This window comes from Scyliorhinus torazame, chromosome 18 (assembly GCF_047496885.1).
Source record: "Scyliorhinus torazame isolate Kashiwa2021f chromosome 18, sScyTor2.1, whole genome shotgun sequence".
In the NCBI taxonomy this organism is placed as follows: Eukaryota; Metazoa; Chordata; class Chondrichthyes; order Carcharhiniformes; family Scyliorhinidae; genus Scyliorhinus; species Scyliorhinus torazame.
Window position 1 is genome coordinate 57766729 of NC_092724.1, and position 72089 is coordinate 57838817.

A 72089-nucleotide genomic window follows, 5' to 3' on the forward strand; every position below is an offset into this window, starting at 1 on the left:
TAAAGCAGCTGAAATCTCTGTCACCTAATACAGGACAGTAGGAAGAGGGAACGCACAAACTAGGTCAGTCAGAGGGCATAAACGTAAGGGAGGAGAATACATAGATGAAGGCCTTGGACACAGGAATGAAATTCTGCCAGAGGAAGATTTAAAGACAAGGTCAAAGATTTTAAATAACGTTTGGGCACAAGGGCTCAACGTAGTAATTATAAGAAATCCTCTTACAAGCTGATCAGAAGTTAGAATTAAGCAGTTCGAGAACGTCATTTATCTTCTTTACACAGTTCAATTCTTATGTTTTCAAATGTCACATTCTCGTGACAGTCTTACACCACCAAGTTAAAGTCCAACAGGTGTATTTTGGATCATTAGATTTCGGAGCGCAGCTCCTTCCTCAGATGAATTCACCCGAGGAAGATATTTTAGACTGGGATATAAATACAAAATGGCCAATGTTTTCTCCCCACACTTTTCAATGGGTATTTTCTGTAACAATTAAAAATTAGTCTAGGCTAGTGTTGTGTGACTGTTTCAAGCATCAGTTACATATCTACTTCAGAATTATTTGGTTAAAGCTTAATGTAGTTTCCCCAAGGGTGCAACTGTGTGCAGCACTTTAAAGACTCCAATATGATCCTGGTAATAAAACAACACAGCCAGGTTGCGAACTGATGCCACAGCGCATTAAAGGAAAGCAGGTTACCAAGAAACCATCCTATCCTACTTAGGCTATGTCCCAACTGGAGTAAAATTCCAGTGTTCCATGAAATCGATTTTCAAGTGCTTAGGCCAAGTTAGACCCAGGTGCATAATAAAGACACTCAAAATGGAAAACACTGGCTAAGTGAAGCTAATTAAAACAAGAGCCTGCAAATTATTTCAAAGAGTATTTATTCCAGTCTACATACTTCAGGCCTGCTGTTTTTTTTCCACTGGACTGTACAGCAATTTTGTGCATTTTGTGAAAACTGGACATAAAAACAGTAACTTCTTATAAAAATCTGTACAGCAAGGTTCCTAAATACCCTAATACAAATTACTCCTATACAGATGAGATACAATATGGAGCAATGATTTTATTTTAAATAAAATAATTTTTCTATTATGCATTTCATATTTTATTGAAATATAAAAACACAAGACGTGTTATTCCTCTTTTGGGCACATTTTTGTTGCAGGGCATCCAGACAGATGTGATTTGTCCACCATGTCTGGTCTGACTTCTTGATATTATACTGTTACTGGAAAATATAAATACCAAGAAGTTGAACAAATGTTGAATGTGGCTTAAAACAAAAGCTAATGTTTCTTTTAGTTTAATTTTTTTATTCATTGAGTCAGATTCAATCATTCCTGTTGTAGATAAGAATAAACAAGCCAAATTTCAGACAGATCAGAGCCTGTAGTCAGCTCTTTGGCAAAGGCTCACATGCAACCTAGCAGCATAGATGAAAAGGTCAAAACAAACAAGACTGTATTTTCCGATTTCAACTTACTGGGGAATGCACTTCTTCAAATTGTGACCCATGGAATGCAACATCAAATATCACACTGTATCCACCCCGTTTCCTTTGATAACATGTACACTTGGCTTCCTGGCCATACAAGATATGAATTTACTGGGCCACAATCGTAGTTTCATTTAAATTTGCCATTTACCCATTAGAGGCAACGGCTGTGATAATTACCCCTCATGGTCTTTCAGGGCCTCAACATCAAATTGATCTAATCACAAAGTATGCACCAAAAATGTCAACTGTCTGGTCTCTCCACACATCTGGGCTGACTGGGTCTATACTTCCAGTGTTTCTGGTTTTTAGTTTCAAATAAAATCCAGTTCCCCAAGTTGCATGGGCCAGTTTCCAGATGTGGCCCACAAGCCACAATTAACACCCTGAATTGGATCCAAATTAAATTAGAAAATTTAGATTTTGGTTAGGTTATTTGGTTTTATTTAAGTGCTTTTATCTTATGTTTTCCAATCCAACAATTCAGGAGTACCGACTTGGGAAAAAGTTCAAATAATCTATTGGTCAAATGTAACCCCAAGTCCCTTCAAATAGAGCCAACTCAGCCTTAACTTCAGTTCATTGGCTGGCATCCAATATGTGGTCCTGGAGAAGAGCTTTTTAAGCCACAATATTGGATAAATATATAGGTTAATGGAAAGATGGATTTAAACTTTATATTTGACCTAAAGATTGGTTGCAACTCAGTGAAGTTAAAATGATGAATACCTCAGATTATATTTACTTATGGCCCCCCAAAAAAGCTTGTTACAGCCTGACTTCTATCATGTCAGCCTGATTTATTGATTAGGAACAAATTTTGAAATCTTCTTTTAGTTGCCTATTTGTGATGGGAGGGGGGGGGGGCAGTGGAGCTGGGAGTGGTCATTAAAACATTTGTTCCCACAAATTCAACTAATTTGGTCGCCTAAACACTGCCAAGATAATGACTGATACTCGCTGATTTTTGACCACAACATACATTTAGATTAGCCACTGGTCAGCTTTCTGCTTGCTTTGAAACCGGTTTTGAGAAGTCTAGGTTTCAATGTTCCATTTATGATCCAAATGGTTGACAAGTGACTCCAAGTGTCTAAACCAATATAACTTGCTGTTATTATTCCAGCTTCACTCATGGAGATGCTATTTTCCTACAGACTGAAATGAAGACACTTGCCTCTGGGTCAGAAGTTAGTTAGCTAAGTAAGCACTTGACTGTAGGGCAAGATTTCAGCGCTTTAGTGATGAAGTGTTGCTTCATTAGAGATGTAATTCTTTGGCTAGTATCCACCAATGTTTCTCCCTGTCTGCCTAGTTATGGATGTAAAAGATCCCCAGGCAGTACTTGGAAGAGGAGAGGGCTCTCCATTGTCCTGGCCATCATCACCAAAAATAGGCAATTTTAGAATTTATTAATTTGTGCGTCCTTGCTTTGCACAAATTGACTATGATCGTCATCTATAACATGAACGTACTTCAGAAAGATCCACTGCTTATATAGTGTTGATATTGCACTAGATAAATGAAAGTTTACCTGTTTTGAGGCAGATTGTCACCAGCAAAGAATTCTGTACCAATTGGACACTCCCGCAAATTAAATAGTAGCAGACGTCACAGCACTAGTTCCTGGTACCTATTCACCAATGTAATTTCAATTTGCATTTTTGTAAAGAAATAAATCACTGAAAAAGAATTGCCACTCTGATTGTGACCTTGTGACGCAGTGGTAGCACCCCTACCACTGGACCAGAAGCTCTGGATTCAGGTCCAATGCCAGGACTTGTTGGCCATGGAAGAAGTGTTCAATACAGTTCAACAGGCTGATAATCAGCTCGGAAATCCTTCCACCACCTTCCCCACTATTGCCCAAAGGGTAAAAAAGGTATATGGGTGCGAAGATAGGCTAACAACGCCAACCACTCTAATTCAGTTAAATATTGTGTTGCAATACATAATTAAATTGGTACTAAGAATGAAACACAGCAGTATATCTCTCTCTCAACTACTGTAGTTTTCCAACGTAGCTGAACAGAAAATTAATACACAAGTCTAACATAATATAAATCTGCCTGAATAATGGTAATTGTCACCTTTTAAGTACTATCCCCTTCTGATTTCTACCTTCTCAAAATCCACAATAGGCCAAACTGTAATCAGTATACACAGCAGGCCTTGTCTCTGCACCTTGAAATAACTACCTAATTAATTAGATAAGCAATCAAAATAGATGGAAGGGGGCAAAAATAGGCATCCAGGGAAACAGGACTGATTTCCTAAAATTGATGAGCAAAGATACAACCAATTATACAGCTTGAATAAGATACAATTGTGATCTTTGGTTGGTTAATGATCAGTACCACAAGGCCCTCTAGTGGTGGAAGTAATGCACAATGTTAGGAGACACAAGATATTGGTCAATTTGCAAGATTAAATTACTGATTTAACCAAATAACCCATGCAGATGGTAAATACAAATTGTAGTGCTTTGTAAAATCAGCACATTGTTCTTGGAGAAACTCATATGGTGTAAGGAAATTCTCCTCCAATTCAATAAGGACTCTATAGTCATCATTTGGCTCAGAGTCAGATGTCTATTTCGGGAATACTCTTGCCAGAAGCTGTAAAATGATCAGGGGCTAACTACTTATGCTGCATTAATGACCCTAAAATGAAATGAACTATACCTGGTGTCTTGGAGCCACATTAATCTGGTACCTTCTCTTCGGAGTCTCCCCTCACCCTCAATTACTAAAACCTTTAGCACACTGATATAATTAATAAAGATTCCACACTTAGTGCACAGGGGGACAGAAGTAAAACTACAATTCTCAATGACTTATCCTACGCAACAGGAAAAAGAACTAAAGGCCAATACTTAGTCTGCAGAGTAAGGTTAATTACTTCTAATGTAGTCATAAATCTGAGGTGACTGAAGTCAGGTATTTTCCATTGCTCTTCAAATCCTGGCATGGGTGTTCTGATCAGTACAAAGTGGTTACAGCATTGATCATTGCCATTGAGGCTTCATACCACATTCAAGGCAGAACTAGATAAATTTCCTACAAATACTAATGGAGCTAAAACAAAATACAAATCCATACATTTAAATCACAAAGAAGAACGGAATTTTAAAAATTAAGTTCCACAGGAAATGATGGACGAGTTATTGTGATGCATTAGTCTGTGGGAAAGAGAGCATTGCACGGTTGGTCTAAGTGGTACCAAGCTCTCTAGCACAAACCTGCAAATGCGTAAGTACGTATTCCGCAGTGAAGTGAATCCATATATAGTAGACTCATCTGGTCTTGGTAAGTTAGGAAAGTTAGAAATGCTGACTGCATTTCTCCGAAATGGAAGGACATTCTTGATGGGAGTCAGTGAGGGTGACTGTAAAATCATTATAAACCATAAATCTGGTCACTCTAGTGACATGAAATATCATTGAAACCATGACTAAACGGACTGCATTGTTTAAAGCAACTGCTACTCCATTTGGACCTGTGCTTGGTTATTTCAATTAAAAGTTTAATTATAAATCTGTTATAATTTGTATTATGCATAATTGAAATGCAAGCTCTCAATGGATCTGAAAGCAAATTTAAAAGCCCATATTTTGAGATGTAAATAATTTGCACATGGAGGAAGCAGTGAAACCAACTGAAGTTTAACAGTTCCACTGGTAACTGGGGATCAGTCATTAATTCCGAGTTAAGCTTCAATCATTCTATTTTCAGATTTCATTGTACTTAAATTGGACATACCAACAAGAATATTTAGACACAAATGTGTGTTATGGCTGATAACAAGCACAGGCCCACAACTGAACCAATTAAATCTGATTTGAACTACTGGCAACATCATGATATTAGTGCAAATATGGTCAATTGATGAGGCCATTCTCCACCATTTCACTCCACCAATCTGGTATTGGAGTGAAGCTCACATCCCAAGAGAAAAAAAAATCAAGAACATTTAGAAATGCTTTCTATTTCAAACCCTTGAGTTTAATGCTTTTAGACAACTCAAGGCTGTCATGTGATACATAATTTAGTTCCATCTTTAAAACCTGAAAGAAAAAACATGAATACTATTTTCCTTCAGACTGGGTGGAAAAGCAAATCAAGAGTTCAGTCAGACTCATCTTTTAAAACAGAATCAAACATAATTTAATATTAGTGAGAAAATAAATTAAGTACAAAAATGTTTAATAACTTAAAACAGCCTTCTGGCTTTGTAGCAAACTAAAATAAAGCAACAGTATTTAAACATTTACATCCACCAACTCACAGTACACATTAAGCCCAGGCACCTCTACCTTGCCAGGAGCTATATTTTGTACTGCATTAATGAAAATAACTCATACTAGCTGCCATGCAATACTTAACTCTTTAAAAAAAATGTAACATACAACTTTAAAATACATTACACTCGCCCTTCTTTTTGGCTAGATCTCAAAACTAGTGACTGATTTCCCTGGGTACTCCAGACAAACATCCAATTGGTTTTGTACAACTTTTCCAATTCCTGGAATATACCCAGTGCTTCTTGCAGTCTCACTTGAATTACTCAATTTTTCAGTACTTGTGATGCTGAATATTCAAGTTAGTAGCATTATTAAATACAAGGTACTTTAGTTTGTAGTAGCTGTCATATGGTCTCATGTCATGTATATTAGGGTATTAAATTATGGAAGGTCCTAACATGCTTGCACTGTCTAGCTCCAGAGCTTTTGTTAAAACTGTACGAAGGAACAGGAAATTCAGCTCGGATATGTGTTCCACCTTAAAGTAATCCATTCTGATTTTAGCCTCATTTATATTACAACCCTTTTCAGCTTGTAACTTGGCTCAAGTACAAAATAATACGCATCTGAAGTGTAGAAGTATCCTCATATCCATCGTGAATAAAACACATGGAGCCAATTTTAAAACTCTCTCGTATATCTGCGTCTGAATCAGGCTATAAACAGCAAGATTCAAATCCCCATTTGCTTCCTTGCCCTATTGCACATGCCAGTGCATTTATCAGAACTTGTGGTATGATACCACACAACATGTACTGTTTAAGGCAAAATATAAAATTAGTGTGATTAATTTAAACTAGACCAATACATTCAGAATTCAAGGCGAAACTATACAATGTACTAGATTTTTCTTTTGTAACTTCAATGTGACTAGTTATCTGCATCACGACTCATAAAAGAAGAGATGTGCTGCTTCCACAAAAAAATTAAATAGCTGTCTGGAAGCATAGCTATAATCTAGAAATTAGTGCAACTCAAATACAATGTGGACCATCATATGCATTTTTACAGAAGTTCGGCAGTTGACTAAAATTCAAATTTTGATAAAAGTTTCACCTTCTGAATTTAGGTGTTTCAACTGAAAAATTCACCTACCCCTCAGATTCTAATATACCCTCTCATCCAATTAGTTACACTACACTGCGCATGTCCATCATTCTTCAATGTCAATAATTTCATAAAACATAGTAGCAAAGTAAAAAAAAAACAGCTCCTAAATGCACACTTTCTCCAGATGAGATAGTTGCTATAAGTGTCTAGGATTTAAAGTGACTGGGATAATGCAAAATGGCTTTACCTAACTGTAACTTCACATGGTTGGCTATTTGTGTATAACTGTGCACAATACAAGGGGAACATAGGTATTCAAAGTTGTTACAGGGCTACTCTTTTAAAGTGCTGTCATTTCCTCTATATAAAAAGTATGTATGTTTGATATTTAAGTGGTCCTTCATGCTAAAGGTTGTTCAAAATTAAACCACAAACTAAATGGGGTGCCTACTACAGTGAATATAAAGCATTTCATACTTGTTGGGAGATACAAGGATTGCAGAAACATCAATTTTTCTAGCATTTATCACACTGTACCTTCAGCAGGTCATGGGGTTAAAACTGTCACTTAGTCTGAACTTGGGAGTTCAATAAGTTGTGTACAAACCAATTACACACACACAGGAATAAAAAGGTCTTGCAAAAAAGGTTGCGTCATTTCTGTTGACTCTAGCTGTTGGATTCTAGTTAGGTGCATGAAGCCTACTGCATTTTTCCAATATATGAATCGGAGGCTCCCGTTAACAGCTATACAAGCACAATCCAGGGAACAGAACCTAGTTAAGACAACATAAAATCCAAATGTATTCTGCTGATGACACTACAACTAAACATATTTCACACTTTTAGTTACAGAAATATTTAAGATATAAAATTAAAAAAAATGAGGCAACCAAAATAAATGAAAGGCCCAGCGCTGCTGTTAATTTAACAAGCTGGTTAAGAAACTCCATAAATCACCAAACATCACGCCTCAGATTTAGCATGTTGTTTCTTGAGATGCTGCTCATAATTATCACTTGGTCCAATTTTCATTCTTAATGTCACTTAGGTTGGCATGTGAGGCTTTCACTGCTCTCTCTAGGGGAGGGGATGGGAGCTGGCTACAAAGATCTACTAGTACTGCTCCCACTTCAGCTATTGAAGGCTTTTAATATCCACTGGTCCTGTCTTTATTCCACTTACTTAGTTCGAGATGGATGGATCTAACATTCACTCGTAATGCTCTTTTCAAAGAAGTAGCTGTTAAAATTTACAGGTCTGACTTGATATCTCCTCCTGTATTCTCTTCCCATGGTAAACATCTATCACATTAAGGTACATGAAAAAGCAAATAACGTAGACAGGCTAACACCTAGTTACTTCACCTTGGGATCAGGAAAATCTTCCCATTTTACATAAGTCAGATGCTCTCTTCCCAAGTCTTCAAATGAGTACTCTTTCAATTACCATTACCTTTCTTTTGCAATATTAGGTATTCCTTTGATAGCAACTCACAGGATAAGTAAAGTCCATTCAATGTCGAGTGGCACAAAGCAGTGATTATAGAGCTGGTCTCTATATTAAAAAGACCGTCCTATTATGTTTTAATGGACACCTAGATATCAAAGTGAAAACCCAACACTACCTATTCCTCAAATAATGGAAACAAACCTCTATTGCTTTCCTTGTTTGTTTCCACTCAAAGTATGTGAAACTTCACAGAATAAGCATATTTACTAGTTAAAATAGAGCGAGAATGATCAAAATGATATTTATTGTAAACTAAATTTGCGTTTAATGTAAACTATATTTACTTAAATGCTAAAGAATACAAGTTTCCAAATGGGTGGCTAAATTCTTCAGGATAAAGATAATTCATAATATATAGCAACAGCCATATGTAACTGCTCCAATAAAATTACTGGGTCAGACGCAACTCCTTTTTTGCCAGTTTTTTGCTCCTTTGTTTTTGAAGGAAATGAAGGCTCGCTAGTGTGGTGCCATATGTCCTCCAATAACTTGCCTGTGCAACCATTATTTATGTGAACCCTGTCAGTGGGGGTAAAGGAGGGAAAGGGAAATGCAAAAAAGGGATAATCTTAACCAAATGTAATCCTATTGTCAGCCAACATCATTTCCAGCAGGGGGTTTTTGTATTGCAATCAGGAGTGGGAACAGTGACTAATTTTCCCTAACCCAAGAGCACCAAGGCCAAATGCTACACACTCACTACTATTTTGGCTGAAACCAGCCAACACGACCAGAATTCAAGTCAGTGGCTTTCCTCATTTCTAGGCTTAGTTACTCATTACATAAATTCACTGAGCTGCTGATGACTTCCTGATTGTAAAGAACTTCATAACTATTTCCCCAAGTTGCTGAAAGTAACACACATAACCTAACCTAGTTTGGGTCTCAAATTTGACGAGGAAAGTAGAAAACTATCCCACAATGGACATACTGCAGATGCAATTAAACCTGAAAGTCTGTTTACTGGAATTCAGACAATATATAAACTTATGCCATCCAAGACCAAATTTGTTACCTAACCTGCACCTTTCCCAGTTAAAATATTGACAACTGTAAACAGACTTGCTTCCCTGCCTGCAGTGAACTAAAACAATTGCATGTTACTTCAATGACCAAGTCGAGTTTTAATTGAGATTTGCATAGTTTGCAATTTGTCCTTTTCTAAAAGATATTTCACAACACTACACAAATTGGATTTCTGAAAGACATGAATGAATAATACTGGCATCATAGCATCATTGAATTTACAGTGGAGGAGGCCATTCGGCCCATCGAGTCTGCACCGGCCCTTGGAAATAACACCCTACCTCAGCCCACACCTCCACCCTATCCCCGTAATCCAGTAACCCCACCTAACCTTTTTTGGACACTTAAGGGCAATTTAGCATGGCCAATCCACCTAACCTGCACATCTTTGAACTGTGGGAGGAAACCGGAGCACCCGGAGGAAACCCTCGCAGACACGGGGAGAACGTGCAGAATCTGCACGACAGTGACCCAAGTCGGGAATCAAACCTGGGACCCTGGAGATGTGAAGCAACTGTGCTAACCACTGTGCTACCATGCCGCCCCTGATCTACACACACACATTTTAAGAGTGGCAGAAGTCAGATTCTGCTAAGAAAATCGAGAGAAAGTGACCAGTCTAATCATTAAAACGACAATCTGGAAAGACTACTCCAGAATGATGCATGCGATTAGCATTATATATCCAGTCTGTAGCATGCTTTTACCAAAATTCCTCAGCTTGTGCAGTTCTTTTACACCAGATTACAAATTAGCAATGACTACACGAAATACAGCTATATTTTCAGAGCTTCTTAAAAGGGAGCCTGGTCAGCACTATCCAAATTTGTTAACCTGCAAGTTGTAACATTCAGTCGTCTCTTGTCAACTTTACTGGTACAGTCTAATTGACTTAACATTTCAAATACCCAGCCCAGGTATGGAACATAAATTACTCATGCTAATTATGGCCTTTGGGGACAAAACTTTCTTTATAGCGGGGCTTAGCAGCCATTTGCAGTGTACGGACGCAAAGTAGAGGAATAATTGTGATGAATTTAAGAAATTGTCACAGTTTATATTTCAATAATGTTATTAAAACTTGGGTTAAGAAGCATCCAGACAGTATGACTGCTAGGGCTGTGATTAAGATATTGTAAAAGTAATCATTGATTTGCAGATGAAGTGTTCTTCTTCAGAGATATATCTGAAGAACCATTTACTTGTTCACTCGTAGCTAGCTAATGGAATATTGCTTAGCTTTGAAGGACCCCTGGGTTGTAGATAATTTATGAGGTGTATTGTATTTGGTGCTGGCTACATAAGTCAAGGGACATCTTGCAAGAGGAGACAAAATAACGCCTTATGCTATGGGTACAGATGATGTAGTTAATAGGAGGAGCAAGTCTGCCTGAAGAGTCAGTAGGTTCTAGAACTCTAATCGGAACAGAGGTGATTCAGTTGGTTTGTTTTAACATAAAATATACCTATTGGTCAGTGTTATCACTCCTGTTGTGCTGTAACATTTATTCATTTTTACAGATTTAAATAGTTGAGTTATCGTTCGGGATCCTAACAAAATTGGGGCAGCACGGTGACACAGTGTTTGGCACTGCTGTCTCACAGCGCCGAGGTCCCAGGTTCGATCCCAGCTCTGGGTCACTGTCAGTGTGGAGTTTGCACATTTTCCCATGTTTGGGTGGGTTTCACCCCCACAACCCAAAGCTGTGCAGAGTAGGTGATTGGCCACACAAAATTGCCCCTTAATTGGAAAAAATGAATTGGACACTAAATTTGTTTAAAAATTGGATTCCCGTCTGGGATCCTGACATATAGACTAATAATTGGGCCTCTTCAAAATGTATTTTACAGCTCTATCTTGGGGATGAATAATAGCACAAAATAGTTTGGTGAGAACCAAAGAGAAAGAGAAATTACTTAAATTTTTTATTTTTTTTTAAACTGTCTTAAGTTATTTCAGACATCAACAATGTCCTTCTGATAATGTCACTTAGAGCAAGAAAACATCAACCCATATGCTGCAGGTTTTACAGTTGAAAAGTAAATTATGCTTGCACTGGAAGTATGCTTATTTCTTTAGTTGCAGGCAGGAACAGGGATTGGAAGATGGTAAGAAAAGACAAAGAAATACATGGCAGGGAATTCTTTCGACAGCATTAATCGTGAGAAAAGCACATCCTGAAACTTTAGTTTGGGTAAAAGATGTACAACTGGGAGATGGGGTAGGGGGAAGATTATGTTTATAATTACAGCCACCTTCACCTGAATGGTTGTGCAGTCATCTTTGGAATGTTAGGAACTCATGCACTGATAGGCGATGTGTTTTTAAATTAAAAAGATTGTAAGCTGGTGAGAAACCTTTTATAGCTACTTACACCGATTACAGGATAACAAAGTACTATTATAGCCAACTATTGTGGAGGGAGCATGTTGAAATAACAAATTAGAACGGTAATAAATTAGAGTGCTGACACACGGATATCCCTTGCAACCAGGAATCAATGCAAACAAAATCATCATGACGCATACCTTTTTATACAAGACAACTGATCTGCTGATTCTTCACTTCTTTGAAAAATAATTTAGTGTCCTATTGAGATAAGGCATCGATGGTTTCTTAATGCCCCACCCAAAAAACCAGGCCAGAGGATGACTAGTTGCAGATCAGTCTGATATCTGTAGTGAGAGCTCCATCTCAGTTTGTGTTTTTGTAAAGGGCAGCAGAATTGCCTTTATACACATTACACTGCATAAACAAATGCAGTATTGACAGAATTAAATTCAAATTAACTAGATGCTGTGTGGTAAATAAGCAGAGAGCAAGTATGAATTATGGATGAAGATAGGTGGAAGTTAAATCCACTTGGTTTAACCGTCAAGCTGTATCGTGTTCTAAAGTGTGCCGAATGGGAGAATAAAGAGCAATGGTTATGACGCGTGTCCAACCAGTAATTGCACATTACCCTTTAGTTGGAAAAATACAGCACCAGTCCTCTGGTCACAAAATAAATTAATAGTTGACCATTCACTTTTTAGCGAGTAGAATTATTGGCTTGTCATTACATACAAACTGGCCTAGAAATCAACTAAAACAATTCGGATATCAAAAGCTTTATCATTTCAATCTCAAAGTACCAAAAGCAACTTTTGTCACATCATATTTGTGGCAAAGTATACTGTTGAGTATTACAAAGTCCTAGCAAAAACCATTCTTCAAACATACTAAACCTGATTTCACCAGAAAATGTAAACTCTCACAACAAATGCACAAGCTGTCAGCCAGATTCCTTTACAACATGTTCTGAATATGGTTGAGGAACTGAATGCATTTAATTAGCTGAATAATAAATGTTTAGAATAGTGAATAATTAGCTGTGAACCACATTTTCTCACAGACGCAGATAACCCAACAGCTTTGTTTTCCTCCTCTGCAGACTATTCTTAATTATTTCAGATCCAAATTACATCCCAAATATTATTCTTTGCGTGGAAAACTTCTATTTTCCATCAGAATGCAATTGATATTTAAACAACAGCATTAAATTAAAATTTGAAACGTCACTATAATCGATTTGTTCTTGGAGTAAGACTAAACTGCATTTAACACTGGAAACTACAACGTGCAGGCAACATTAGGAGAAAAGGGGCCTTCAAATGAGGAATGAGAACCTTAGATCAGGCCTTACTGCCTTCAGCTCCCAGAAACTGCAAAAGTTTCATTACAATTTTGCAAGTTCAAAATGTTTTTGTTTCTGAAAACTCAAGTGCTTTTCCTCCAGCTTCTTCCTTCAGGAGTTTTGAAGTACTAGGGAGCTGGGGAATGAGAAAAGGAGGTCAACTGAAAGTCCACTTTTCTTAACTATTCATATTTTGAGATACTCCAATAACAATCACAAATCATATTCTGGTGTTTTACATATGTCCAAAGTAATGGAATATTTGGTATCAGCTCCCTTACCCATACATTTGAGGCTAAATTGGAGTGTGCATTTACCACGGGTCTAAATAGTTTAGTTTTTCCAACCACGATTCATAATCATGCACTGAACATCAGTAATACAACTTCACCTCCCTCTTTGCAACCTTTCCTAATTCAAACAGGACCAGTGGATTTGTGTCTAAAAAGATTTAAAAGCCGGCTACAGCTAACGGTCTACTGAAGGTTGTAGTCTGGTTAATTTATTTAAAAGCTCACCAGTTGGCATACAAAACTTTCCACTCAAAATTCCCTGCTAGCACTCCTGTAAAAAGTTTATTTATAAAAATAGATGCTCTGTGAAGCCCACTTCAGCATAAGGTGTAAAACTCTTTGGCAGGGTACCTAAAGATCAGGTGCCTGTCTGCACACTGGCCCCTCAATCCCTACCCTTAATTCTAAAACAAAATTCTGAAGCGCTAAACAGCAAATGAACTTTAAAACAGAAAAATAACAAAAACAAAACAAAATTGGAGCAAAACAAAACAAATTTAATGATCATAAATGCAAAAGTAAAATCAATAGTCAAACAAAACAAAGGAAACAAAATGAAAAGAAATTATATAACAGAACATTAACTAAGTTCAAAGGCAGTTTGTAAAAACTTTAGATTAGTCTTCTTTAAATCTATTTTAACAAAGCTTCGTGTTGACAGCTAACCTGCATGAAAAAACATTAAGTACTTTCTATTCTGACGCATTATCCCAACTTAGCATGTCAATTATGCAAAAAACAAAAACTTTTTAAAAAAGAAATGGAGTTCACTAGATGGGGTGCAACAAACCTACAAATGTTCAAAGGTTTGAATTTCTAGGATAATATTCCAAGGAGAATTAATCCTGTATTACATGAAACTTCCCAACCAAAATGTTCCTTTCACCCAGAAATTTGGCAAATTTGCTAGTCATCTGCTCCATTTTAGTACTGTACATTAAATCTCATTAAGATTATTGGCTCACATACTTATGTCAGGAATTAAAACTGAATTGTTTTGCACCTAGCTCCATATTGCATGAGACAAGGAGGACACAGAAGGTGCGCCATTTACACCTACCTACAGAAAACTGTAAATTACAGCCATAGCTCAGAAGTCTGGATGAACTTAATACTAAACATATTAATGATACAGGCACAAATCAACATTTTAATTCAAAAAGGTTTACTAATGCGTAACGCCTATGCTAACAAAATTGCAGGAATCAACCAAGAACTGCTAGTTACACAACTGATTATATTAGAATGGAATGAATATTGCAATTTAAAGCGATATTATTTCAAATTCATGGAACTACTATACAGTTCAGTATTTTACCCTCCTTTTTTGGGTGGGTAGGAAGAAGGTGAACATGGAAGGAAATGTATCAAACTTTTGAACATTTCATGTTAGTTGCATCCCAGAGTACTAATATAAAAAAATCCTTTTCACTTATTCATCTAGAATGGTAGACAAAACACTTCTGTCACAACAGTAAGAGTTGCTTTACACTAGTGGACTTATTCACCGTTCAGCAGTGTATTTCTAATCGAATGCTTACAAATGAGCACAAGCTTTAAATTACACCTTGTGTGACTTGCTGGTTTTGAAGGAGACCTGGAGGATTTTGTCTCCGAGGCGATAGCCATTCAGGCTAGCAATGGCCATGGCAGCCTCTTCATAGTTTGTCATGGTTACAAAGCCAAACCCTTTGCATTTGTTGGTGTTGAAATCACGTATAACTTTGACATTGGTCACAGCTCCGAATGGGCCAAACATCTGCCACAGGATCCCCTCATCTGCGTCTTGGCCCAGGTTGTAGATGAAGATGCACCAGCCAGATGGATTGTGACCACCAACGTTCACACCTGACAAACTACTCATATTGTCAACACTCATCGGCGAAAACCTAACAAACAAACAAAGAAAATTAACTTTAAGTTGGTGGCAAAAGCTTCAAAGTGTCGAAAACAAATGAAAATTAGTAAAAATTCTCATACCCTTGCCCTATGAAGAAAATAAATAAAAGGACAATAAAAAGTGCATTACTGGGGATTGGGAAGACTATCGGTGTTAAGCCATTGAGTCAGTCTTAATGGGACTGATCAATTTGGACAAATCCAGGAATTAACACTTCATCCAGAGCAAAAACCTTTCACTAAAAACTGATATAAAGCAAACCCCTACACTGTAGTCCAACACAACTCTATTGTGCATTTTTACACAAGTGCAGTCAAAGGGTTATCAAGTTTCCTTGTCAGATTCATTCTACACACAAACAAGTATAGTTTCCTTGCCACTGCAGCTTTTAGATACGCTGTTACAAAGGCGCAGCTTTATCGAGACAAATACAAAGGCCAAAGGTTTTCGACTGTTCTCGCTGGCGGGATCTTCTGATCCCACTGACTGCGGGGTGCACAGGGCGGGAAACCCCGTTGACAGCAGTGGGATCAGAACATCCTGCCCTCGGCCAATGCCGGGCCATCTCCGCGAAACACACCATGAGTGCGCGTGGAAAATCCTACCCAAAGTTGGTTCATTAGCTTTACTATCCTGCAACCTGAACTACAGAATTACCAAACATAAAAGCATCCAAACTATTACCATATTCTAGTCAAAAGACGAAGCTGCATAATATTGATAAAGTGCCTAATGCCAAATCCTGCAATTTTCTTGCAAACTTCATTGTAAAGGTAGTATCTGGAGAAACCTAAAGTTACTAGCTAGATTTGGAGCACACAGTAATAGCTGATGCTAGACATTTTTGACAAGATAAAGAAAGCATTTTCAAATGTCAGATGCAAATCTAAAATTACATTAATTTTGGAATATATAGTCATCTACATCATATGGTGGCGCAGTCCACTCCTTGAACTTTTGTTTCTACATCAATGGAGACCTGAACTATCAGACAGTGGTGCCAGTATTCACATTAGGCAGATGCACATATCTCCAACAGTTAATTTCTCCCATCCAATTTTATTTAGCAAATGAAAATCCCCGAAGCCAAGTAACATCCTCATTCCGAAGATTATGCCGATTAGTCCGCTACTGACTCTGTAGAAGGGACACTCCTTAGTAACGTACAGCACTGTTAGTGTCTCTTCACGAGTATGCTGTGATGCCAGTAGTGGAGGTGGCCACAAAGTGGCTCTGAACATGTTTACTAAGGATCGCTCTCGCCAAACTTGCCATTCAACAGATGGGGCTTGTCACAAGGAATTTATTTCTCCCACCCAGTCAGACATATAGTATTGTAAATTTTTGAGGCACGTCCTCGCTTAAAGGGTAAAGCAACATGGCTGGGGTGATAAGCATATTAGCCTTTGCATCCCCATTGAATCTGCTTGATTTTTAAAAATTCTTCATTGGAAGATAACTTTTGAGTCGGTTGCTTCTCCCCACCAGTCCCAAGCAAGTCCTTTGCACTCACTTGCTCTTAATCATATGTGGCTAGAGGTGAGAGAAGGGTTGCTGTTGAGGCTTGGCCAACCTACTTAGCACTAGCCAAAATAGCTGTTAGAAAGCCATTGAGCCTAAGGATTGTCACCTAATAATTTCACATCATCAGAATAAAACTTCTTTCAATCTGTCATTTCCACAAACAAACAGCGCGGTTTCCAGCATTCTTCTCAAGTCTCAGGCTTAATAGCAATGATGTTGTCACCTCACCTCTTCCCCATTGTGGCAGAGACCAGCAAAATAAACAGGGAAAAATTAGAAAAATAATGGTGAAAAAAATGGAGAGGAAGCTACAGACATGGTGTGGGTTGAAAACACCAAAAGCACAATATATACTTGGGGCTGCCATGGTGTTGAATGATGAGTCAACCTAAATCAAAATGGACAGAATGGATTTAATAATTTGTACATCATTTGATGGTACGGAAAAATGGATCTTGTTCACTGCTACAAGAAATATTTGAATATCCATTCCCTCATAAAATTTGAATTTGTTTGTTTATTGTCACGTGTACGGAGGTACAGTGAAAAGTATTTTTCTGCGTGCAGCTCAAACAGATCATTTAGCAGTGTTTAGTGACCCCTCGATGAATAAGCCATTCTGGACATGCCCATCATCTTTTCAGCATTCACTGTCATAAGGGACAATGAGAAATGACAAATCTATTTATACTATAAACAGAAATTTGACAAATTATCTAAGTTAATCAGAGTCCAAATTGGTGTTCATTAATGAATGGTCAAGCACATCAGCTACCCTAGTTGCAAAGTTCAGTACTATATCTGAAAGAGTCCACAATAAAGTCTAACAGGAAAATAGTGGCAAAACAATGCTGCATCAAGAGTCCACGAGGATTGAAGTAATTTTTTAGTACTGAATGAATCACTGTACGAAGTAATCTTGAAGTAAAAGGTGGATGAAATCCATAAAAGGTGAAGTAGTCTTTCATGTTACTTCTTGCTTCCTCCTCATTGATAAAAAAAAAGCAATTCAGAATTAGCACCAGTGAGACTGACAGAACACACCTGAATCTCTGTGCCTGATGGTGCAATGGTCCTGGAAAGCGCCTTGCTGGTGAATGGTACAGTTGTGCCAGCAGTGATGCATTTGTTTTCTGGTTAGGATTGGCTGCAAGTTTTACCGTAATAGGCTCAACAGCACCAGGTGGTTTGTGCCCATTCAGATTATTAATAGCTTCATCTGCTTCAGATTTCCTGTCAAACCGAATAAAAGCCACTCCCCTGGACATACCTGAAAACAGATAAGGATTTACTAAAACAGTTTGCTACCAAAAGAAGAACAGATGATGTAGATGAGTGTAATAGCAATCAATTTACAATTGGTTTATAAAATGTAACCTGTTGATTTGCTCTGGTATATTAAGTTAAATTATTTGAATGTTTAAAAAAGCATATTAAAAATGTGATATTAAGACCGGCTGCAATTCTAATTACAGGAAAAAGCTCCATTAAGTAGTAGTTCATAAAGGTCGTCAATATTTGCTCTGAGGTTAAAGTTCATGGATAGAATATTTTCACTTCAACAGTTTAAATGTAACACATAGAAAAACTCCCAATTGTGATGTTGTACAGGAGTGTCATAGACAATTTAACCAGATTAGTGCATTTCGGCTGAATTAACTGGGAAACCATGGCTGAAGAAGCAGTCAAAGCTATCTTTTGAAATGTTGTCAAAATAATTTGGAAAATGTAATCCAGAGCATTTGCAGGTGACTGGACTACTGACATTACTTAATAATTTTTGAATGCTTAACAATTAAAATGTTATTAAGCAAAAAAAATGCCTGACCTGCACTCAGGAGAACCCCTGGTGTCAGCTGACCCATATCTAGACAACAGGAATAATGGGAAATAAATATGGGGGGGAAAAAGCCAAGTTCCCAGAGATGTTTTGACACTCATGATTCAACAAGTTAATAAACGTGCACCAGAGTGGGCTAGCTAGGTCCACTTTAATGCAGTCTGACGCAAGCTCAAAGACAATATTCCAAGGTTACAAAGATCGACTTCATGCATATTTACATATATTCCTTTTATCATTGATAAAAAAGTAAAGGTTACCCACCTGTGACTTGGTCAACGAGGACACGAGATGTGATGATCCGGCCATAACGCCCAAATAGCTGCTCTAAATCCTTTTGAGTCATTGTCTTTGGCAGCCCACTCACATATAGGTTTGCATCCTTAATGCTGTCAGAGCTTGGCCGGGCGTATGAAACCTTTCAAATAACAGTCATTTGTGAAGAACAGATTTCACCCTGATCTTAGACTTTATCTGAACAGCACATTTTGAGATTTTAAACATTAAGTTATAGGTTGGTATAATAGTGGAAGTATTTTGGAGATTAAGAAGGAACATTGATGTACATTAGCGTCAAATTTTAATATACATCTGTGGTGCAATATTTTACTTGATCCTATTAACAAATAGACTACAAGAGACTTTGCAGATAGATTTAATTGTTGATGTCAAAACATTGATTGGAGCAAACATTGACTGGAGCATTTCTTTTTGAAGGTGTCTATGGATAACAGCTGTGGTATCTAATCCGGTCTTAAATATATTCAGCTATTTACCCAGTTGTCTGTGGCGGAGAATTCTACAGGTTCACCATCCTCCGAGTAAAGAGGTTTCTCCTCATCTCATTTCTAAATGGCCTACCCCATATCCTGGGACTGTGACCCCTTGTTCTAGATCGCCCCAGCCAGAGGAAACAACATCCCTGGAATCCAGTCTGTCGAACCCTGTCAGAATTTTATACATTTCAGTTAGATTCCCTCGTATTTTTCCAAATTCCAATGCATATAGGTCCAGTCAATCCAATCTCTCTTGGTACGACAGTCCTGCCACCCCAGGAGTTGGTCGGGCGAATCATCGATGTACACCTTCTATGGCAAGTATATCCTTTCTTGGTGACCAAAGTTGCACACAATATTCTAGGTGTGGCCTCGCCAAGGCACTGTACAGCTGCAGTATGCCATCCTTGCTCCTGTACTTGCCATTATCTTCCAGTTTTCCCTGGATACAAGGGTGGTGCCAGAGAAATGGCACACCCTTGTTCAATAAACGGTGCAAGGAGAATCCCAGCAATTACAGATCAGTCAGTTTAGCCTCCGTGGTGGGAAAGTTCATAGAAATAATAAATCAGGACAAACTTAACAGTCACTTGGACAAATGTAGATTAATTAAGGAAAGCCAGCATGGATTTGAACATAAATCATGTTTAACTTTTTTTCAGTTTTTTAAACGAGATAATAGAGAAGGTTAATGTGGAGGGTAATGTTGATGTGGTGTACATAGACTTTCAAAAAATGTGGAAGCTTGTCAGCAAAGTTAGAACACATGACATACAGGTCAATAGGAGCATGGAAGAGAAACAGGCTGAACGACAAAACCGAGAGGGGGTGGTGAATCGTTGTTTTTTGGACTGGAGGAAGGTGTTTAGTGGGGTTTCCCAGAAGTTGTTGTTAGGACTCCAGTTCTTCTTGGTGTGTATAATAAGCTGGAATTAGATGCACATGCACAACTTCAAAATTTGGAAATATTGTGAACTGTGATTGCGAAAGTGATAACCTTTAAAAGGTATGGATAGGCTGGTAGAATGGGTGTTCAAATGGCAGATGAAATTTAATGCAGAGAAGTGTGAAGTGAATCATTTTGGTATAAAGAAGAACGTGAGGAAATATAAAGGGTATATTTTTAAAGTTGCTGTTTGGTTCAGAAGTAGGTGAATTTTCAATCAGCTTTAAACAAAGGTTCTACTTGTAGCTACTTGCAGCTGGTGTTAATCAGTTAATTGGATTAGGCCAGTTTTCAGAGGCTAGAGTCACAGAATAAAGGTGAGCCAGGCAGCGCAGAATTTGTTTGCACGGAGTGCTGAATTTGGGTGCATTTGAGTGCTATAGTGAGAGTTAGGTGAGGAGAGAGTAAGGTGCTCCTTTCATTTCCTCAAAGAGCGAGAAGGGAGCCGGGAGTTTACAGAGAGTGCAGCTGACTGGGAGCAGAGCCGGAGGGCGGAGTTCCAGTTGGTCCACAGGGCAGCTATATTCTGTAAGGTAAGAGGAAATGGAGGCTAGAGCAGTTGCAAGCTCCTCCTGTAGGATGTGGGCGGTGAGGGATACCATTGGTATCCCCGCTGACTATACCTGTGGGAAGTGCACCCACCTCCAGTTCCTCAGAGACCGTGTTAGGGAACTGGAGCTGGAGCTGGATGAACTTCGGATCGTCCGGGAGGCAGAGGGGTTAATAGAGAAGAGTTACAGGGAGGTAGCCACACCCAAGGTACAGGACAAGAGTAGCTGGGTTACAGTCAGGGGAAAGAAAACGAATGTGAATACAGTGTAGGGATCCCTCTTGGCCGTTCCCCTTCAAAACAAGTATACCGTTTTTGGTGCTGTTGGGGGGGATGACCTACCGGGGGAAGGCCCTAGCGGCCAGGTCTCTAGCACTGAGTCTGGCTCTGTGGTTCAGAAGGGATGGGGGGAGAATAGAAAAGCAATAGTGATAGGAGACTCGATGGTTAGGGGAATAGATAGGAGATTCTGTGGTCGTGAGCGAGACTCCCGGAAGGTATGTTGCCTCCCGGGTGCCAGGGCCAGGGATGTCTCGGATCGAGTCTACAGTATTCTTAAGGGGGAGGGGGAGCAACCAGAAGTCGTGGTGCACATAGGCACCAACGACATAGCTAAGAAAAGGGATGAGGATCTAAAAAGTGATTTTAGGGAGTTAGGCTGGAAGCTAAAGAGCAGGGCAAGCAGTGTAGTAATCTCAGGATTACTACCGGTGCCACGTGCAAGTGAGGCAAGGAACAAAGAGCGAGTGCAGCTGAACACGTGGCTACAGGGCTGGTGCAGGAGGGAAGGCTTCAGATATGTGGATCATTGGGATATCTTCTGGGGAAGGTGGGACCTGTACATGAAGGACGGATTGCACCTAAACTGGAGGGGCACCAATATCCTGGGTGGGAGGTTTGCTGGAGCTCTTCGGGAGGGTTTAAACTAGTTTGGCAGGGGGGTGGGAACCAGAGCTATGGATCAAAGGATAGGGTAGCCGTTGAACAGGCAGAAATAGTATGCAGCAAGTCTGTGAGGAAGGATAGACAGTTGGTAGGGCAAAGTTGCACTCAGTGGAATGGGTTAAAGTGTGTCTGTTCCAATGCAAGAAGTGTCAGGAATAAGGGAGATGAACTTAGAGCATGGGTCAGTACTTGGAACTACGATGTTGTGCCCATTACGGAGACATGGATTTCACAGGGGCAGGAATGGTTGTTAGATGTTCCGGGGTTTAGATGTTTTCAGAAGAATAGGGAGGGAGGTAAAAGAGGAGGGGGAGTGGCACTGTTAATTAGGGAGTGCACCACAGCTGGGTAGGAGGTAAAGGAGGTAGTTGAGGAGGGTTTGTCTACTGAGTCAGTATGGGTGGAAGTCAGAAATATGAAAGGAGCAGTTATTTTATTGGGAGTTTTCTATAGACCCCCCCCCCCCCCCCCGAATAGCAGCAGAGATAGAGGTACAGATTGGGCGGCAGATCTTGGAAAAGTGCAGAATTAACAGAGTTGTTGTCATGGGTGACTTCAACTTCCCTAATATTGACTGGAACCTCCGTAGTGCAAATGGTGTGGATAGAGCAGATTTTGTCGGGTGTGTACAGGAAGGATTCCTGACTCACTATGTAGATAGGCCGACTGGGGGGGGGGGGGGGGGGGGGGGGGGGGCATATTGGACTTGTTGCTCGGCAACGAACCAGGCCAGGTGTCAGATGTCTCGGTGGAGAGCATTTTGGTGACAGTGACCACAATTCCTTGACCTTTACCACAGTCATGGAGAGGGATAGGAACACATAGTATGGGAAGGTATTTAATTGGGGGAGGGGAAATTTGCCATTAGACAGGAGCTGAGGAGCATAAAGTGGGAACAATTGTTTTTGGGGAAATGCACAACAGTAATGTGGGGATTGTTTAAGGAGCACTTGTTGAGTGCTGAATTGTTTTGTCCCAGAGACGAGGAAGGAATGGTAAGGTGAAGGAGCCTTGGATGACAAGAGAAGTGGAGCTTCTAGTCAAGAGGAAGAAGGAAACTTACGTAAGGTTGAGGAAGCAAGGATCTGACTCGGCTCTTGAGGTTACAAGGTAGCCAGGAAGAAACTCAAAAATGAGATGGGGAGACCCTAAATGAATACTTTGCTTCAGTATTTACTAGAGAGGGACCTTGTTGCTCATGAGAACAGTGCGAATCAGGTTAATAGACTCGAACAGGTTGATATTAAGAAGGAGGATGGGCTGGAAATTTTGAAAAGCATCAGGATAGACAAGTCCCCTGGGCCTGACGGGATTTACCCAAGGTTACTACAGGAAGTTGGCAATGATCTTTGCGTCCTCACTCTCCACTGGAGTAGTGCCGGATGATTGGAGGGAGGTGAATGTTGTTCCCCTATTCAAGAAAGGGAATAGGGAAATACCTGGGAATTACAGACCCATCTTACGTCTGTGGTGAGCAAAATATTGGAAAGGATTCTGAGAGATAAGATTTATGATTGTTTAGAAAAACATAGTTTGATTAAAGATAGTCAGCATGGCTTTGTGAGGGGCAGGTCATGCCTCACAAGCCTCATTGATGAAGGTCAGGCACTGGATGTGGTGTATATGGATTTCTGTAAGGCATTTGATAAGGTTCCCCATGGTAGGCTCATTCAGAAAGTTAGGGGGCATGGGATACAGGGAAATTTGGCTGTCTGGATACAGAATTGGCTGGCCAAAATAAGACAGCCAGTGGTAGTGGATGGAAAGGATTCCGCCTGGAGGTCGGTGACCAGTGGTATCCCACAAGGATCTGTTCTGGGACCTGTGCTCTTTGTGGTTTTTATAAATGACTTGGATGAGTAAGTGGAAGGGTTAGTAAGTTTGCCGATGACACACAGGTTGGTGGAGTTGTAGATAGTGTTGAGGGTTGTTACAGGTTACAACAGGACGTTGACAGGATGAAGAGCTGGGCTGAGAAGTGGCAGATGGAGTTCAGCCTTGATAAACGTGAAGTGATTCATTTTGGAAGGTCGAATTTGAATGCTGAATACAGGGTTAAAGGCAGGATTCTTGGAAGTGTGGAGGAACAGAGGGATCTTGAGGTCCACGTACATAGATCCCTCAAAGTTGCCACCCAGGTTGATAGGGTTGTTAAGAAGGCATATGGTGATGGGGCTTCCGGTGAAGGCGGGCGGGAGGCAGCCGCACATTGGAAGGCTCCCGCTCGGGAACGGCATTTTCGGGGTCTAACGCCCGGTCCCAGGGGTAACAGAGGCGTCAAAAGCAGGGAGAAGGCACAGTGAAGATGGATGTTGAGATTAAGTAAAAAAACAGCCGTGAAAAAAACAGCTGAAAGTCCGTCGGGGAGTAGGAAGGTCACCGCGGGGACGCCAAGAAAAATGGAGGCTGGGGCACCGGGGAGGCCGCATTGCCCACGGCTGAAGAAATGACTACAGTGATGGCCGCGGAACTCGAAAGGCAGTTCACAAAACACATGGAGGAAGGAGATGGGGGCGGTATTGAAAGTGCTGGTGGAGGAGGCGATTGCCCCGGTGAGGGCGACGGTATTGAACGCAGTGGCGAAGGTACGGGAGCAAGGCGTGGCACTGAAGGAAGTGGAAGAGACATTGTTACAGCACAGCGATCAACTTACCTCGATGGGGAAGGAGATGCGGAAGGTGATAGAGATCAACGAGGGTCGGCGAGCCAAAATGGACGACTTGGAAAACAGATTCAGGCGACAGAATCTGAGGATTGTGGGTCTTCCCTAAGGAGTGGAAGGCCTGAGGCCGACTGAGTATTTTGCCACGATGTTGATGAAGCTATTGGGGGAGGGTGATGATCCCTCCCGATATGAACTGGATCGGGCTCATCGGTCGTGGAGGCCTGTACCAAAGGAGAGTGAGCCGCCAAGAGTAGTGACTCTGTGTTTTCGTAGGTACAGTGTGAAGGAGAAGGTCCTGTGCTGGGCAAAACAGAAGCAGGTGGTGCAGTGCACTGGAGCTGGTATACGCATATATCAGGACTTTACGGTGGAGCTGGCGAGGAGGCGGGCTGCCCTCAGCCAGGTGAAGAAGGCGCTGTACATCAGTAAGGTGCGGTGCGGCATAGTATACCCAGCTAAGTTGAGGGTGACCCACAATTCCAAGGACTTTTATTTCGGGACAGCGGAGGAGTTTGCGAAGGCAGAAGGACTGTGGCTGAATTGAAAAGTGGTCATGTACTGATGTAGCCTCATGTAATGATTTTTTCACTGCGGCGGGTGTATGCGCTAAATTAGCCAACGTTGTCTATACTTGGACAAGGGAAGAGAGGGGACTTTCACTTGCAATGAGGGTTCTTTGGAGCTTGGGTGTGTATGTGGGGTTTGTGTGCTAAAGGGGATTTCTTCGTTTTCCTGGGGCCGTGCAAGAGGGAAAGAGACCCGGGCGGAGGCCTCCACGCTGGCCAGTTTAAGCTAGCCAGTGAACGGGAGTGAGGTGGGGGGGGGAGGGGCTGCAGCCATCGGAGCCTGGCAGAATAGGTCCCGATGAGTCGAGCCAGGGTGGAAAGATGGGGGGAAGGAACCGAGGTTGGGGGGAGGGTTTTTGTAAGAGGAAGTGGAGGCGAGGAGCCGGGGAGGGGCTTGCAATGCATGGGTGTCATCTACGGTACTCTTTTGGGGATTGGATGGCATTGAATGTTAGGGGGGGGGGGTGTTGGGAGGGACTCTATAGGTTAGTGGTGTCCATAGGCGATTCCTAATTCCTTTCTCTTTTATTCCTCCTTTGTTTGTCCTACCGTGGGAGGGTTTGTTCGATTTGATGTTTATATTGTCAGGTGGGTCGTTGCTTGGGGTGGTGGGAGGATGGGATTGTTGCTGTTGATAAGGAAATTGACTTTGTATTTGTTACCATTTACTGCTTGTGGGTGGGGTGTAAATTCTGGAAAAAATGTGAAAATGGAGAATAAAAATATTTTACAAAAAAAAAAGGCATATGGTGTGTTGGCTTTCACGAACAGGGGGATTGAGTTTTAGAGAGGTTTTGCTGCAGCTTTATAACTCTAGTTAGACCACGTTTGGAATATTGTGTCCAGTTCTGGTCGCCTCATTATAGGAAGGATGTGGATGCTTTGGAGAGGGTACAGAGGAGATTTACCAGGATGCTGCCTGGACTGGACTTATGAAGAAAGGTTGAGGAAGCTAGGGCTTTTCTCACTGGAGTGAAGAAGGCAGAGAGGTGACTTGATAGAGGTGTACAAGGTGATGAGAGGCATGGATAGAGTGGATAGCCAGAGACTTTTCCCCAGGGTGGAAATGGCTGTCACGAGGAGACAGAATTTTAAGGTGATTGCAGGAAGGTATAGGGGAGATGTCAGAGGTAGGTTCTTTACACAGAGAGTGGTGGGTGTGTGGAATGCACTGCCAGCAGAGGTGTTGGAGTCAGTCATTAGGGACATTTAAGCGGTAAATTGAAGGGGTGTAGGTTAGGTTGATCTTAGATTAGGATAAATGGTCGGCACAACATCGTGGGCTGAAGGGCCTGTACTGTCCGGTATTCTATGATACACAGTGCTCAGCCACTTTTCTCCTAGAGTGTGTATACACTTGATCTCAGGGTTCAGCCTACAGGCACAGATAGTATGTTCTAACGAGTTGCACAAAATTTAAACTGAAGATGGCAATTAAGGGAGGACCTTATCTCCAATCAAAACCGAACTCCAGGGAAACCTGTTGCTGGAACTCAAAGCCCACTGAATATTTTTTAAAAATATAAATTACTATAACCATGAGATTTGAACCTCATCAGTGGTGAAATTTTGTACAACACAATTCATAACCCAATATTTAAGCACCATGATAGATCAGTTGATAAACTTTCCCAGCATGGAATTAAGCCAATCAAGGTGCCATGTTTCTTCAAGTTATTAATGTTAGTGAGAGCAAAAGTAGCTCGCCATAACTGGCTTCACCTTTAGGCTAAGGAAGAGGACAAAACATCCAGGAGCAACACACGTCATGGAATTTGAGACGGGTAATGGGGAAAGATTAAATGGTGGCACAAGTGGTTAGCACTGCAGCTTCACAGCGCCATGGACCCGGGTTCAATTCCTGTCATGCGTGACTATCCATGTGGTGTTTGGATGTTCTTCCTTTATCTGCGTGGGTTTCCTCCAGGTGCTCCGGTTTCCTCCCACAGTCCAAAGATGTTGGTGCAAACTCGATGGGCTGAATGACCGCCTTCTGCATTGGAAGGATTCTATGGTCTGCATACTGTGAAACATTCACAAAGTTATGGGACTTACCTTTATAGTTTTTGACTGCAGCCTCAGACCATTAAGCGTGTTAATAGCTCGCTCTGCATCTTTGGCGGCCACATAATTTACAAATCCATATCCGAGGCTGTGTCCTATTTAAAAATAATTGTTTGGTCAGCAAAATCCCAGCTGAACTCCCAGGAAGGAAAAGCTGTAATTTTATCATCCGCTATCTTGATTTAAACTGTAATCTGCATAGGCACCCAAAGTTTTGTTGACTACATTGAGTAAAAGCAACTCCTTATACAAACAAGTCAGAAATTGAAGTACAGCTAGTTGCAGGTTTTCTAAAACCCTTTAATCACACTTTGTGTTATATTGTCAAAGTGTACTCTGCACACATGATCCCAGCTAAACATTCATCCACGGTTTAACTTAACCCAAGAGCTAAGTCACGTACCAAAGTCATATTAGCAGAAAGAAGGTCTTTCAAGTCATGCCAGAACTTTTATAAAAAACCAGCATGGCCATAGATCAGTAGAAAGACAATGCACCACCTGCTCCCTCAAGATCCTCTATGCAAATTTTTATCTTACCAACATTTACAGCATATAAATTGCACTGTGATCAAAACCAGCAATATATGCTTAACACTGCAGCACTACAAGTGCCACCAAATTAATTATTATGGTTGAATAAGCCAAGTCTGATTTGTAGTCACTCAACTTCACACTAAAAAATACTGCAGAATGAACCCAGCTGAGGACAAAAGCAGTGAAAGCCAGTTTACCCATTGCACATTTATTAGAAAGGAGGTGGCAGTGGGATAAAATATTTTCCTGAAATTTACATTAATTTAACATTCCCACATGTTTTTTACAACATGACTGCAAAAGTGAAACCTTTACAGGAAGCAGCTTCAATGATGCTTTCATTTCAGGTAAAAGATGTTCTACGTTCTATGCATATACGTGCACAGGGATGACTTGTTGAGTATTTCAGCACTTTTGGTTTTTATTTCAGATTTTCAGCATCTGAAGTATTTTGTGTTTTTTCATAGATGTGCAATGAATTAGCATTATGATGAACTTCTTTTCCATTTGCTTCCAAGCACCATTTTCACTTGGCTATTAAAGATCCCATTTTACACTTCCTTATGTCCAGCTCATGGCAACATTGGAGGAATGCTGCACTAGCCCCACTCCTGGCCAAAACGTAACACATGATGCGAAAAGGAAAAGGATGGAGGCTCATTATTTCTGGAAGGCAGTCAGAGACACAACAAAGGAACAGTGACTACTGAAAAGAGAAGAGGTACAACAACACAAAAGGTAACAGAAAGGACTATCTGTTAGCTTGTTTTGGAAGCAAATGCAAACAGAAGACAACTGTCTGTGAAATACAAATAATTAGCAATCACACACTTTACACATTCTTGGAATTAAGCATTCAGCACTTTCCAACCCTCCATTGCAATGTAGAAATTTACTCTGCAACAGCAATACCTTCGATCACAGAACACAGAAATTGAGGAAGCCATAAAAGAATAAGTGCAACCAGGTGAGGTGCCCATCAAAAAACACTCAAATTTGTTATATCTATTTCTCCCTCCACCACATTACAGGAAGAAGTCTTACAACATCAGGTTAAAGTACAACAGGTTTGTTTCAAATCACTAGCTTTCGGAGCACTGCTCCTTCCTCAGGTGAGTAAGCCAGGTGGGAATGGTCTTTGATTATGCTGCCCGCTTTGCCATGGCAGCGGGAGGTGTAGATGGAGTCAATGGATGGGAGGCTTAATTACCTGCAAATGCTCACATACAAAGTATCGTCTTGCATCTTTGACTTTGTCTATAGAAATGTTTCTGGAACCTACCTCTTCATTCATCTAAGGAAAGAGCAGTGCTCCGAAAGCTAGTGATTTGAAACAAACCTGTTGGACTTTAACCTGGTGTTGTAAGACTTCTTACTGCGCTCACCCCAGTCCAACGTTGGCATCTCCACATCATGTCCACCACATTAGGAACCAAAGCAACATGTAATCTGTCATCTCCAAGCATTACAATTTTTTATATAAGACTCTGTGTCACAAGTAGCTTACATTAACAATGCAATGAAGTTACTATGAAAATATCCTATTCGCCACACTCCGGCACATGTTCGGGTTTACAAGTGTTCAGTATAATTATAATTTAAGGTGGATTCTGTCAAAGGACTGTTAATCTACTTTGGTATCCTGAAAAGCTTAATGGATTAATGCACTGTTTTGCTCTGGTGCTGAGCACAACGCCACTCTTCACCCCTGCCCTCTCGCCTCCAAACCCAACTCCAAACCAGCTTTGGGGAGGTCCATCTGGCAGCAGAAACCAAAGCTTACACTCATTATTTTCCTGTGAACATCTCCCCTTCCCTGGCAAATCACCAATATAAACATCAGGGAACACATTTGACCAGATCCCTGTTCTTTCCTTGGCCATAGTTAAATAGCCCACCAACTCTCCGCTTAAGTTCAATAGTGAAGAATGATCAACTTATTAAAAAATGTGCTCGTGGGACGTAGACGTTGCAGGTTAGGCCAGCATTCATTGCCCATCCCTAATTGAGGGGGCAGTTAAGAGCCAACACACATTGCCGTGGATCTGGAGTCACATGTAGGCCAGACCAGGTAAGGATGAGATTTCATTCCCTGAAGGACATTAAGTGAACCAGATGGATTTTTACGACAATCGACAATGACTTCATGTTCATCATTAGACTTTTCATTCCAGATATTTTATGGAATTCAAATTTCATCATCTGCAGTGGCGGGATTTGAACCTGGGTCTCCAGAGCATTACCCATGGTCTCTGATTTGTCCAGTGATATACAACTATGCCACCATCTCCTGATTAGATTATGTTGTACTTTTTAAAAAACATTTTTTTAAACCATTATTGCCCAAATGCTTCATGCCTACAAATTAGTTTTGAACTGCTAAAAATTCATATCTTTCAGTTACGATTTCTTCAAACTTGACGCAAATCCACAGCTCCATTTGGATGACATCATAAACAGCAAATATTTATGCAGATATCTGCGACAAAACTAAAAATATAGGTTTAAAAAGGATAAGCCACACTGCAACTACAGTAGTCACTGTTCATTTTAAATATGCTTACAAAGATTTAAACAATATAATAATATAGAATATATATGAGAGAGAGAGAGAGAGAGAGAGAGAGAGAGAGAGAGAAAGATAGAGATAGATATATATATATATATATATGGGTTAAAGGCCTAAAGAAATTCAACGGCTGTTTTTGTTTTGGATAGAGGACATAGCAAAGTTGGGAGTGGAAACATTTACTTTGATACAATTTGAATTTCTTGCAATTGAAAAAGTATAGACAACACTAGACAGTTACCATCACTGACTTAGTCGATAAATGAGCAGCATTGAATGTCACAGTACATCAAATAGTCTTAGATCCATATTTGGAGAGATATGTAGGGATGGGGAGTGGGTGAAGGGGAGAGAGGTAAAGAAATATTCCAATGGTCTCTGAAATGTCAGAACAAGGAAAGAAAGTTAGCTAGGCATTCCATCTTATTTCCAATCCACTGAATCGTATTCATGCAATCCAAGGTCACCAGAGTGTCCAATTTCCTCCTCCCCATCCACTGACTGCACTTACTGAATACACCAGAAGAATTTCATCTCAATAAGCATTTTAGTTAAACCGTTTAAAGATGTGCAAGTACAGAGTGGTTTGGAGAGTAACGTGTCAAAGGTGAGATCAATTTACTTTCGATGGTAAATGCCTGCATATTTTGGTATCCATTTTTCTGCCTCATGAATCATGCTGGGAAAAAGTTGCTACATCCACTGAAAAGGAAGATGAGATCAATGCCACACTCCTCTAAGGAACCACTGGTAGAGGCCTTTGGTTCCTTCTTACCAGTAACGGTGAAGGACCAAATGGATCTTGGAGTGCGAGAAAAATCTTTCACTGGAGTTACCCTTCTAAATAAAAATGCGGATTGCACAGAACAGCGAGAAAATTGTTTATTACATCACAAAATTCTGACACCCTTTCTCTCCCCATTCTCTTTCTATTGTACAGTTTCAGTAACAGTGCTAGTTTCTAAGGCGCCTAAGCACAATTAATTCAACTTTCGAGACTAGTCAGCAATCAGATTTTTTGGGAATCAGCGGAGGGCAGGGGGAAACAGTGAAAGAGAGAGAAAGGGGAAAAAGAAGCAAAAGTACTTGCAGTTTTAGTACGTGGGGTTGGAGGGAAAAATAAATTGCCACAATGTAAAATATCTTTCACTTCCCTAATGTCATAAAATCAAACTTAAGATCCAGATCCACATAAGAACATTAGAACTCGGAGCAGGAGCAGACAATTCAGCCCCTTGGGTCCACTCCACTACTCAATATGATCATGGCTGATCTCATCCTGGACTCAACTCCACTTTCCTTCCCATCCTCCATAACTCCTCAACCCATTACTAATTAAACATCTGTCTAGCTGCTCCTTAAATTTACTCAATGTCCCGCATCCACCATGGTCGGGTAGTAAATTCCACAGATTCACCACCCTTTGAGAGAAGTAATTTCCCCTCATCCCCATTTTAAATCTGATACCCTTTATCTCAAAACCGTGACCTCTTGTTCTAGATTGCCCCGCAAGAGGAAGTATCCGTTCTACAGCTACTTCGTCAACACCTTTCCTCATCTTATATATCTCAATTAGATCTCCTCTCATTCTTCTAAAATCAAGCCAAGAGAGTATAAGCCTAAAGGGCTCAATCCCTCTTCATAAGACGAGCCCCATCTCGCTGGAATAAATCTAGTGAACCTCCTCTAAACTACCTTCAATGCAACTACATCCCTCCTCAAGTAAGGGACCAAAACTGTACACAGTACTCCAGGTATGGTCTCATTGATGCTTTTTGCAGTTGCAGCAACACTTCCCTTCTTTTACACTTAATTCCTTTAGCTATAAAGGCCAAAATTCCATTTGCCTTCCTAATTACATGCTATACCTGCATGCTAGTTTTCTACAATTCACGCACAAGGACACCCAGGTCCCTTTGCTCACGAGGACCCCAAAGTCTCTCCCCATTTAGATAATAGAACATTTCAGAGCAGTACAGGCCCTTCGGCCCTCGATGTTGCGCCGACCTGTGAAACCACTCTAAAGCCCATCTACACGATTCCCTTGTTGTCCATATGTCTATCCAATGACCATTTGAATGCCCTCAGTGTTGGCGAGTCCACTACTGTTGCAGACAGGGCATTCCACGCCCTTACTACTCTCCGAGTAAAGAACCTACCTCTGACATCTGTCTTATATCTATCTCCCCTCAATTTAAAGCTATGTCCCCTCATGCTAGACATCAACATCCGAGGAAAAAGGCTCTCACTGTCCACCCTATCCAATCCTCTGATCATCTTGTGTGCCTCAATTAAGTCACCTCTTAAACTTCTTCTCTCTAACGAAAACAGCCTCAAGTCCCTCAGCCTTTCCTCGTAAGATCTTCCCTCTATACCAGGCAACATTCTGGTAAATCTCCTCTGCACCCTTTCCAATGCTTCCACATCCTTCCTATAATGCGGCGACCAGAATTGCACGCAATACTCCAAATGCGGCCGCACCAGAGTTTTGTACAGCGGCAACATGACCTCATGGCTCTGAAACTCAATCCCTCTACCAATAAAAGCTAACACACCATACACCTTCTTAACAACCCTATCAACCTGGGTGGCAACTTTTACCGAGATCTCTCTGCTCATCCACACTGCCAAGAATCTTACCATTAGCCCAGTACTCTGTTATTCCTTCCAAAATGAATCACCTCACACTTTTCTGCATTAAATTCCATTTGCCACCTCTCAGCCCAGCGCTGCAGCTTATCTATGTCCCTCTGTAACTTGTAACATCCTTCTGCACTGTCCACAACTCCACCGACTTTAGTGTCATCTGCAAATTTACTCACCCATCCTTCTACGCCCTCCTCCAGGCCATTTATAAAAATGACAAACAGCAGTGGCCCCAAAACAGATCCTTGTGGTACACCACCAGTAACTGGACTCCAGTCTGGACATTTCCCATCAACCACCACCCTTTGTCTTCTTCCAGCTAGCCAATTTCTGATCCAAACTGCTAAATCACCTTGAATCCCATGCCTCCATATTTTCTGCAGTAGCCTACCGTGGGGAACCTTATCAAACGCTTTACTGAAATCCTTATACACCACATCAACTTCTTTACCCTCATCCACCTGTTTGGTCACCTTCTCAAAGAACTCAATAAGGTTTGTGAGGCACGACCTACCCTTCACAAAACCATGTTGACTGTCTCTAATCAAATTATTCCTTTCCAGATGATTATACATCCTATTCTTTATAAACCTTTCCAAGATTTTGCCCACAACAGAAGTAAGGCTCACTGGTCGAACGGGGTTTTCTCTACTCCACTTCTTGAACAAGGAGACAACATTTGCTATCCTCCAGTCTTCTGGCACTATTCCTGTAGACAAAGATGACTTAAAGATCAAAGCCAAAGGCTCAGCAGTCTCCTCCCTAGCTTCCCAGAGAATCCTAGGATAAATCCCATCCAGCCCAGGGGACTTATCTATTTTCACACTTTCCAGAATTGCTAACACCTCCTCCTTATGAACCTCAAGCCCTTCTAGTCTAGTAGCTTGAATCTCAGTATTCTCCTCGACAACATTGTCTTTTTCCTGTGTATACTGACGAAAAATATTCATTTAGCACCTCTCCTATCTCCTCAGACTCCAAGCACAACTTCCCACTACTGTCCTTGACTGGCCCTACTCTTACCCTAGTCATTTGTTTATTCCTGACATATCTATAGAAAGCTTGAGGGTTATCCTTGATCCTACCTGCCAAAGACTTCTCATGTCCCCTCCTGGCTCTTCTTAGCTCTCTCTTTAGATCCTTCCTAGCTAACTTGTAACTCTCAAGCGCCCTAACTGAACCTTCATGTCTCATCTTTACATAAGCCTCCTTCTTCCTCTTGACATGTGTTTTGACTGCTTTAGTAAACCATGGTTCCATTGCTCGACCACTTCCTCCCTGCCTGACAGGTACATACTTATCAAGGACATGCAGTAGCTGTTCCTTGAACAAGCTTCACATTTCCATTGTGCCCATCCCCTGCAGTTTTCCTCTCCATCTGATGCATCCTAAGTCTTGCCTCATCGCATCATAATTGCCTTTCCCCCAGATATAAATCTTGCCCTGCGGTATATACCTATCCCTTTCCATCACTAAAGTAAACGTAATGGAATTGTGGTCACTATCACCAAAGTGCTCACCTACCTCCAAATCTAACACCTGTCCTGGTTCATTACCCAGTACCAAATCCAATATAGCCGTGCCTCTCGTTGGCCTATCTACATACTGTGTCAGGAAACCCTCCTGCACACATTGGACAAAAACAGACCCATCTAAAGTACTCGAACTATAGCGTTTCCAGTCAATATTTGGAAAGCTAAAGTCCCCCATAACAACTACCCTGTTGCTTTCGCTCCTATCCAGAACCATCTTTGCAATCCTTTCTTCTCCATCTCTGGAACTTTTCGGAGGCCTATAGAAAACCCCCAACAGGGTGACCTCTCCTTTCCTGTTTCTAACCTCAGCCCATACTATCTCAGTAGACGAGTCCTCATCAAACGTCCTTTCTGCCACCGTAATACTGTCCTTGACTAACAATGCCACCCCTCCCCCTCTTTTACCACCTTCCCTGAGCTTACTGAAATATCTAAACCCCAGCAACTGCAACAACAATTCCTCTCCCTGCTCTATCCATGTCTCAGAAATGGCCACAACATCGAAGTCCCATGTACCAACCCATGCCGGACGTTCACCCACCTTATTCCGGATGCTCCTGGCATTGAAGAAGACACACTTTAAACCACCTTCCTGCCTGCTGGTATACTCCTGCAACTTTGAAACCTTACTCATGACCTCACTACTCTCAACCTCCTGTATACTGGAGCCACAATTCAGGTTCCCAAGCCCCTGCTGAACTAGTTTAAACCCTCCCGAAGAGCATTAGCAAATTTCCCCCCCAGGATATTGGTACCCCTCTGGTCCAGGTGTAGACCATCCCGTTTGTAGAGGTCCCACCGACCCCAGAATGAGCCCCAATTATCCAGAAATCTGAAACCCTCCCTCCTGCACCATCCCTGTAGCCATGTATTCAACTCCTCTCTCTCCCTATTCCTCGTCTCGCTATCACGTGGCATGGGTAACAACCCAGAGATAATAACTCTGTTTGTGCTAGATCTAAGGGGCAGCACGGTAGCATTGTGGATAGCACAATTGCTTCACAGCTCCAGGGTCCCAGGTTCGATTCCGGCTTGGGTCACTGTCTGTGCGGAGTCTGCACATCCTCCCCGTGTGTGCGTGGGTTTCCTCCGGGTGCTCCGGTTTCCTCCCACAGTCCAAAGATGTGCAGGTTAGGTGGATTGGCCATGATAAATTGCCCTTAGTGTCCAAAATTGCCCTTAGTGTTGTGTGGGGTTACTGGGTTATGGGGATAGGGTGGAGGGTGTTGACCTTGGGTAGGGTGCTCTTTCCAAGAGCCGGTGCAGACTCGATGAGCCGAATGGCCTTCTTCTGCACTGTAAATTCTATGATAATCTATGATACGTTTCCACCCTAGCTCCCTTAATTCCTGCCTTACATCCCTATCCCTTTTTCTACCTATGTTGTTGGTACCTATGTGGACCACGACTTGGGGCTGCTCCCCCTCCCCCTTAAGGTTCCCGAAAACACGATCCGAGACATCACGCACCCTGGCACCTGGGAGGCAACACACCAACCGCAAGTCTCTCTCGTTCCCACAGAATTTCCTATCTATCCCCCTGACTATGGAGTCTCCAATGACTAATGCTCTACTCCTCTCCCCCCTTCTCTTCTGAGCAACAGGGACATACTCTGTGCCAGAGACCGGTAACCCATGGCTTACCCCTGGTAAGTCTCCCCCCCCCCCCCCCCCCAAATAGTATGCAAAGCGGTACACTTGTTACTAAGGGGAACAACCACAGGGGATCCCTGTACTGACTGCTTCCTCCCAGCCCCTCTCACTGTCACACATCTATCTTTATTTTTCAGAGTAACTACATCCCCGAAGCTTCTATCTATGACCACCTCTGCCTCCCGAATGATCTGAAGTTCATCCAGCTCCAGAACGCGGTTTCTGAGGAGGTGGAGATAGGTGCACTTCCCACAGATGCAATCAGCAGGGACACTGATGGCGTCCCTCACCTCAAACATTCTGCAGGAGGAACATTGCACTACCTTCCCTGCCATCCCCTCTAGATAAAAAAGAAAAAGAAAGAGCTTACCTGCTATTCACTCCCCTTCTCAGCAACCTCTGTGCCCCGCACAATAACACCAGAGGGAAAAGAAAAGAAAAACAACTTACCAGTCACCAGCTAGTCCCTTACCTGCAGGCTGTGATGTCACGGTTCAACTTCTTTCGGCTTCTACCTGCCCTCGAGCCTTCCTCTTGAACTTTACAGCGGTTGTTTTTTTGGGGGGGGTTAGAGGAGGGGGTAGGGAGGTAAACACTGAAGAAGTGTTTCGGGTTTAAGTGTCACTTGACAACAGCTCCTCCACAAACCACCTTCAAGTTAGGGTGAGCACACGGACGTATGCAAATTTCCCCCGCAACAGCCAATCAGCAGCTCTGCTCTACTGCCCTCTGCTGGATAAGATGCCTTTCCATTTTTCCAACCAAAATGGATAACCCCATACTTATCTACGTTAAACTCAGGTCTGCCAAAGTTTTGGCCCACCCATCTGTATCCATTTGCAAATTGTAACAAGGAAATTAGAAATTTTATCCCTACATCCAAGTCATTAATATATATTGTAAATAGTTGGGGGCAGAGGGCCAAACCCTGTGGCACCCCACTAGTTACATCTTGCCAAACAGTAAAAGGCCCATTTATCCCGTCTCTCTGCCTTTTGTTGGTTAGCCAGTTTTCTCTCCAAGCTAATAAATTAACCCTAACTCCCATGTAATCTTACCTTGTGAATTAACCATTTGTGGCACCTTATCAAAGGTATTAGGAAGTCCTGATGTACTAATCTACAGGATCCCCATTATATACTTGGCTTGTTACACCTTTGAAGAAGTCTCGCGAATTAGTCAAACAAAATTTACCCTTCAGAAAACCATGCTGACTCTGATGGATTGCATTTGAATTTCTAAATGTCCTGTTATTCATAGAATTTACAGTGTAGAAGGAGGCCATTCGGCCCATCGAGAATGCACCGGCCCTTACAAAGAGCACCCTACTCAAGCTCACATCTCTATCCTATCCCCTTAACCCACACTTAACCTTTTTGGACACAATGGGCAATTTAGCATGGCCAATCCACCTAACCCGCACATCTTTGGACTGTGGGAGGAAACCAAAGCACCCGGAGGAAACCCACACAGACACGGGGAGAACGTGCAGACTCCGCACGGACAGTGACCCAAGCCGGGAATTGAACCTTGGACCCTGGAGCTGTGAAGCAACGGTGCTAACCACTATGCTACCGTGCTGCCCATGGAAGTATTACTTCCTTAATACGGAATTCTAACAATGTCCCAACAACAGATGTTAAACTAGCTGGTCTATAGTTCCCTACTTTCTGCCTCCTTCCTTTTTGAATAAGAGGGTTACGTTTGCATTTTTCCAATCCACTGGAACCTTTCCCGCAACCAGGGAATTTTGGAATATTATAACCAATGGATCCACCATCTCCCCTGCCACGTCCTTTAAGACTCTAGGATTTAGGCCAACAGGCCATGCAGACTTGTTTGCCTTCAATCCCAGTCATTTGTTCAGTACTTTTTCCCTATTGATATAGTTCCTCGCTTTCTATTACCACTGCATGACCTGTTACTATTGGGATGGTACTCGAGTTCTCCACCGTGAAAACGTGAGGCAAAACAATGATTTAGTGTCTCGGCCATTTGTGTGCCCCACTATCTCCTGGTCTCATCCTCCAAGGGACCAACATTCATTTTTGCTGCTCTCTTGCCCTTTGTATACTTATAGAAAGTTTTGCTATCCTTCCTTTATATTTTGTGCTAGTTTTCTTTCATAATTTTAATAATAATCTTTATTAGTGTCACAAGTAGGCTTACATTAGCACTGCAATGAAGTTACTGTTTCTTTTGCCATTTTAATTACTTTTTTAGTAACCCTTTGTTGATCTTTACGTTTCCCAATCTTCTAGCCTGCCACTGACCTTTGCAAAATGGTATGCCTTAGTTTTTGTCTTTATGTTATCTTTAATTTCCTTGCTCAGACATGGATGCTTGTTCCCCCTCTTACAATCTTTCTTTCTGTCTGGAATATATTTTAGTTGGGAGGAACTGAATATCTCCTTAAACAACTGCCACTGCTCATCAACTCTACAACGTTTTAGTCTTCTTGCCCAGTCCATCAGGGCCAAATGTGTCTTCACGGCTACGTAATCACCTCCAGTCCAAAGATGTGCAGGTTAGGTGGATTGACCATGATAAATTGCCCTTAGTGTCCAAAATTGCATTTAGTGATGGGTGGGGTTACTAGGTTATGGGGATAGGGTGGAGGTGTTGACCTTGGGTAGGGTGCTCTTTACAAGAGCTGGTGCAGACTCGATGGGCCGGATGGCCTCCTTCTGCACTGTAAATTCCATGATCTATGAGAAGGCTAGTGTGGTACTCCAGTTTCTCGCCCTCAAACTGAATTTGAAATTCAATCTTGCTATGATCACTCTTCCTTAGAGGATCCTGAACTACAAGGTCATTAATTAATCCCTCCTCATTACACAATACCAAATCTAGAATAGCCTGCTCCCTGGTTGGTTCCACAACATATTGCTCCAAGAAACAATCTTCAATACATTCAGTGAACTCTCATTCGAAACTACCCGTGCCAATTTGATTAATCCAATCTGTGTGTATATTAAAATCACCCATGATTATTGTCGCATCTTTCTTACAAACCTCCAATATTTTGTGGTTTTATACTTTGTTCCACTGTGAAACTACTGTTTGGGGACCTATAAATTACTCCTACCAGGGCTTATTTCCTTTGCTATTTCTTATTTTTAACCAGGTATATATCATTTCTCACTAAAGTGCCGATCCCTTCCTTTACTAGGAAAGCTGCACCACCACCTTTCCTTTCTGTCTGAAAAACTGCGTACCCGTGGATATTCAATTCCCAGACCTGGTCTCCTTGTAACCATGTCTCAGTAATTACCAACAAATTAAACCTTTGTCAGCATTTGTGTTATTAACTCATTAATTTTGTTCTGAATGCTTTGTGCATTCAAACAGTAAGCCTTTACGTTGTTCTATTATCAAATTTCCCCACTGTTGTCTGATTCCTTGGTACAACATGACGTTCACACATTCTGTCCCTTCCCTGTATTTTCTGGTAAAAATCCATCATCACTAACCTGCGCTACTACCATCTCCTTTAATTTGGATTTTCCATGTAACTGACACTCTTCCTCCCCCCCCCCATTTAGCTTAAAGCCCCATCTACAGCTCTAGTTATGCAATTTGCCAGGACTCTGACCCCGTCACAATTCAGGTGAAGACCGTCCCATCAAAACAGCTCCCTCCTTCCCCAGTAGTGGTGCCAATGACCCATGAATTCAAATCCACTTCTCCCACATTAACCTTTGAGCCACGTAATTATCTCTTTCATTTTATTGACCATGTGCCAATTAGCTCATGCTTCAGGTAGTAATCCGGAGATTATCTTTTTGATTCTGCTTTTCAATTTAGCCCCTCAGCAGAACCACTATCCTTGTTCCACCTACGTCGTTGTTACCAACGTGGACTACGACAACCGGATCTTTCCCCTCCCAATTCCTCTGCAGTCCAGATGAGCTATCCCAAACTCTGGCACCAGGTAGGTAACATAACCTTCGGGACTCTCGATTCTGGTCACAACAATATGTATGTCAAGTGAAGAATTAAAATTGTCCCCAATGATTCATAATTGTACTGCATGAAGATGGATGGAAATAGCATAGATATGACAGAAACAAACAAGGCACTAAATTCAACATCCATCATAAAAATAATTAACTGCCATTAATGATTAACAGACTAAACCTGAAAGATATTTTCAGTTTTATAGAATCAGTGCTTCTTTTAGCTTTCGTGCTTGTACTCCCTTTTAAATCCAACCCCACAAACAGCAATGGCACACACCCAGCACCAAAGATTTTGCACTTTCAAAATTGTGTCCGTTATCCAGATGGCTGAATAGTAACGTATATTTTAATCTGTGCACAATGTAATCTGTGCACAATGCTATCGGAAGAGTGCTTACCCGATAGCATAATGTGTTTCCCCTGCTGTCAGTGGAAGCATCTAATGTCAACAACTCCATACTCAATTCTTTTGAAAGTTGGTTATTCTGTCTTCCAAAGTAAGTTTTTAATAAACATTTTATTGAGGTATTTTTGGTATAGTAACAACAAAATAGACAATATACATGAAACCATAAACATAGTGCAAAAGCCGTTTACCTTTCTTACAGGTCCCGCCCTTATTACCCCCCCTATTTTAACCTAAACCACTCCTCTCCCCCCCCCCCCCCCCAATCTGCTGACTATTAATTTTCCGCGAAGAAGTCGACGAACGGTTGCCACCTCCGGGTGAACCCTAACAGTGAACCTCTCAAGACGAACTTAATTTTCTCCATACAGAGAAAGCTAGCCATGTCCGATAGCCAGGTCTCCGACTTTGGGGGCTTTGAGTCCCTCCATGCTAATAGTATCCATCTCCGGGCTACCAGGGAAGCAAAGGCCAGAATGCCTGCCTCTTTCTCCTCCTGGATCTTCTGACACCCCGAAAATCGCCACCTCTGGACTCCGCGCCACCCTTATTTTTAAAACCTTGGACATGACATCCGCAAACCCCTGCCAAAATCCCCTAAGTTTTGGACATGTCTTGTGTGGACATGGTTTGCATTTTGTGCACCTGTCCTCCACCCCAAAAAATCTGTCCATCCGGGCCACTGTCATGTGAGCCCGGTGCACAACCTTAAATTGTATCAGGCTGAGCCTGGCACATGTTGCGGATGCGTTGACTCTACTCAACGCGTCTGCCCAGAGGACATCCTCGATCTCACCTCCCAGGTCCTCCTCCCACCCCATGAGCTCCTTATAGATGCCCGAGACGCTCCCCTCCCCTAACCACCTTCTGGAAATTATCCGGTCCTGAATCCCCCTCAGCGGTAGGAGCGGGAAGGTTGACACCTGTTTACGAAGGAAGTCTCGCACCTGCAGATACCTGAATTTGTTTCCCCTCGCCAGCCCAAACTTTTCCTCCAACGCCCTCATACTCAGAAAGCTTCCCTCTATGAACACATCCCCCATCCTCTCAATCCCCGCTTTCCGTCATAACCGGACCCCCCATCCATGCACCCCGGGGCAAACCGGTGATTATCGCAGACTGGGGCCCAGACCGATGCTCCCACATGCCGCCTCCACTTGCCCCAAACTCTCAGGGCCGCCACCACCACGGGGCTGGTGGAGTACCGCGCCGGTGGGAGCGGCAGAGGCGCAGTTACCAACGCACCCAGACTGGTACCCTTACAAGAAGACACCTTCATATGCACCCATGCCGACCCTTCCCCCACCACCCATTTCCTGATCTGTCTTCCAAAGTGTACCCGTCTAATTTTAGGAAAATAATAAGGAAGGGGCAGCATCCATTACAGATATTGTCAAATACAAAATGTTTAATAAAGAGTAACGCTGTGGAGAAAGGGCAGGAGAAACATGCTTACAATGTTGGAAAATAGTGTTTAAATCTAAACTGGGTCATGCCATGAACTTGCATTAATCTATATTTACAATGATGATGTGGCAGTGTTCCTTTAATCAACAGCGCACGGTACTAAATAAGACAAACTCCAAACCTCAACAGCACCTGGTACCTCATGTTGAACAGAGCAGGAAATTAGGGGAGTTGAAAACAACAGAGTTGTTTCTCCTTTCCCTTCTATTGAAATTGGTAGGGACACGGTTATGTATTAATAATGCTAATGCTGGGGCATGGGCTCAAATCGTACAATGGTAGCCAATGGAATCGGAATTCAATTATTAAGTCTGGAATATAAAAACTAGCCACCAGTGACAATTACTATTCTTGTAAAACCCACCTGCTTCAGCTAATGCCCGTTAGGGAAGGAAATTTGCCATTTTACCTAGTTTGGCTTACACACGACTCCAGACCCATACCAATGTGGTTGACTCTTAACTGCCTTGGCCTAGTAAATCACTAAATTCACAGGTAATTAAGATGGGCAATAAATATTGGTCTTGCCAATGACACTCACATCCCATGGAAAAATAAAGAGAAAACAAAAATTGGACCCGAGACACAGGTTTATTTAACTCAAGAACGTCCAACTTCCATCATTTGGGTAAGGAAGTCTCTAGTTATCAGCAGCTACCAAAATAGACCCAGAACTGTTAACTAAATAGAACCACAAAGCTTTATATACGAAAGCCTTCATTAACTGATCATCGAGGCTGATAAATTGTAAAGTCTCAACTAGTCTATATTAAAAACAAGAATTGGTCCATAAACTCAAAAGTTGGTCATCTTGACTACAGTGTAGTCAATCATTGAAACAATGAATTAAACAGAGTCAGAAACAAATATGAACATTTGAAAGCCAAATTGTGCAAGATCCCTCTCAGTGATAATCAGGTTAATTAAATCACCCATCCAGTCACTTTGCTAAGATCTGCTTGCACCAACATAACCCTTGTTGCTCTGGACAGCTTAGTTCCAAATTGAGATAAAGTAAATTTTCTAATATGTTTTAAATTCCATCATTTTTCCGTTTCACCTATACATCTAAAAGGAAATCTCAGGATACCACATAAAATGACATCAAAATCTTTCAACTATTGCATCTGTAAAAAGATTACCAGCAGTGCGTCTATCTCATTTTAAAATGAAGACATAAGCAAAAGCACAGTGTTCCGTAATAGTCACTTACATGGCCGTCACACCCTCTCACTCGAAGATACTTATTTCTCAGCCTCACTTGTCTAGCTTGTACTTAATGCTCTGAATACCAGAATAACTGAGCCCCCAAGATATTAGTACAATGTTCAATGTAGAATGATAAGCTTCAATATGGCAGATGCATTTTGTCTGGACAACTGTGTAAATGCGGCAATCATATCTTAAAAATCCAATGCACTGAAAAGTAATGCTCATCATTTACTGATGCAGAGATTCTGATGACAAAAGTTTCCATGTTTTAAAGCTCTCCAAGCTTAATTTCAATCTAATCTCATTCCATCTACATTAAACATGCACTGTGCTCGAAGAAAATGAGCCAGTGAAACACCCCTGAAAATGTCAGTGGCAGATCAATTATTGTTCCTCCCACCTTAAACTAGATGGGTAAGAATTCACATTTGATTTTGCTTGATTCAATATTCCAGATACTGGCTCCATGTCCATGGTAATTCATAAGAAACATATTAATAAACTGGCTCCCAAAGATTTGACTACAAATCTTATTATCCAAGAAAAAAAAAAGCAGCCATGGCTGCAGCTTTACCTGAAAGGTCCTTACCTGCGACCTTGTCGCGAATGAGCTTGGCAGACTCCACCTCGCCTATACTACCAAAAAGGCTTCGTAGCTCATCCTGTGTCATGTTCTGAGGCAAGTAGTTGACAATTAAGTTGGTTCTAATATTGTCATCCCCATGATCCTTGCATTCTTCAGCCATGAGATCAAGCTCTGCTTGGTAACCGTTACTGTAGCAAGATTGGTCGTTTGACATTTCAAAAAGAGCTCACCTGTGAAAAGAATAAGCATACAAATACATCACGTTGTCTGGGAAAGAGGCAAGTGAAAAGCCAAGATCCATAGAACCAACAATACCAGTGACCAGGAGGAGCTGCAAACAATGCAATGGTGTGCACCAAGTCCTATCTAGATCAAGCGTGTATTGAATTTTATTTTGATCTCAGAACTTTTTCTGTCAGTTGGACTGGTGAGAAGAATGCAATCTTATTATGATATACATTCGAACTGTGAAAAAATAATCAGTACCAAATTAGCAATTTTAACTGTCCAAACCTAACTAAGTGACTGGAGAACGCACTTTAACCAGAGAACACTAAAATGAAGAAATATTTGTCGCTCCTGGTATTGGACGGTATCAATTAAGTTAAACAAAATGATGTCACATATATAAGATCAATTATCCCCATCACATTCTCTACATAAAACAAATGATTTATTGTCCTTTTACTCATCAGTTTAATACAAAACACAAGGGAAATTGGTCAAAAATGCCAGATCAAAGTCATGCATTATATTTGTAATTCTACTGTTGGAAGAGATGCAAAAAATTATCCTTGGTAAGAGGTATGTCACGGTAAAGTAATTCAGTTCCTTTAAGTTTTAAACTACTAAACCATTGTGTAAAAAAATGTATTTATCCTACCTTGCATTATTACATTAAAAATGTCAACCTAGCATATTACTTGAAGATTAAAAAAAGTTCAGAAAGGTTCCCCGAGGAAGTATCAACATTTCACTTAATATAAATTGCATAAGAACACCAGTAGGAGGGGCAGGGGTAAACCTTATGGTCCGTTGCGTTTGGTCCGCCATTTCTTATCAAGCCACTCAGAATCTTGTACATTCGATAAGATCGCTCTCATTCCCCTAAACTCCAGAGAATATAGCTTTGATTTTCTCAATCACTCATGACAGGACAGCCTCCTAATCCCAGAGACAAGTTTAATGAACCTTTGCTATACCACTTCCAATACAAGTATATATTTTCTGAAATGTGGAGACCAAAATTGCACAGCACTCCAGATGAAGTCTCACCAAAACCCTGTACAATTTTAGCAAGATTTCAAGTACTTCAATTCCTTTGCAATAGCCAACATACCAAATGCCTTCTTAATTGCTTGCTGCACTTGCATGCTAACTTTCTGCATTCCTTGTACGAACACAACCAAGTCTCTTTTAACATCAACATTTACAAGTTTCACACCGTTCAAAAGTATTCTTCTTTTCCATTCTCAAGACCAAAATGAATAACTTCACATATCATTACACTACGTCTGCCATCTTGTTGCCCGCTCACCTATCCTGTCTATATCTCTTTGCAACATTTGTGCCCTCCCCACAGCTTACCTTTCCACCTAGCTTTGTGTGATCAGAAAACTTAGATATCTAACTCACTGTCTCTTCATTTAAATCATTAATGTAAGTGGTAAGTAGTGGAGGCTCCATCACTGATCTTTGCAGCATTCCACTATTCACCGCTTACCAACTTGGAAATGCTCCATGTATGCCCACTCTCTGCTTCCTGTCCGTTAACCAATCCTTTTTTAAAAAGTTTAGAGTACCCAATTCATTTTTTCCAATTAAGGGGCAATTTAACGTGGCCAATCCACCTACCATGCACATTTTTCTGTTGTGTGGGCGAAACCAAAGCAAACACAGGGAGTATGTGCAAACTCCACACGGACAGTGATCCAGAGCCGGGATCGAACCTGGGACCTCGGCGCAATGAGACAGCAGTGCTAACCACTGCACCACCATGCTGCCCCCGTTAACCAATCCTCTATCGACGTTAATATATTACCCCCAACACTATGCACCCTTATCTCGCCTCTCACTCACCTGAAGAGTTGTATTCACAAAACCAGAATGTTATCGGCTACAATTTAGATTAGAACATAGAACATACAGTGCAGAAGGTGGTCATTTGACCCATCGAGTGTGCACTTAAGCCCTCACTTCCACCCTATCCCAGTAACCCAATTACCCCTCTTAACCTTTTTTGGTCACGAAGGGCAATTTAGGATGGCCAATCCACCTAACCTGCACGTCTTTGGGCTGTGGGAGGAAACCGGAGCATCTGGAGGAAACCCACGCAGGCACGGGAAGAACGTGCAGACTCTGCACAGACAGTGACTCAGCAGGGAATCGAACCTGGGACCCTGGCACTGTGAAGCCACAATGCTATTCACTGTGCTACCGTGCTGCCCTTAAATATATTGTACAATGAGAACTGAAACATGAATTTCCAGGTCAGTCTACTCACAGTACCCAAATCCCAGAGTTCCTGTGCACGGTGACACTGCTGTCTCACAAAGCCAGGGACCCGGGTCCAATTCTGTCCTGTATGGAGTTTGCACATTCTCCCCGTGTCTGCGTGGGTTTCCTCCAGATGCTCCGGTTTCCTCCCACAGCCCAAAGACGTGCAGGTTAGGTGGATTGGCCATCCTAAATTGCCCTTAGTGTCCAAAAAAGGTTAAGAGGGGTTATTGGGTTACTGGGATAGGGTGGAAGTGAGGGCTTAAGTGCACACTCGATGGGTCAAATGACCACCTTCTGCACTGCATGTTCTATGTTCTGCACAGCTTGCAATAAATAGATGAGTGTGAAATATTTGGACCACAACCAAACGAAAGAAGGAAAAATACAAGTATGACCAGGAGGAATAAACCCGACCTAAATGGGTGGCACGGTAGCACAGTGGTTAGCACTGTTGCTTCACAGCGCCAAGATCCCAGGTTCAATGCCCGCTTGGGTCACTGTATGTGCAGAGTCTGCACGTTCTCCCGGTGTCTGCGTGGGTTTCCTCCCACAAGTCCTGAAAGACTTGTTTGTTAGGTAATTTGGACATTCTGATTTCTCCTTCCGTGTACCCGAACAGCGCCATAATGTGGCAACTAGGGGCTTTTCACAGTAACTTCATTGCAGTGTTAATGTAAGCCTACTTGTGATAATAAAGATTACTTAAATTAAATATAATCTTGATTAACTCTCTTCATCACTGCTGCCTTCTACCACTGCAATCTCTCTTCAATCCATGAAGAATTCCCTCACTTTCCTCTGACTAATCTACTCAAAGCCTGAAAACAAATCAGGCTACTGCAGGTAGCTGTAATTTTTATAGCCTTTCCATCCTCAAACTTGTCATCCCAAATGGAAGGGTCACCCAATAAAAGATGCAGACAAAGATCAAAAGCCAGGGTGCAAGCGATCAAACACTAAGAGCAACTCCACCGTCTAGTAACCTAACTGGCCCTCCCATTTATTTGCAAATTCAACACCCTTTCCTTCCCACTGTTTTGTCTTTATTTTGAACTCTCTTTTCTGTTCTGTGTCAATCTGATACCAAACAATGAAATGCAGGATATTACTTGTAAAATTTAAAATCTATACATTTCTAAAGTGATGAGCAAGCTCTTTAGTGTGTTTGTTTTGAGACATGACAATATCATAGAATTTAGAGTGCAAGAGGAGGCCATTTGGCCCATCGAGTCTGCACAGGCCCGTGGAAAGAGCACCCTACCCCCACACCTCCATCCTATCCCCGTAACGCCAGCTACCCTTTTTGGACACTAAGGGCATTTAATTTAGCATAGCCAATCCACCTAACCTGCACATCTTTGGACTGTGGGAGGAAAACGGAGCACCCGGAAGAAACCCACACAGATACGGCGAGAACGTGCAGATTCCACATAGAGTGACCCAAGTCGGGAAGCAACTGTGCTACCCACAAAGGTGCTTTGCAGGGCTCGTCCGGGACATGTAATAAGGTCTAGGAAAATTTCTGACAGAAGTTAAAATAATCACATTTCAATTAAATACGGCCGAGTAGTCTCGTAAAAGGAGTATTAGCAAAAGGATAATTTATCAATCAGACCTACTTAAATCTGTGTGTTATAAGATCCTAGAAATGACACTTGCTTAAAAAAAATCTACTGGCCTTCTTGCCAGCTCTCAGCCAACACCCTCCAAAAACATCCAACTTGTTCAAATCTCATCTGCATGCTTCTGTTCCCATTCACTCACCACTACTGCCTTTTCTGATCAACCTGCTCCCCAATAGATTGTATTTAAAATTATTTCTCTTAATCCTATATTTATATCTGCAATTGCTACCACCCTTATTGATCCTTCCACATACTCTAATATACCTGCCTTTTGTGCATTCCTGACCTAATCCTCCCACTCTCACAACACTATGTTCCCTTTATCTATTTGTGTTTCATCTTGTATGTTTTCTACAAAAGAAATATATATAAATGCAAATTAACTACACTCTCCAAAACCTTAAAAAATAGAGAAATAAACAGCAACTTGAATGTGGGCAACACGAACATTGACTTCAGCATAAGGACTTTATGCAATTTGAGAGCCACTGAATGTATCCAGGGGCATGCCTGCACGTAGAAAAATGTTCTACGGAATGGTACACTTAAACATGCATCGTTTCTGCCAGTTGGAATTCTTGACTCTTCAGTAATGAAGAGACACATGAGAAGGATGTTTTTAAAAGTATAATAGAAATGTTACTCCCAAGCACCAAGTCAAATTAAAACGGTGACTGACGTACTGAAAGCTCTGGTGTTATTCAAGCAGCATTTAGATGGTCACGGTTTCAACGGAAAGATGAATTGAGATGGGCTTTCCTCTTCGATTTTTGTGATGTCTAAAACTGGCCAGGCATTTAGTTGCCACGGTGCTTTGGGCGGCACAATGGTTAGCACCGCCGCCTCACAACACCAGGGATCCAGGTTCAATTCCAGCCTTGGGTGACTGTGTGAAGTTTGTCTGTTCTCGCTGTGTCTGCATGGATTTCTTCCAGGTGCTCCGGTTTCGTCCCACAGTCCAAAGATGTACAGGTTAGGTGGATTGGCCATACTAAATAGCTCCTTCATGTCCAAAACGGTTAGGTGGGGTTACCGGGTTATGGGGATAGGCTGCAGGCATGGGCCTAGGTACGGTGCTCTTTCAGAGGGTCAGTGCAGTCTTAATGGGCCAAATGACCTCCTTCTGTACTATAGGGATTCTAAGAATCTAAGTGTCAGGCAACAGCAAAGAGTTATAAATCTGAATCATTCATTTATTTTCCCGACTGCTGATGCTGACTGATCCAAATAGTTCTGTTATTTTATTTCAGCATTCAATTAAAAAGAAAAATTGACAGAGTAACAAAAGGATGAACAGAACCACTGAACATAGAACCATTTTTAAAGACACCGATTTGTCACCATCGCAACTCAACACTGCGAAAGCAAAATCCAGTCTTTGTACTGTCAGATACAACTTTACCTGGCAAACCAAAGAAATTTGCTCAGCACAAATGGAAAGTTTCCTGCACCTCAGCATTTTAGAAGCATGGTCAGTGAAGTGCATTGTTGAGTGAAGCACCAGCTAGTTACTGCATATTTAACAATCCATCATTCTGAACATTTAAACAGTTCAAAATGCTCAAGGAAGTACTTTCCAACTTAACACATCCAGTAACAACAGAAACCTCCTTCTGCACTGTAAATTCTATGTTCGAAACAGGTGATTTTACCATGAAATTAGCATGGGTCCCAAGCTTCAGTTAATTGGTTCACTATTCACCAGTTTCAAATTTCAATTGTCTCTATACTTGGATACAAAAGGAAGGAAAAAATATTTTTGTGCTTTTACAATCAGTCAAGTTATCTGGAGTAGATAGAAAAGTCAAAATTGCAGCAAATCTACAGACAACTAAACCCCCAGAATATTTCACTATCAAAATACAGTACATCCTAATATCTGGAAGTACACAATTTAGGCTGACACTTCAGCACAGTATCAAAGGGCTGCTGCATAGTTTTTTTATGCATGACACACACACAAAAAAATAATTAAGTAATTCAATGGATCACTCGAGTGGCTTAGCCAACATTCTACACTCAACCACCACTATCAATTCCTTTAAGTTTGCCATTCACTCCATCCCTCTTTATGGGATCTTGCTTATTTAAAATGGCTGCCACGTCGAACACATTGTACTTCATAGCAATTGATTTGTATGGGAATCCCCTGCAAAAGTTGGTAAGAAACATGTTAAGCCATAAATACATCAAATTCTTTGATGCATTCAGTTAACAAAATTCAATTACTACAAACCAAACATCATCTTGATCATGGAATCAGAGCTAGACAAGAGAAATTAGTGTAGCATTAAAGCTGTTGGAATTCCACAATAGCTTTTAAATGATAAAATGCAAATTTATTTTGCGCACAAGTGCGAGCTGGGAAAATAAACTGTGACTGAACTGTAAATTTAGATAACAGTACATTTTGTGGCTTAGATTTGCGAATAGGCTGGCTGCAGATAAAGGGGAAAATTTTAAAAACAGATTGAAGAAACATGCGAAGCATGCTTTATCTACCTTCAACTGGTAAATAATATGTGCCTACATATTCAATCAAGCATGCACAGCATCTGCAATCAGTTGTACCTTTATTCGAAATGGAACTTTGGGAATTAACCAGCTGCTGGGAGGCAAGATATTTTTGTGGGGCGGAGGGGGAAATCAATCGTTGGGAAATGTTGTTTTTTTCATGGACGTGTGGGAATTAAGGCGAATATGTAATTAGTTTTTCTTTTGAAAAGTCATTCAAAATATTTGGAGTTCATTAGATTAATAGTTTTCGAAAATCCAGGTGAAAAGCTCATTTTCGATTGCAATAGGTAATTTAAAAGGACTTGTGCAATCAAATGACTGGAGTGCTGGGTCCAAGAGCTGCTATCTCGGGTGCAAAGTGCATTGTTCTGCCTGAGGTCGCGGCCCGGTTTCTCCATCCACTTCTTTCGCCATTGAAGCTGGAGCCGCCAGGGCATTAACATGCCGCCCGCCCGCCGGAGGCCCCCACCCTATTCCCCCTACCGCTTCCACCTTACAACCGTCACATTTATTTAAAAGGGCCTACCCACCGGCGTACATCCCCGATCTCGATTTAGGATTTGCTTAACCGCCTCCTTTTTCCAGGAAGGAAGCCCCTCGTCCTCCATCAATCCCATTATCCACTTAAAGCTCAACACCCACCCCTCACTCTGCCACCATATCTTTGGCCTATCCAACCGGCATCCCTCTTTGTCTCGCGGGTCATCAATTACTTTAGCTCGAAGGCCCAGCTTGCAGGAGCGCAAGGCCCCAAGTGCCGCATGGCCTGGGCCCGTTTCCCGGTTCATGCCGAGCATTTATTTATTTTCTTTCTCTCTTGACAAATTCACACTCACACTGTCTGAGCCCCGTACTTGGTACAGGGTGGATAGTACCGAGCAGCGCTGGCGTCACTCGAGGGGAGGGAGAAGCCCGAGCCGAACGGAGAGGCAGAGAGAAAAAAAAAATCCGTTAAAATCAAACAAGTCAACCCCGCGCGCCGCCAGCCACCAGGACACCACCCCCACTTACCCCATTGGGCAAACCGACTGTCTGTCATACGCATTCCCCGCCTTCCCTGTCAAACCATTGGCTATCACCGACGTCAATCACCGATTCCGCCGTGACCGACCGTTCCTATTGGTCCAAAGAGGCGAACCCTGGTTACGGCGTCCGCTCCTGTCTGAGCAGACGGGGAAGGGGCGAGTCCGACGTTTGTCAATCAGGTCATTCGGACCCAGGTTTTTTTTGCGGCACTTTTGAAGTTGGCAGCCGGAGGTTGTGGTTTCCGCTCGACGAAGTAAGTGTTACATAGAACGATACAACGCAGTACAGGCCCTTCGGCCCACGATGTTAATATGGAAGTGCGCTGAGAACCGGGTGGAAATATCACCCAATTTGTCTCAAGAAGTTTCCTCAATATGCTGAAGTAAAAGCTCATTTTACGCATGTTGAAGTTGAATCTAAATATGAGTTCTTAAATCTTATTTCTCTCCTAGTATGTCCAGCCCATCCTCTTTCTTCTTGTTTTACGATTACAAAATGAGTCTTTGGAATTACTACGTATTTTTAAAAAATAAATTTAAAGTACCCAATTCTCTCTTTTCTAATTAAGGGACAATTTCAGTGTGGCCAATCCACCTACCTGCACATTTTTGAGTTGTGGGGGTGTGATGAATGAATTTGTTGTGTTTTGAGTGATAATGCTCATTGGCCTTCTGTGGACTGTAGGCTATTAATTTCTTTATTTTACTTGAATTTTTTTTTAGAGTACTGATGCACTGTCAATTACCACGAGACGAGAGTAGAGAGTAATCGAGGCTTTATAAGCAGAGATGTGTTGCCTCCTGCAGCTGCTACTAGAAATGGTAGCAGCTCGGTGTGCACTCACATTTATTCTCCGCCTATTGGGCGGAACAAGCAGGCAGGGATCTACCCCCGTACGTGTAGTACAGGAGCCTTACCCCATTAGTTCAAATACAGGTATACAAACAGTGGTGACTACCACATTCACCCCCTGTTAAAAAAGAGTCCAGCGGGGGGGGGTGGAAAAACTATTTACAAATATGGGAGAATTTAAAGTTTACAGTCTTTTGAAAATTTTCAAATTTAGCCGGTCGGGTGCCTTGATCCTCCGCTGTGAGCGCCGCAGTCCGGTGGTGATGCAGGCGCCGGCTTGGTCGCCTGTGACTCCGGGAGCGTGTTGTCCTCATCTTCATCCCCGGGTGGAACCTATGGGAGGACGGATCGTCCTGGGACGGGGGCTGTAGTGAGGTGTGCTGGGGGGAGGGTGGGTGGCGCCGGGTCAATCGGAGGGGAGGGTGTTGAGTGGTGTGGGGCCGTGGGTGGGGATCCAGCTGGTGCCAGGTCCCTGAGGGAGACTGTGTCCTGGCGGCCGTCGGGGTACGCCACGTAGGCGTACTGCGGGTTCGCATGCAGCAGCTGTACCCTTTCGACCAACTGGTCCACCTTGTGGAGCCGCATGTGTTTGCGGAGGAGGACGGGTCTTGGAGCTGCCAGCCACGTTGGGAGCGAAACCCCGGAGGTGGACTTCCTAGGGAAGGCAAGGAGACGTTCATGGGGGGGTTTCATTAGTTGCAGTGCAGAGTAGCGATCGGATGGAGTGGAGCGCGTCAGAGAGGACCTCCTGTCAGTGGGAGACCGGGAGATTTCTAGACCTCAGGGCCAGCAGGACGGCCTTCCAGACCGCCCCATTCTCCCTCTCCACCTGCCCGTTTCCCTGGGGGTTGTAGCTGGTCGCCCTGCTCGAGGCAATGCCCTTGCTGAGCAGGAACTGACGTAGCTCATCACTCATAAAGGAGGATCCCCGGTCGCTGTGGACTTAAGCGGGGAAACCGAACAGGGTGAAGATGCTGTTGAGTGCTTTAATGACCATGGCAGACGTCATATGGGATGGCAAAGGGGAATCTGGAATATTCATCGACCACGTTCAGGAAGTACGTGTTTCGGTCGGTGGAGCGGAGGGGCTCTTTGAAGTCCATGCTGAGACGTTCAAAAGGGCGGGAGGCCTTCAGGTGCACGCGATCTGGCCAGTAGAAGTGCGGTTTGCAATCCGCGCAGACCTGGCAGTCTCTGGTGACAGCCCTGGCCTCTGCAATGGAGTAGGGCAGGTTGTGGACCTTTATGAAGTGAAAGAACTGACAGAGACCATCGTGTAGGGCCCAGAGTCGGTCCACTTGTGCGCTGGCACATGTACCTCGGGATAGGGCATCGTTACCGGGGCGATACAAAATCTCGTAATTGTAGGTGGAGAGCTCGATCCTCCACCTTAAGATTTTATCATTTTTGATCTTGCCCCGCTGCGTATTATTAAACATGAAGGCAACCAACCATTGGTCAGTGAGGAGAGTGAATCTCCTGCCGGCCAGGTAATGCCTCCAGCGCTGCACAGCTTCTACGATGGCTTGGGCCTCTTTTTCGACGGAGTTTTGAATTTTGGAGGGTGCGGGCAAAGAATGCCACGGGTCTGCCTGCCTGGTTGAGGGTGGCGGCCAGAGCGACGTCCGATGCATCGCTCTCGACCTGAAAGGGGAGGGTCTCGTCGACCGCGAGCATTGCGGCCTTGGCGATGTCAGCCTTGAAACGGTTGAAGACCTGGCGAGCCTCAGCCGTCCGGTGTAAAACTGAGGAGTGGATGAGTGGGCGGACCTTGTACGCATAGTTAGGGACCCACTGGGCATAAGGAGAAACACCTCGGGCATCGTTTGATGGCCTTGGGGCAGTGGGGGAGTTCCATGAGGGGGCGCATGCGGTCGGAGTCGGGCTCGAGAACTCCATTTTCCACAACATAGCCAAGGATGGCTAAGCGGTTGGTGCGGAACACGCACTTCTCCTTATTGTACGTGTGGTTCAGGGGTTTAGCGGTGTGGAGATATTTGAAAAGTTTGGCGTCGTGGCCGCAGATGGTGACGTTATCTGGGTGCGGGAAGGTGGCCCGCAGCCCGTACCGGTCAACCATTCGGTCCATCTCATGTTGGAAGATTGAGACCCCGTTAGTGACGCCGAAGGGAGCCCTAAGGAAGTGGTAAAGGCGGCCGTCTGCTTCGAACGCAGTGTATTGGCGGTCCGCCTTGCGGATGGGGAGCTGGTAGTAGACAGATTTCAGGTCCACCGTGGAAAAGATCCGGTACTGTGCAATCTGATTGACCATATCAGATATGCGTGGGAGGGGGTACGCGTCGAGCTGCGAGTACCGATTGATGGTCTGACTGTAGTCAATGACCATCCTGTGTTTCTCCACTACTACCACTTGGGCTGTTGCTGGTCTGAATGGTGCCTTCCCGCAGCAGCCGCTGGACCTCCGAACTGATAAAGGTCCTGTCCTTGGCACTGTACCGTCTGCTCCTGGTGGCGATGGGTTTGCAATCCGGGGGGAAGTTTGCAAACAGGGAAGGTGGGTCGACCTTAAGGGTCGTGAGACCGCAAACGGTGAGGGGTGGTAGGGGTCCGCCGAATTTTAGAGTTAGGCTTTGGAGGTTGCAATGGAAGTCCAGGCCGAGTAACAGGGCAGCGCAGAGGTTGGGGAGGATGTGGAGCCGGAAGTTGCTGAACTCTATGCCCTGGACGGTGAAGGTGGCGATACAGTACCCCCGGATTTTCACGGAGTGGGATCCGGAGGCCAGGGAGATTCTTTGGGGAACTGGGTGTACCGCGATGGAGCAGCGCCTTACCGTAACGGGGTGGATGAAGCTTTCCATGCTCCCGGAGTCCAGAAGGCAGGATGTCTCGTGCCCATCAACTTCATCGTCGTTGTCGCGGTTGCGAGGTTGTGCGGCCGGGACTGGTCGAGCGTGATGGATGTGAGCTGCGGCTGGTGTTGGTAGGCCCCGGGCTGGTCGGCGGCGGTGGCAGGTGATGAGCGGCCAGATGAGGTGTTCGACGAGCAGGAGTCCTGAGGCACCGTCCAACATGGCGCCGAATCAAGGCTTTATTAAGCAGAGATGTGTTGCCTCCTGCAGCTGCTACTAGAAATGGTAGCAGCTCGGTGTGCACACACATTTATACTCCGCCTACTGGGCGGACCCAGCATGCAGGGATCTACCCCCGTACCTGTACTACAGGAGCCTTACCATATTACCTCTAATACACGTATTATACAAACAGTGGTGACTACCACAAGTACCCAATTCACTTTTTCCAATTAAGGGGCAATGTAGCGTGGCCAATCCACCTACCCTGAACATCTTTGGGTTGTGGGGGTGAAACCCGCGCAAATACGGGGAGAATGTGCAAACTCCACAAGGACAGTGACCCAGAGCCGAGATTGAATCTGGGACCTCAGTGAGGCAGAAGTGTTAATCACTGCATCACCACGCTGCCCTATTGATTTCTTTAATTACACTATTTCAGAATTGACAAGTCAAAAGTTAACTGAATTACATTTTTAACTAATATCAGTGTGTCTTTGCTTCCGGAGCCAATTTATAACTGAGCAGTGTCGGGCCTGCTGAGTATTCCAGCATTTTCTGTTTTTATTTCGGATTTCGATCATCCCTGTGTTTTGCCTATGCACTACTTATAAATGGCATTTTGTATTTGGCTTTTGAATGTTATATAATGGTTGCTTTTGCTTATTTTTAAAGTTCATTTAGGGGATATGGGTGTCGCTGGTTAGACCCTTCAGAGGGTGGTGGTGAGCTGCCTTCTTGAGCCGCTGCAGTCCCTGAGGTATAGGTACACCCACTGTGCTGTTTAGGGAGGGAGTTCCAGGATTCTGACCCAGTGACAGTGAAGGAATGGCAATATATTCCAAACGGCAATATATTCATAGTGAGTGACTTGGAGGGGAACATCCAGGTGGTGGAGTTCCCAGGTATCTGCTGCTCATGTCCTTCTAGATGGTGGAAGTTGTGGGTTTGGAAAGTGCCATCTAATGAAACTTGACGAGTTACTGCAATGACCGTATATTAAATCTGTTTATTAAAATCTTGCATCATACCTACTTAAATATTTCTTTGGAAATACTTTTATTAAAACTTTTTAACAATTTTAATGCAAAACGTACAAAAACACAATAACAATCAAACAGCAAGAGTTTCCTCTCTCACACCTGTGTAACAGTGACCAGCTCTCTAAAGTACAATATAAACTGCTGCCATCTGCAGTAAAATCCTTCTCGCTGACCCTCTCACGGTAACGCTTCTCGGCATTTTGGCTAAGATTGAGCGTAAGGTCATGTGTAATGCCTGGATCTGATATGTCTCTCTTGTGGGGACCATGAATTAGATTCAATTTGAATTGTTTTTTGAAGCAGGCAAGCAGATGGATTTAGGGGTTTGCCCCTGTCCAATCTACACTTTGGCCTTATAACTCTGATAAAGGAATTTTAAAAAAACTTGACCTTCTCAAGATGTAAAAATCCATCAAGTCATGCCGAGGTGCTTGGCGGTGTAATCGACCTCCAGCCCATAAGAATCCGTCTTCCACCAGTGAGGCTAAGGCCACCTACTTATTTTTAATGATCAGTTCATTTATATTTATAGTGAGAATTGTCTATGTAAACTTGCCACCCCATAAGCAGCAGCATCACTGGCTGGAGGTGTAATTACAGTGAAAGGTTGCCTTCATAAAGGCAGACACAATTTATAATGGGGGGGGGGGGTGGGGAAGAGAGAGAAAGGAGTCAAGAAGAAACGAGGAGAAACAATTTATAGTTGGCATTTTCAAAGTGGGGGTCACGGCCTGCGGGTGAGTCACGGGCGGATGTCGGGAGGGTCGCGGAGCCATCCAACGGCTGCGAGCGCCTTTAAAAATGACGGCTGTGACCGGCTTAAAAAATGCGGGCGCGCTGCGCATGCATGCCCGCTCATCAGTGCGCATGCCCAGAGAGAAAAATCGCCTCCTCCTGACGTCAGTGCGCTGACCCAGGAGAAAATTTATTTTTAAAATTCAATTCCGCGTTCCTGAATATGCTCAATGGCTAAGCCTGCTGAACTCTCTTTGATAGTGAATTTTAGAGATTAAAAAGATTCACAATTCTTTGAGTTAAATAATTCCTCCTCATCTATGTCTAAAATCGTCGCATTGTAATTTGCAGACTATATCCCCAGGCTGTAAACCACTCATCTGAGGAAAACTTACATTCTGCATCTGCTCTGTAGAATCCTGAGAGAATAATGCCTATTTAAATGAGGTCATTTCTCATTCTTCGCTATTCTAGACTGTAGAATATGAGCCTAGGCCCACCTCTCGCATTCAAGGTAAGAGAAAATGGTGGGTCGCGAAGGTCGGCCGGCGTGGGTCCCGAAGGATGGCCAGTTGGTAAAAATGGGTCCCGGCAAAAAGGCTTGTATAAAACTGATTTACAGTGACAGTGAAAACAGATGTAAGGATCCTTCTGCCTACTGGTACTATCGGTTGCTGACATATCAGTTGCTGATATTACCAGGTGTTTGGCGATCAGAGGGAGGACACCTAATTTGCCCAAATGAGGTAGGGACAAACCCCAATGTAGCCACATCTATGTTTCTGGTTGCCAAGGAGGCTGATGCCCAACACCTCAAGCTCTCGGAGCAGGTCAAAATTTTTATTTGACTTTCCCGGCCTTTGAGAATCCAGGTTATTTATTTGGCTTGAATTTCTTTCCCTCACTCATCCATCCACTTCCTCCCATTTTGAGGCTGCTTAATTTCTCTAGGTTCCAGTACTATGGTGATGTACGTAGGTGCAAACAGTTAATACAGGATGTTCCTGCCGTTTGCATTGCCTTTGCTTTATATGGGGCAAGTCCTGCTTTGTAAGAGGCAGGTACTGGCCTCCCCGAACAAGCGCCGGAATGTGGCGACTAGGGGCTCTTCACAGTAACTTCATTGAAGCCTACTTGTGACAATAAGTTATTATTATTATTAGGTCATGGAAATGTCTCTCACATGGCAGGTATGAAACTATAGCTGCTAACAGACGCCAGATGATGTTCCCAGGCTTAAACATTTCCAGGTGTTGGATTCCTTGAACAATGTATGTAAAGCCCTGCTGCAGAAGGGCTGTGTAATTACAACATGTCAAGTTTGTATCACTGAAGGTCATTATAAATATGGAGGTAAGAATTTATAATGGAGTGGGTCATTTATTTTTGTGACAACTGCTGTGTAGATCCTTTCACTGATGAATTATTCTGAATATAGTATGGTATGCTCCTGGTCTCTCCCAAGGTATGTTTTGGAAAAAACTTACTGATCGACTGTAGTTTCAGACTAAGGAAAGGTTAATTTATTATGACGTTTTATGTGAATCAAATCCGTAGCTAGAATTGGAACACAGCATTTTACTTGAAGTGATGTATAGTTTCAAGGACTCTTTAAAAATATTTTTTATTACAGGTACATGCACATGACATCAGCGCTGATGCTTCTCCATGCTGCATTGATGTGGACTGAAACCTGAAAGAAACAATTCAATTTATTTTGTGACTTCCCTACATTACAACACTTCAAAAAGTAATTTAATTTTCAATGTAGTTTTTTGGGACATAAGAGGCTTTGAATAATACTACATAAATGCAAGCCTTTATTTTTTGACAACTTCAGAATGCCCCAACGAGTTAGAAGATTTTCAGTTTTTTGAGGGACAAAACCCTTCTAATTAAATACTCTAAGGTTCCAATTCTTAATTTCTAACATTAGGGTCGGTCCTCAGTTGCGCTTGACCTACGCGATACGAATAACTATGAATCAAGTAGAATTGATTAATCACCTGAGGAAGGAGCTGTGCTCCAAAAGCTAGTGATTCGTAACATACCTGTTGGACTTCAATCTGGTGTTGTAAGACTTCTTAATTTGAAGTGATGTTGAACTGTATCCTGAAGAGTCATACCCCAGAAGTAATTGTATCCTGTGCCAACAAGGACTATGCTTTCTCAACTATTGTCTCTGTGTCTCATTATTCCAGGATCCCTTTTTTGGAAATAGTCCAGATTCACATCTTTTATTGGCTATAGAATGCAAGTAATTTTGTGTCACCCCACCTTTTGTAACAAGCGCCATGCAGGCGAAAGATAAGTGTTCACCCCTTTTCCCCAAGGCTCCTTGAGCATTTGCATTCCATTGCAAACCAATGATACATTTCAGTCACAAATGAAGCCACAGCCACTTATCAATAACATTTCATACCATAATATCAGAAAATAAAGGTTTCCTTCTGGTACAAATGTCCTGCCTGACAGTGAATTAAACAAATCATGCATTGATTTAATTGAACTCTTTCAACTTCTTCCATTGGGCAGGAGATACAAAAGTCTGAAAACATGCACAAACATATTAAAAAACAGCTTCCCCGCTGTTACCAGACTCCTAAAGAGCCCTCTTATGAGCTGATCTGATCTCTACTGAGTAGTACTACACTCCTGATGTCTGTGTCTATGTATTATTTACATTGTGTATTTTATGTTTGCCCTATTATGTATTTTCTTTTCATGTATGGAATGATCTGTATGAGCTGCACGCAGAACAATACTTTTCACTGTACATCGGTCCACATGACAAACCAATCCATAAAATGTCTGTTTCTCATAAACAATTGCCTTCCTGTAAATAATTCCAACGAGCAGAAATTCAAAATGAACCATTTGAAAAATGGTTAAAAAATAAAACGCATAGATGCTACAGATCCTGAAAAATAGTAGAATTATCAACATTTTATAGTAAGTACTTAGAAGTTTAGTTACTTTTGAAATGTATGGCAAATGCTCAGTGAATCTTTGAGTAAACTGAATATGGACAGCCAATTGGAAGTCCCCTTTGCAGAAGTAAATCTTATTCTCTTGTCCTTTTTCTAGACTTTTTATCCTCCATATTTTAGAACAATAATTAATGAATGTTAGCATCTTCATTAGTTAGCTTTCATTAATGTCCTTGTAACCCACTGAAAGTTTGTTCCATTTTTTGGTTAACACAATTATCTACTGCCTCTAGGTTCACTCTTGACCTGTGGGAAAGCATCACATCCGATCTCATTTCTGTGGATTCAATTAACAAAAAAATAACAGTCCTATAATATATACTTGTATCTAAAATTTATACATTTCTTCTTGTATTCCTAACTCATGCAAGAACTATGCTGGTCTGAATTGTATCCCTTAGAAGATCCAGACACCTCAAGATTGGAACATCTGCAATGGCCTTGATAGGGTATCCAATTGTGAGCTCATGTATGGAGTTGATTGGTGTTGCAAAAGCAGTTTTTACCTTGACAAATCTAACCATGGTCTTTATTATGTCATTAATAGCATAGTCATATTGCTATTATTAGGAATTAACCTGCAGTTATCATTGGCAAATTGAAGGAATGCTCAGTTTTCAATGGAAACTTCTTTTTTTCTTTATTCGTTCATAGGATGAGTGTGTCGCTGGCTGGGCCAGCATTTATTGCCCATCTCTGAGGGCCTTTGAGAGTCAACCACATTGCTGTGGGTCTGGAGTAACATGGAGGGATGATTTCCTTCTGTTGCTAACTTTTGCCTTAGTTTAATTGCTCTGTTTTATCACCTTTGCTCTTGAGTCGCCAGGTATCTTTATGATACCGCCACGTGGTTCAAGTCCGAGTAATGATCAATAATCCAATACACCGATTAGTAGGATTTAAATCAAAGCACATTTATTATACACAGTAATCACTACTTATGCATAAATTCTACGTCTAAGCTACTTCTTACAACTAACAGGCCTATACTTTACTTGGAACTGGCCCACCAGGTCAGGGAAACAAATGGCCTTTCGTTCGAGTTCTGAGCCTGCGGGATTCGAAGTTGGTACAGATTGGTAGCTAGGTAGGAGCGCCTATCTTGTAGCGAGCGTTGAAGTAAGACTTACTGGATATCGGTGGCGGCTGAACCGGTCACTGTCAAGGTTGGCTCACGTTGCTGAGTGACCCGGTCAAGAAGAACGATTTGAACTTGGGCTTAATTCTTGTCGTCCCCAGGGGCTTCCCGCCTTTCAGGGCGGATCCTGTACCTGGTTCCAAGTGATTGGACTTTGTCCCAATCACTTCGTTCGATTTTCTCCAATGCTGGAGCAGTTCCCTGATCGATGGGCGGTCCTGAGGTGGTCACTCACCTCCTTTTGTGTAGGCTTCTGCTGGCGCCAAAGAGTCTGGTTTTGCTTTATGTGTCTAAATGTTGCTCATTGTTCCCGGGGATTGCTCATTAATATGCAGATGGCTGGTGTTTTGTTATGTTGATGGTTGCTGGTATCGATCTTGTTTGGCCTTTCCAGAGGTAAATACACACACAACCTGCAGTTGCTCGTTTGTGTCCTGTTGGCTGACTTTCCCATCAGCCTTTGCCTTTGCCATTTTAAATCGGGAGTTCGCCAATTTAAATCGGGAGTTAGCCATTTTACCTGGCTACACTTCCCTAAAGGACATTTGTGAACCAGATGGGTTTTTATGACTATCGACAATGGTTTCATGGTCGCCATTAGATTTTTAATTGCAGAAATTTATTGAATTCCACCATCTGCCCTGGTGGGATTCAAACCCAGGTCCCTAGAGCATGACCTGGGTCTCTGAATTACTAGTCCAGTGACTGACAACAACACTACAGCACTGCCTCCCTGTCTTTACACGATGTGACCTATATGGGAGTCATGGTAGCACAGCGGGTAGGACTGTTGCTTCACAGCACCACGGTCCCAGGTTTGACTCCCGGCTTGGGTCACTGGCTGTGCGGAGTCTGCACTTTCTCCCCGTGTCTGCGTAGGTTTCCTCTGGGTGCTCCGGTGTCCTCCACAAGTCCCGAAAGACAAATTAAGTAATTTGGACATTCTAAATTCTTCCTCAGTGTACCCGAACAGGGGCCTGAGTGTGGCGACTAGGGGCTTTTCACAGTAACTTCATTGCAGTGCTAATGTAAGCTTGCTTGTGACAATAAAGATTATTATTACAAAAACGACAGCATGTAGATGTTATATTTTTGAGCAATCACCATCAACTGAGTTTGCTTAACTCCTTCTTCATAAGACCACAAGAAATTACAAATGAGGAAAACCATTTAGCCCTTTCCAGTTACCCAGAGAACAACAGTCTTTCCAACCTTGGCTCCATTTCAGCATTCAATGGTTTCCTTAAAGACACCAGGATTTTCATTTGCACAATTCTAATCTATTACAAAAGTTGATTGGATTGGATTGGATTTGTTTATTGTCACGTGTACCAAGGTACACTGAAAAGCATTTTTCTGCGAGCAGCTCAACAGATCATTAAGTACATTAGAAGAAAAGGGAATTAAAAAAAAATACATAATAGGGCAACACAACATATACAATGTAACTACATAAGCACTGGCATCGGATGAAGCATACATGTTATTGAGGTCAGTCCATAAGAGGGTCATTTAGGAGTCTGGTGACAGTGGGGAAGATTTGATCAATTTGTGTTGCCATGGTCGAGACGTGATGTATGTAGATACCTTTATGAGCTGCACAATACAAAGTCATTTTTTTAATGCTTTTCAAAATGGACAGTTGTTGAGCTGACCAGATGGCCCAGCTGGTCACATGCTGGGTTTCAGAGTTAACAAAGGGCAACACCTCAAACATCTGGGATGTAACACTCCTTGCATAGCATTTTCCAGGCAAGCTAACACAATTACCCAGCAGACAGTCAGTCTGCTCCAGCTAACTTCAAACAATGGAAACGCTTTGCAGATCCTAATCTCAAATAATGGTGCTATTGGCCAAAGCATTAACTGTTCTAACATGAAGGTTTCAAGAAGAGGACCTTGCTAAGAACTCAAAACAAGTATCACCTTAGCTGGGGCAAATTACTTCATTTAATTAGAATAATCTTTATTATTGTCACAAGTAGGCTTACATTAATAATCTTAATTATCACAAGTAGGCTTACATTGCAATTAAGTTACTGTGAAAAGCCCCTAGTCGCCACACTCCGGCGCCTGTTCGGGGCACAGAGGGAGAGTTCAGAATGTCCAATTCACCTAACGAGCACGCCTTTTGGGACTTTTGGGAGGAACCCGGAACACCCAGAGGAAACCCACGCAGACACGGGGAGAAAGTGCAGTCTCCGCACAGACAGTGACCCAAGTGGAATCGAACCTGGGACTCTGGCACTGTGAAGCAACAGTGCTAACCACTGTGCTACCATGCCACCCGTATACGTCACTGTGCCGCCCATCTTCTGCATTATACATCTTATGCAATTATGCAGTCTTTGGATCTGACAGACAGTCGTTATTGGACCTCCAAAGGATACGACGGCTCCAGGCAAACAGCCCACGCTGTCAGGTGGTAGCAGAAATAACTCCAGCCATGATCAAAAAACTGGAATCTGCTGAATTCTTGAAGCTTGTGGCTCCAATACTGACTTTTATTTAATAAACATTTTATTGAGGTATTTCTTTGGCATTGTAACAGCAACAAATCAACAGTGTACATAACAAGAAAAATATAAACATAGTGCAAGTACCGTTTCTCTCTCCTACAGGTCCTACCATTGCTTATGTCCTACCAGCCATGTCCGAAAGCCAGGTCTCCGATTTTGGGGGCTTTGAGTCCCTCCACGTTAGTCATATGCGCTTCCGGGCTACCAGGGAAGCAAAGGCCAGAACGTCCACCTCTTTCTCCTCCTGGATTCCCGGAACCTGCGAGACCCCAAAAATCGCCACCTCTGGGCTCATTGACACCCTAGTATTTAATACCGTGGACATGACGTCAGCAAACCCCTGCCAAAATCCCCTCAGCTTTGGACATGCCCAGAACATATGGACATGGTTTGCTGGCCCCCCTGCGCACTTCGCACACCTGTTCTCCACCCCAAAGAATCTGCTCATCCGGCCTACTGTCATGTGAGCCTGGTGAACAACCTTAAATTGGATCAGGCTGAGCCTGGCACACGTTGCAGTCTCGTTGATGCTACTCAACGCGCCCGCCCAAAGGCCCTCCCCTATCTCTCCCCAACAACTCCTCCTCCCACTTTTGCTTCAGCTCCTCGGTCTGCGACTCCTCCGAACCAATAAGCTCTTTATAAATGTTCGAGACGCTCCCCTCTCCTATCCATCCTCTAGAAACCATCCTATCCTGAATCCCCCTTAGCGGCAGGAGTGGGACGGTTGGTACCTGCTTTCGCAAAAAGTCCCGTACCTGTAAATATTGGAATTTGTTTTCCCCCGCCAATGCAAACATCGCCTCCAGCGCCCTCATACTCCCCTGCATTTTAGAGTGCCACCAAGTCTCCAGCAACAAATCACGAGTCCCCCGAGCCCCACAATGAGTTGCAAAGTGTACCCATTCGATGACCCATAAAGCCAATACCTCAGACATACAAGTCAGATGTGCAAGCGTGGTCCATAAAGAAGAAACAGAATCATATGTACAACCTAACCATTTCCACATTTGTTTATCACTCTCAGGAGCGTCCTCCTGTAACCTTATGACGTCTTGGATGGTTGGCATTGGCTTGTCAGAGGCAGACCTATTTATTGCAGAACGTTTAGTTTGACCGAACATTTTAGGCACCATCACTTGCTGAATTTGCGCGGCTGTCCGTGCTGCACAATCTGCTCGTTCATTACCAACGTCAACTGGGGTCTTACCATTTGTATGGGCAGCGCATTTAATGACGGAAATCTGCGTGGGCATAAGGAGGGCCTGCAGTAGGTCATTAACTAAATCCCGGTGGGATATTTCCGTGCCGGTCGAGGTAAGGAATCCCCTATTCTTCCAGAGCTGTGGGTTGGCTGAAGTCTTGTGTTAATCGTTTCAGGGACCTCAAAATATTTTATGGAAGCGCCGTCTGGCATGACTTGAAGTGTGTACTCTGTTGGATCTGAATGATCCACTGCCCTCCTTACCATAGGCCCCAGATCCTTGGCATGGTACTGGTCATGGACCTGACGTGTAATATGAGGGCTGACTGTGGCCATAAATGTGGTGGTATTGTAACAAAATCGTCTGTACCTTCTTTTCCTGTGACTGTGGCTGTAATCTTGACTGGCCATTCGGTCCCAATTAACGGCCGGTATTTGTCCTCCAATTCCCTGTCCTTTCCGGTTCTGTCATAGGCCAGGGTAACGTGGTGCAGTGAATGTTCAATGTCTAACGTCCACCACTAGGGTGTGATAGAAATATAGCACTGTTGTCTCATCCTCCATGATTGAACCGTTATCCCTTCTCCACACTCTAGCTGTAGCTGGAAGATACACAGTAAATCTCGGGCCAACAAGTTACAGTCCAATCCAGTAGTCACCACAAACTGATGATCTATAGACTTATTCTCATAAGTGACTGTCACAGGTTCAGAAATAGGATACTCACACACCTATCCTCTGTGCCCCAACAAATGCTGGGTGTGGTCGGTAGTGGTAGTCGAAGTTCTAATTGCACCGAAGACATGGCTGCTCCAGTGTCGATTACAAATGGGTAATGTTGATCTCCTGTCTGCAGAGAGATAATAGGTTCCCTGTCCGATTGGAGAGTCCTTATGACTAAATTCGCTAGTCAATCTTGTGTGCCTGTCTTTTAAAGGGGCATTCCTGATGCCAGTGATCTGTATGGCCACAATTAAAACATGCATTGTTCCTTCTATATCTGCTGCTGGTTGGGGTCTCAGATCATCCTTTTTCATTACATACTCAGTCTTAATCTTTGTAACTGAGCCTCCTTCCAATAAAATCTGACTGCCCGGGCCATCTGGGAAGGGTTGTTCTCTGTCCAATTCATGTTATTACATTTCACGGCAGTAGCCACGGAAGGTGGTAGGCAATGCATTAACATAGCACAATATTGAGGGGAATTCTGACCATTTTGGTACAGCAAGTCGCCTGACTGCCCACGGTAGATTTCATTAAAACGTTCCATAAATTCCTCTGGCTCTTCAGTCTTTTTAGGTTTGAGGTAGCAGAAATGTTTATGGGCTTTTGAAATGTGACATTCAACGCATTCAGGATTTGTGCCCGCCTATCATCGTCCAAAGCATGGGCTTGCTGAAGTGCGGCGTGGCTAGCATAATTCAAGTGATTGAGATGACTGTGGTACTCTGCTGGGGTTAAAACCTGCTGGACTAGGGCCCAGATGTCCCTATAATCAGCTTGATAAACTGAGATGGTAGTTCTCAGATAGTCCACGAAAGCAGCAGGAGATTTCTTCCTGTCTGGGATTGCAGCCAGAATAGCCATCATCTCACTGGGTCTCCATGGGAAATGAACGTCTATCGTGGGCTGCGCTGCTGCTGTTGCAACATCAGGGTTGGGTATTTTCCTGATCGGCAACTGTCTCAGAGCTCACTAGGGGGTGCTTTAGCGGATTCCTCTGGCTCTTCAAAGACTTCGACGTCCTTCCCTTCCACTAGGGGGAGCTCCAGCTCCTCCGAACCATTCCCATCCTCTTTCTTTGTTCTCATACTTTTCTGTCCTATATCCGTCTTAAGGAATCTAGGTGGTATGCGTAATTGTTTCTGGATAGGATCAGGCCCCTCTTTCTTTGTCCGAGATCGGGTCCTAGAGTTAACTGGGCTTGTGGAACAGAGCTCCCCTTCTCTAACAGACGGTGAAGATGCAGAAATAGGGCCCAAACTATTAACCGGAGAGGCTGGCATGATTTGAATCTGGGGAGCAGTGACTGGATATAAATTATGATACCCTGGTGGTTCCGGAATTAGTGCAGATAATGCTACTGGTGCAGTCGGGACTCTAGCTGACATGGTCCAATTCTCTAGTTCATCCTCTGTCTCTGTCAATGCAAGGCGAGCGATTGAACTACGTAGCTCATTTTTTTACTCAAGTCCAGCCTCTCTTTACTTGTGCGTTTTTTGAATGCACACTCCTTTTTCAAGATCTCCAGAGTTTTCTGGTTCCCTCCCTTTACTAATTGGAATCCCCATTTTAAGGGCATTTTCTTGCCAACTTAATAACATGATCTTATCCCTCTCCTCTTGACAATATTGTCTCCATAATCCAATTAACTCTAGCTTTCATACTTTGGCTCTTTTTAAATTTATTTATAACCAATGGCAATTTTTGCTACTTGTCAAAGTTATTTAAAAGGTTTTAACAGTGTTCTTTTAAAACTTAAAATGTTTGAAAATTCAAATTGAATTACTGCAAACTGCAAGCTTAGTTCTGATCTCGACTCAGAACTGAATTTACGATTTGCTTAACACAAACTTGTATAACTTTTACAACTTAATTAATTCTTTATCTTAACAATTTTTCTTTTGACAAGTTTTTCTTACATTCACAAAAATGTTGGCTGCTATCAATGAGGGAGCAGTTAGCTGCGATGATTTATACCGGAGCAAAGTCAACTGTCATCTCCAGATTTACACTTTTAAAAATGGTGTCAGTGAGTTTCTTTTAGTTTCTATTAATTCACAAATAAAATGAAATAAACATTATTTCAAGTAATTCAAACTTAAGATTCTGGCAATTTCAATCAATTGCTTGCTAAAATAATTAACTTTTATCAGAGGTGGAGAAATCCACTGGTTTCCTTTAATTAATACAAAACGTAACTTTGCTGGAGTTTCACTGACTCGAAAGAAAGGTATCCGATTACACCACAGGCTGCTGCTGTTATCTCAAGGCCCGTGTGAGAAGCACTGTCTGTAGTCTTTAACTTTGGCTGCTGTTAACCCTTTGAGAGACTTCTGCTTTAACTATCATGCAGCACCCAGTTCTATGGATGCGTCTTTGTTTTGAAATTTATCCAAACAATTCCCCATAATCTCTAACTGTCCTCAAGACTGCGTTTCTCGCCACTACAGTCCAAGGATACAATTTTAGCTTAATCAACTATAGTTTTAAAAACACTCGTGGAACTGAACCATCCTTCCGATGTCCCATCAGTTCATCAAAAACACTCGTAGAACTGAACCATCCTACCGACGTCCCATCAGTTCCACAATTAACCCAAAACTGAAGTATCAATTATGATATCCCATCAGTTTAATTTTCTAATCCCCAGACTGACCTTTGATTTCGTCGAGACAATCGTTCCGTACCAACCGCGAGTGACCAGACCAATCAGACCATGAGAAGAGGGGAAAACCAATGTGGGTCATTTTCCAGCTACACATATTGTGGGCCCGTTTCCACGTTCCTTGTCCAACATCAGCCTAATTCTGATTTCGCAGGTTTTCGGTACCAAATGACAATATTGAATTCTTTACCAGTCAGTCTGGCCTCAATAAAACTCTAGATGGATTTGTAGATATAGTATTATTTATTTTAACCAACTTGCAAGGCTGACTCACTTCACAGAGACTCAGAACACAGAAATTGTTTCCTGGACCCCTCGGAAACGAATGAGGTCGGAGACAAAGAGATCTCTGCAAATACATTCAAATGGCTTCAAGTTTCACATACACAATTCCCATAGGTCATCCTACACCCCTCCTGACCTGGCCATACATCCTGATTGGCTCACTTCGCATTCCTTAACCCTGGGCCTCTTGTTACCCAGCATCCTTTTCCCATCCTCCACCAGACACCCCTCCCCCTTCCTTGCCATGCTTTCTGAAATCTTTTGTCTGTAAACTCACTACTATTAGACTGATCACATCCACATTACTGTAACTAATATTTGAACTAACTATTTTATATCACATTAGTTTGTTCAATTCCTCACCACCACCTCAACTTCCCTACCTTCCGGGGGCATCATGATCACGTTTAGCAGCCTTCTTACGTTGGCCACCAGCTGCCTGCCCTTAACAAACCTAGTCTGATCCTCCACTATAACGTCTGGTACACAGTCCTCAATCCTGGAGGACAAAATTTTGGCCAGAAGTTTGGCATCTACGTTCAGCAAGGAAATCGGCCTGTGAGACCCACCTAGCTCCTGGTCCTTGTCCCTTTTCAGAATGTGCAAGATCATGGCCTGTGACATCGTCTGGGGCAGAGCCCATGTTTCCTTGGCCTCGTTAAAGACCTTCATCAGCACCGGCCCCAATATTCCAGAGAACCTTTTATAGAACTCGGCTGGGTACCCATCCGGTCCCGGGGCCTTGCCTGACTGCATGGCCTTCAGACCCTCCACTATCTCCTCCAGCCTGATTGGGGCCCCCAGCCCTTCTACCAGCTCCCCATCCACCTTCGGGAAAGTCAGCCCGTCTAAAACGTGCCTCATCCCCTCCGGCCCCGCAGGGGTTTCCGACCTGTACAGCCTGCCGTAAAAATCCTGAAAGGTCTTGCTCACCGCCGCCGAGTCCCCAACTAAGTTCCCATCCCCGTCAATAACTTTCCCTATTTCTCTAGCTGCCTCCCTCTTTCGGAGTTGCTGTGCAAGCATCCTGCTGGTCTTCTCCCCGTGCTCATAAATCACCCCCTTCACCTTTCTGAGCTGTTCCACTGCCCTTCCGGTGGTTAACAAACCAAATTCCGCCTGTAGCCTCCAAAGTTCCCTTAAAAGCCCTGCTTCTGGACCCTCTGCATCTCTCCTATTCACTCGTAGAATCTCTTTTACCAGTCGGTCTGTCTCTGCCCTATCCGTCCTGTCCCTGTGAGCCCGGATCGAGATCAGCTCTCCTCTCACCAGTGCCTTCAGCGCTTCCCAGACCACCGCTGCGGAGACCTCTCCCGTATAGTTTACCTGCAGGTAGTTCAGCATGCACTTCCTCAGCCTCTCGCACACCGCTTCGTCCGCCAATAGCTCTACATCCACCTTCATTGCGGGCGCTGCTTGCTAGCCATACTAACCTGCAGGTCCACCCATTGCGGAGCGTGGTCCGAGATCGTAATCGCCGAATACCCCGTGTCCACCACTCCCACCAACAGGGCCCTACCCACGACAAAGAAATCTATCCGGGAATGCACCTTGTGTACGTGGGAGTAAAAAGAATATTTCTTGGCCCTCGGCTGCCTAAATCTCCATGGGTCCAGCCTCCCCCCCCATCTGCTCCATGAACTCTTTCAGCTCCTTTGCCATTGCTGGCACCTTGCCAGTTATCGAGCATAACCGGTCCAGGTCTGGATCAATAACCGTATTAAAATCCCCTCCCATAATCAGCCTGTGCGAATCCAGGTCCGGAATATTCCCTAGCACCCTCTTTATAAAATCCACATCATCCCAATTTGGCGCAGATGCATTGACCAGCACTACCTTCATACCCTGCAGCTTGCCACTAATCATGATATAACAACCGCCCACATCCGAGTCTATTTTCCCCACCTCAAATGCCACCCGCTTGTTAATCAGAATCGCAACCCCTCTAGTCTTTGTATCCAGCCCCGAGTGGAAAACCTGACTAATCCAGCCTTTCCTCGACCTGACCTGATCCAGTACTTTAAGGTGTGTCTCCTGCAGTATTACTACGTCCGCCTTCAGTCCCCTCAGGTGCGCAAACACACGTGCCCTCTTTACCGGCCCATTTAGCCCCCGGACATTCCAGTTGACCAGCCTAGATGGGAGCAAAGTGCCCCCCCCCCCACACGCCAATCAACCATTCCCTTTTTTGGGCCCGCCTCCAGCCCATGCGCTGCGCCTCCTCTGGCCCGCCCCATGGCGGCCCCCACCCCTGACCCCCTCAGTGACTTTCCATCGAAGTCCCTCCCACGTCAGCAGAACCCATCCCCCCCATCCCCCTGTCCCCCCAGCAACACTACTCTAAAACCCAACCTATCTAATGAACTAAGCATATGCACCCCCCCCACTGTGCTCCGTAAGCTAGCTCACCCAGCTAGCTTGGTGGCCCCTGCCCCCGGCTCCAAGAAGTCTCCCACCTATTGTTTCCAATACTGACTTCTGATAGCTTCTCTCCCAAGGACTTTACGAATGAGTCTGTAAGCCATGGGGTTTTAACTATTAATAAGTGGCATTTGACTTGTGTGTGTGGATTTTGCTGTATTGAAATTTTAGAAGTCGATGGGAAACCAATTCCGACAGACCTGTTTAACTATTAAATGAAAAGCTGTGTTTTCTTTTCCAGGATGTTAATGGGGTTAATCCGGTGTTAATAAAGCTTGTTTTAATATAAAATATCCCCAGTTGTCGGTGCAATCCCTCTTGGAGCAAAATATCCTTTCCTCACAGTTTACAACTGGAATAGGGGTCTTGTCTGGTCCGGGTACCGTAACACTTAACATCCTTCTCAGACCAAGTCATAAGTGACACATCAAAATCAGCCACCTCCTGTTCTCTGCCTCTTGTATGCTCTCTCTCTCTCTGCCACTCCCCCTCTCTCTCTGCCACTCCCCCTCTCTCTCTGCCACTCCCCCTCTCTCTCTGCCACTCCCCCTCTCTCTCTGCCACTCCCCCTCTCTCTCTGCCACTCCCCCTCTCTCTCTGCCACTCCCCCTCTCTCTCTGCCACTCCCCCTCTCTCTCTGCCACTCCCCCTCTCTCTCTGCCACTCCCCCTCTCTCTCTGCCACTCCCCCTCTCTCTCTGCCACTCCCCCTCTCTCTCTGCCACTCCCCCTCTCTCTCTGCCACTCCCCCTCTCTCTCTGCCACTCCCCCTCTCTCTCTGCCACTCCCCCTCTCTCTCTGCCACTCCCCCTCTCTCTCTGCCACTCCCCCTCTCTCTCTGCCACTCCCCCTCTCTCTCTGCCACTCCCCCTCTCTCTCTGCCACTCCCCCTCTCTCTCTGCCACTCCCCCTCTCTCTCTGCCACTCCCCCTCTCTCTCTGCCACTCCCCCTCTCTCTCTGCCACTCCCCCTCTCTCTCTGCCACTCCCCCTCTCTCTCTGCCACTCCCCCTCTCTCTCTGCCACTCCCCCTCTCTCTCTGCCACTCCCCCTCTCTCTCTGCCACTCCCCCTCTCTCTCTGCCACTCCCCCTCTCTCTCTGCC

The 72089-nt window shown here is 43.1% G+C and overlaps 1 protein-coding gene and 1 long non-coding RNA gene across 3 annotated transcripts; one reads left to right on the forward strand and one right to left on the reverse strand.

Annotated features, from left to right (window-relative positions):
* Positions 1-13845: 13845 nt before the first annotated feature.
* On the reverse strand, positions 13846-51358 carry LOC140395230 (ELAV-like protein 1). Of its 2 annotated transcripts, none has more exons than XM_072482773.1 (6): positions 51194-51358; positions 43705-43946; positions 27137-27240; positions 18898-19051; positions 17838-18063; positions 13846-15258 (listed from the first exon to the last, which is right to left on the reverse strand). In XM_072482773.1, the coding sequence occupies exons 2-6, from the start codon at positions 43928-43930 to the stop codon at positions 14931-14933; spliced, it is 1038 nt and encodes a 345-aa protein (XP_072338874.1). In that variant the 5' UTR covers positions 43931-43946; positions 51194-51358; the 3' UTR covers positions 13846-14930. The 2 variants fall into 2 exon arrangements, with proteins under 2 accessions (XP_072338874.1, XP_072338875.1); XM_072482774.1 differs by having other exon boundaries at positions 43720-43946; positions 51194-51357.
* Positions 51359-51362: 4 nt separating this feature from the next.
* Positions 51363-59215, forward strand: LOC140395231 (uncharacterized). The gene is made up of 2 exons (XR_011936132.1): positions 51363-51636; positions 58676-59215. It is a non-coding gene; the product is annotated as an uncharacterized lncRNA (long non-coding RNA).
* The last annotated feature ends 12874 nt before the right edge of the window (positions 59216-72089 follow it).

Coding starts and splice junctions, on each gene's coding strand:
- LOC140395230 (XM_072482773.1), bottom strand. CDS start 43,930: ATGTCAAACGACCAATCTTGCTACAGTAACGGTTACCAAGCAGAGCTT. Junction 19,052..27,136: donor TGCAGTCAAAAACTATAAAG/GTAAGTCCCATA, acceptor GTTATTTGAAAG/GTTTCATACGCCCGGCCAAG. Junction 15,259..17,837: donor CATCAGGCACAGAGATTCAG/GTGTGTTCTGTC, acceptor TTTGTTTGTTAG/GTTTTCGCCGATGAGTGTTG.